Below are 72,089 nucleotides of genomic sequence, written 5' to 3' on the forward strand. Positions count from 1 at the left end.
TTTTTTAACTTCTATTTCCAGTTTTTCGTAAGGTTCAATTGCTAAATTGTGGTCAAGGCTTTTCACGTGGACAATTGTATTATCTCGAGTAGGAATAGCCTCTAAATTCTACATATAGCTTTATATACTCTACATATAGCTGTAACCTCTTGATGGGAGGGCTATTCTTTGCCCTTGACATCAAGAAAGTTTTTTGATTTGTCTGACAACTTTTTATACACATTGAATACTGCAGCCAAAATGAGCCAACCATTGGTAGGTTTCATCTGATTAATTCATTTTAGATATGGCAAGCCTTACTGATAAGGTCGCACACTTGGAAATTATGTGCAGAGATCTTCAACAAAAACTTGTTAAACAAGCAGGAGGTAAGTGACTATGTTGTTAAGTATAAGGTAAGTGACTATGTTGTTAAGCATAAGGTAAGTGACTATGTTGTTAAGTGAGAGGTAGGTGACTATGTTGCTAAGCAGGAGGGAATTGACTATGTTGCTAAGCAAGAGGGAATTGACTATGTTGCTGAGAATATTGCCTTCCCCTTTTGTGAAATGTTAGTACATGTCTATAGCTTCTAACAGAATAGCTACAACAGACTTGTTTTTGTTAAGATCAAGCTCACTGCCTCGCCTCCATAAAGGATGAAGGATGAAAGCAGTAAACCTTTAGTAAGAGCAGCTTAAGATAAGCAGTTTTGAAAAAGGTTTAACACCAGACTTGTGACCTATAATCTTGGAAGACTACTGTAACACCAGTAGTCTTCTGGTTTATATAGGGCAGAGTTCTGCCCACCCTAAAATTACCACAATGCCACATGCAGAGATTGACAAGTTGTATTTTTTTTAAAATCAACGCAAAAGATTTGGCTCCAAACAGACCTGCTGCAACCTCCTGCAAATTCACCTCAAGTATTCCTAATGACTCCATAATTAGCTTGAGACGCAATTCATGCTAAAACAGATGCTAGGAAACAGTACATCACTAATCGCTATGCTAAAGTCTAGTCAACTCACAACACTTGGTTTTCACAGACTTGAAACGCTGTAGCATGTAGATGCAGAGAGGAGGTCCGTATTAGAACTTTATCAGGCGAGAAAATTGAACGATGAGGTAGACTAAAGTTGGTCCAACCACATCAGAATGCAAAGCACCACACAATTATTAAAGACATGGCGGTAGCCTAACCACAGAGTTGTGTGCTCGAAAGTCTTCTATCTTTGTGGATTTATCATTGAAAGAAGTATTTATCAATAATTAGGAATGGCAAACTATATATAACCGAAATTGGATGGAATGGTACTGCCCCAAAATGACTAGTCAAGTCTGAGGAATTCTTTTGACATGCTTATCCTGACAACAGGCTAAAAGGACACGTCTGCCTAAAACCTGAGAAGACAACCACCTACAGCGATGGCCCTGACAAAACTTCACTGTTGATTTTTGCAGTCTGATACGTAAAAAAGCTGACTAAAACACTTAGGTGTAATTCTTATCTTTACTAGAGCAGTTCCACCCTAATTGCCGATGGTAAGGCTGCTGCAATGGCTAATCAGCAAGATGAGCATGTCTTAGAGTACTTTGGCATTCTGACCGTAATACATTCTGATCAAGGAGCTCAGTTGTAGTCAAAACTCCTGCAAGTATTTGCAACTACTTAGGGTGTCACAAAGCAAATCGGTCTTCATAGACTTCAAAAGAATTCAATAGTTGGGAGACTGAATTGAAAGCAACTTCTTGTGTATGTTACCGACTTCTAACACAAGTTGTTCAAACCAATCGTGCTACACAACACCAGACAACTACAAATTGAGCAGCTTTATGAAAATAATAAAAAAGGTACGCCGTTTTCCAGACAGACTTTTTGCAAAACTGAATACACCTACAGTTAGTTCAAAATACAAAAAGCTACAGAAATGATTCCAGGTCAAAAGTTAGCCATTATGAGACCTTCGAAATTGGAAGCTTTGTGGGGAAAAAGGAGTAGAATCACTGCAGGGTAATAAGGTATGGCTGAAGTTGTTTTACAAGAAAGTAGACAGAGTGGCTAAGCTACAATCTATATATATACATACACTATCTATCGAAAATTCCCATTGCAGGTTTCTGAAATGGAGTACAAAAATTTAAAAACAGTATTACTTGCAGGGTGTGTAACGCTAATGTAAAGGTACACTAGGTCAATGAGGGAAAGCACTGGCCATCATGACTGAAGTCACCTCAGTAAGAAGAGCTTCCACTGAGAAACAAAAATAACTGTCTTTAACATATCTGGGTCTGCCAGTTGCTAGCCAGACGCTAGAAGAGTGACAACGTAGGAGGGCTCTGCAGCTCAAGAAGAATGGTGATTGCTGTGCGAATGCTGTCAAGGTCGCGGTCAACGTAACTACTGATCAAGACTTTAGCAAGCAGGATCGAAATCTATTACGCCTGGTGGTCCAAATTTTGGAGTACTGGACTCAATAGCACTACCTTTGTGCCCCTCAGGTGTTGCCCGCAGAAACATATTGGAGCCTTCATGGCTTTCAATAGAGAGGAGAGTGTAGCGGATGTTGGGCAGCCATCTACGCTACCCGGCTTCGGTAGTCAAAAGCAGCTGAACCAACCAAAGGCCAGCTAAAAGAAGAAAGACCAGCTAGTCTTTAAACCAGATGGGTGGGTCTTTCAGTACAAAAGAGCAATCTGGAGCCTTACAATTCGTACATCGACACGAGCGCTCATACAGGATTGTGCTTTGTTGTAACAAACGTTCTGTTGTAAACTCTTTCTTCTTTTTGCTTAAATGTACTTTACTCTTAACTTGAAGTGTTTGGTTCTCTCACATGTTAAAAAGTGAGAGATCACAAGAGATTCTTTATACTTGCATGAAACTTCTCAAATAGAAAAACTTTTATCTAAGAGTAACGATGAACCTAATTTTCAAACTAACTCAAGAACCTCCTACTAAAGGCTTTTAAAAATCAAAACTATGCTTCATAATAGATTATCTTTTAACAAAAAACACCTTGCCCCAGTCGGAGGGAGAAAAATACTCAGACAAAAAGAGGCTCTTAACACCCAGTTGATGGTGTTCAGAAAAAACCTGCAATCTACCAAAATGCCGTGACAACTATTTATATCACACATGCTATGGAGACTATATCACATATATTGTTTGCCAATTACGACGAGGTAGGGACGGAAGAACACGGTTATGAAGTAACCATGAATCACGCATTTTGTTAACTAAACGCTCGATTGGCTGTATACCGAAGGTAAACCTATCAGCCGGCTGAAAAGAATAAACCAATCAGCGACAAAGATTTAAGTTACTCCCTAGGCGCCTCGGTGATATGAAAGAGCCATGAGACACAAACCTGTTTAGTTTAAATACTGGTTGGTATCACAAGTTTTATGAATCTGATAGTTCTGCCAACCCAGTTCTAAGCTGACTACCAATGGTAACTGTGAACTTTGCTTCCTTAGATGGTATTTCAATCTACTCAACAATTTCTCTCATTATCAAATAGGCTGCATCGACACTCTCTAATATAAACTTTGCTCAACTTCTCACAGAACTGTAGATAACTTGTTGCCTGAGCTTTTCCTAGACAGCCAGGTTCTATTACATTAACACAAATCAAATATAAATATAGTTTTTTATTCTATTGTAACACTTAATAATATAAACCCTTAGTTCCATTCATTCAAGTTTCTCTTTTGGTCTCATTGTCACAGAATGGTAATTGAAACACTACAAAGGAACCTATAATCTGGTCAGTCTATGACTCAGACCATTTGAAAATTCAGGCATTTTAGTTACTGCCGCCAACTATGAGCGGCTGCAATAACAAATAGTCGTAGCCTAATGTGAGATATATATTTATTTATTTATATATATTATATATTTGTATAACTAATAATAACATAATATCATGGACCAAACGTATGTGTAAAACTCCGTGGTAAAACGCGTTATTGAGATCTATATCAGATAGAGACACAAAAACCACACTAATACTCAAACTCATGAAGATCTACATAAATAATCTTTACTGTAATACGAGCAGTGTCCCTACATCTGTACGTCTGTCTGTCCATCCGCTTGTTTGTCTGAAGCTACTTTGAGAGCAATGGACAAAAGATTGCACCACATAAGAATCAAATCAAAATATTCAGATCCTCAACCAAGCCTGCTACCATCTGCACCACTGGACCACCTTTTTCACAGCTAGGAATAATTGTGCGCCTAGTTATTACACATGATGATCTCTCACTCTGGTGATCTTTGCTGCCAGCATACTAGGATGATATACATATACATAACTTCATCCGTTGAATTATATCCAGATCAGATAAAAATGAGGAAATGCAGAATATAATAGACTCAAATTAATAAAAGAAAACCTGTAATAAAACTTACAAGGTCACAATAATTGCCGTCAACATCTATTTTATACTAAACTACAGACTCATTTAGTTATAGAAACATGATGGAGTTCAAATATTGCACGATATTGACTGTCTGTGATACATATTTATCATAGAAGAGGCCTATGAGAGAGAGTTACAGCAGTCACCTTAACAAAACAGTTACAGCAGTCACCTTAAAGTACAATAAAAACTAGTCTTCCACAAGTCTACAACTTTGAGTTTGTACACAATTCTGTTTTCTTTAATTCTTTGTACTATTGAGTTATTCTTGACAGACTGGCTGACTGAAAGGCTTCATCAATTATAGAAATTTTGCTTGAGTCTCACATAAAAGGCGAATGACTAGCAGTGTGAGCTTTATTTTGCAGGGACTACTAGAGCACGAACAAGAAGTATGCAAGACATGGGGAGACAAGCACAAGGTAAGGATTTTGAATGTAATACTGACAATTTGTTAAGAGTTTTCTTCTCTTTGTCTTTGCTAAACTGCCTCAATTCAGTTTATTATGGCTTCTTTGACTTATTAGAACTCACACTTATTATAATAGTCTAGCCGCACAAATATATAACGGTTGAAGACATTCTAATTGAAATTTGAAACTTTTTTCCAATCACAAAACCAATCTGTACTGCCTGCTGCTTGCAGTTTCTAGCAGTGAATGCCTTAAACTTGGAGCATTGAGACAATTAGGAATAGGAAATGTTAGCCTCATTGTGAAGTGTTGAACTCTAGATCAGGTACAGGCAGTAACATTCACTTCAGCTTTCCAGCTTTGAGTCTGAGACAAAACAGGTCTTCCGACCATATGCGACTATAAAAAAGGGACTGACAGAAACTATGTATTATTCATTACATGTACTCAGGCTGTTCCTACAAAACCATTTCTGGAAGATTAGAGCCAACTTTAACACTATCAATTTTTTCCATTATATCATATTTTACATGATATTTTATAATAGAAATAATGATAGAAAACAATTTATATAATATTATTTTATATTAAAATAATATTTAATATAAAATAATATATAATATTAATCTATGTTGACATTAAAAATATAATATAAAATGATATAAAATATTATTTTATATTATATCTTTAGTGTTGTTTATATTATATATTTTTTCATTATATAATCAAGTTCACAATATTATTTCTGGTGTTTTGATTAATGTCGTGATAACACTGAATTAAAAAAATATTATATAATTTTAAAACACTATATAATATTCTATCCTTCGGCTTCTGTTTTCTCCTTGAAATTGCAAAAATTCAAGTACCTATCAAGGTGATTATGTTGTAGAACTGGAGACTGCCAATTTAGAGATAGCAACCCTGAGGCAAAACGTGGAGGAACAGAGAAATGACTTGGCTCTCAAAAATCAAGGTAATGAATGACATTAAAATTTAGTCTGCAATTTGATTTAACTATTTTTGGAGCAACTAAAATCTGCTATTTGCTGTCATTCCTTGCAAAATCAGAAAAAGTGTTAAGGCATTTTCTGTTTATACGGCAACTTTATTTAAAGAAAGATTTGAGTAGTCAGTGGACGTATCCACTAAGAAGAATGTAATGCTCTATGAGAAGAAAAATGCTGAAATCTAAAAATTAATTTCAACAAAATCTTTCAGTTTTCTAAAATTACTGGCATCAGTTTGAAAAAGTTACATAAAAATTTGCAGCATTTCAATCTTTTTGCATAGCAGTATTTACAAGTATTTTTGTAAAGATTACTCCTATTCCTGATATACCTGTTATTTCTCTCAATAACAAATTGAAAATCTTTTATTCATTTGAAATCTTTTAATTTTTTTGATTTTTTACCTATTTTATATCTTTTAATATTTTAAATCGCTTAATCATTAAAACTCGTTCAGTACATTTACTTGCAGCTCTGTGTGAAGTCAAAGACAGACAAGAAAGAACTGAGAAAAGGCTGACACAGCTTGAGGTCTGCATTAGGACTCCTGTTTGTACAGATGAGACGGGAGACCAGGAAGTTGAAGACACGTAGTTTACAGCCAAAGGACCAGTTGCATTATTTGTATATTGTTTTCATTAGCGTATGTTTATACCGTATTAAACCAAGTGGCCTAAAAGGCCTATCTATTGCTCAAACTGATGATTTTCTGAGCTAATGTTTTAGAGGGGTTCATTAGGAACTTGCTCTCCTTCTATCTATATGGGACATACAATAAAATTTAATTAGGGCGTGGATCACAGAGAAAATAGTTATATAGGTAAATTACAGAGAAGAGAGTTATAGGGGTGAATTACAGAGGACAGAATTATAGGGGTGAATTATAAGAGTGAATTACGAAGGAAAGAGTTATAGGGATAAATTATAGAGGTGGATTACAGAGGAAAAGGTTTTAGGGGTGAATTACAGAGGACAGAGTTATAGGGGTGAATTATAAAAGTGAATTACAGAGGAGAGAGTTATAGGGGTGAAATATAGGGGTGAATTACAGAGGAGAGAGTTATAGAGGTGAAATATAGGGGTGAATTACAGAGGACAGAGTTATAGAGGTGAAATATAGGGGTGAATTACAGAGGACAGAGTTATAGGGGTGAATTATAAAAGTGAATTACAGAGGAGAGAGTTATAGGGGTGAAATATAGGGGTGAATTACAGAGGAGAGAGTTATAGGGGTGAAATATAGGGGTGAATTACAGAGGAGAGAGTTATAGGGGTGAAATATAGGGGTGAATTACAGAGGACAGAGTTATAGAGGTGAAATATAGGGGTGGATTACAGAGGAGAGAGTTATAGAGGTGAAATATAGGGGTGAATTACAGAGGAGAGAGTTATAGGGGTGAAATATAGGGGTGAATTACAGAGGACAGAGTTATAGGGGTGAAATATAGGGGTGGATTACAGAGGAGAGAGTTATAGGGGTGAAATATAGGGGTGGATTACAGAGGAGAGAGTTATAGGGGTGAATTATGACTAACAGCAAATATTGATAATTTCTGATAAAATCTACTAAAATTTTGTATAAGGTCATTTTTAAACTCGTACCCATTTTCACCCGATTCATACCGATTTTTAGAAGGTTTAGGCATATGCAGAAAAGCAGCGGCAATAGGAGTCACCTTGATACGTAGATGCTGCGCTTAATTTCTATGCTTGTCAGCTTCTTGCCATTAGCCGCCAGTTCCACCTTTCAGTGGGTCATTTACATTTTGATAAATATCACAAGAGCATGGTGGGCATTGCACAACCTTGAACACTCAAGGATCCAATTATAGAGAATAGAGTCACACATCTTATTTTAGTCTAACCAAACCATAGCAAATTGGCATGCCTTCGCTATGGTACACGACAGACCATCCAATCTACCAGCATATTTTGTTTGACTCCTTATATTCTGCATCCTATTCCTTTCTGAGCACTGATCATTTGCTGACTCGTATGCTCCAGTTTATTTGCAACTACTTCTGAGAGCAGTTTCTAGGTCGCAAGCATATTACATGTATATATAACTTTAGTTCAATAAGAAGTAAGAGGGCATGTTAGAACTGTTTTCATGCTCCATAAAAGACACTTTGTTAGGGCTATGGTAAGGTTCACCAGCATTGCCACTACTGTTCTAACATACGTTGCCTTTTAATTAGGATAATATAGTATATATTATAAGTATATATGACTCTGTATATAGTAAGGATATATATTATCCTTCTTTACTGTTCTTACATATTATAGGGATAGTAAATAAGGATCTGATGGCAGTGGAAATGCTGATACTATTCATTCTAGTTAAGTGTCAAAGTCTTCATTACTCTAAGTAGTATTTTTACTATATTAGCAGAGGTAGGTGTGCTGCCCATTCGTCAAGCAAATGACAACTTACTTTTATGAACAAAACTAGAAAGCCAAGTCTGTTTTTAAAAAAAGCGTAGATGGATGATCTTCCTACTTATGCATCAGACCAATTAGGGATTACTCTCCCTCTCTTGCATGCACCTAAAGGAGAAGGAGGCGAGGCAGAGAAAGAGAGAGAGAAAAGTAGGGAAGGAAAAAGGGAGGAAAGAGAGAGGGAGATAAAGAAGAGAAGAGAAAGAGAACTGAGAGCTAGCTGACCTAAATCTTATAATTCATCAGCCCAGTTAGGGATTACTCACTCTCTCCCGCTCTCCCTCTCTCCCTCTCTCTCTCCCTCTCTCTCCCTCTCTCTCCCTTTCTCTCTCTTGCATGCACCCAAGGGATGATGAAGTGAGGAAGAGATAGAAGGAGAGATAGGGAGGGAAGGAGGTAGGGGAGAAAGGGAGAAAGAGAGAAAGAAGAAAAGAGAGAGAAAAGAGAAGTGAGAGCTAGCTGCCTTGAACTTGTCTCATGCTGGAAGCATTGGTGATCAATTAAAATTGATTTTAATCAGCTAATCATTAAATTTTCTAAGCAAATATTTTGGCTACTCAATAAAATGAGCACAAAACAAGGCATCGGCTACAAAACCCTATTCTTTGTTCAAGACCAACGCTAACTCTCATTATTTGGCTGCCCGTTTAGACAAGAAGGGTGCTCCGATAAGTCACAGCGTGTAGGACACAAACTAAGTATCTACTAACAATTGACCAGTGTGCGTAGCAGACTATGTCTACCGCCAAAATGCAGTCCTGGTAGTAAAATGTGGGCAGTGCTAAATATTTCTGGCAGCATGGTTACACTTTGAACTCAGCTGTGCATTCATGACATAAACAATCTGAATCTTAAAAGACTACCTCTTATGGCTTTATTTAATCATCAGTTTTATTTCTTTTGGGTTAATTAAATGAGCTGCTTGATTTCCTATTGGCTCATTGGATCACCAACTTTATTTCCTATTGGCGCATTGGATCACCAACTTTATTTCCTATTGGTGCATTGGATCACCAACTTTATTTCCTATTGGTGCATTGGATCACCAACTTTATTTCCTATTGGTGCATTGGATCACCAACTTTATTTCCTATTGGTGCATTGGATCACCAACTTTATTTCCTATTGGCGCATTGGATCACCAACTTTATTTCCTATTGGTGCATTGGATCACCAACTTTATTTCCTATTGGTGCATTGGATCACCAACTTTATTTCCTATTGGTGCATTGGATCACCAACTTTATTTCCTATTGGCACATTGGATCACCAACTTTATTTCCTCTTGGCGCATTGGATCACCAACTTTATTTCCTATTGGCTCGTTAGAACAGCAGTCACACGTAACAAAGTGGACATATTTTAGTAAAACGGACTACAAATATCAAGGATGTAGTCTCAAGTTTGTTGCAGATTTTTATCCTTGGTCATTTCTAAAGCGATGCAGGAGATGCCCGTATATTCTCATTGTGCCGAGATGCCTTTTCTGAGACACTCCATGGTGCTGATCAGTTTTTTCTACAAAATATGGCATTCTTTTAGAAGGATCACAAAAATAATATCAACTGCCACCTTATCAGGATGGAAACAACCGTGTTCTAATTGACTTATTGTTTATAATCTATTGAAATGAATAGATTTTTAGCTGAAGTCATGCCGAGCAGATGTACCCTTGTATACAGTGCTTTAAACAATAATTGTGAGAGATAGGAGAGTTAAGTAAAGTTTGAGCAGACGCCAAAACTTAGAAAATGTGCATTTCAGTATGATAAATTGACTTATTATTACCTCTACACAAACAACTTCACAGTCACTGAGCTGAATGTATTTGAGATTAATAACTTTGGATCATTTCACATCAGTGATGAGGTAAGTTGATTAATAGATGCTTGATTCCATGATTTTTGTTTTGTTTTTGATAAGCAAATTTTAAACATTTATGTACATAATATTTATGACCAGTACACTTCAAACAAGTATAACACTTTTGTGCATAATGCTCATAATGAGCACACTTCAAACAGGTATAACATATTTGTGCAAAATGTTCATGAGAGCACACATAAAACAGATGTAACATTTTTGTACACAATTTTCCTGATAAGCCCAATTCAACTAGATATAACATTTTGTGCATAATGTTTATGATGAGCACACTTCAAACATGTATAACATTTATGTACATAATGCGTACACTTTAAACAGATATAACATTTTTGTTTACATTGTTCATGATGAGCACACTTCAAACTTATATAACATTTGCGTACATATATGTATATATGTCTTTGCAAATATGTCAAACTAATCCTGCTGACACATTTTGTGTAGCCATTTTGAAGATAGAAAATTTTAGTATTAACAGACATACTTATTAAATCCTTCAACAAAGCTAAAAGTGATAACTGACTTTCACGATATGCCTTTGCGGCAGAGTTTGGCAAAGCTTGTAATGACTGCCTTTAGATGTTTAGCACAGCTCATGTCAATAAGAAACAACACATTACTAAACAGGACATAGTAATGTAGGCAAGATGTTCTATATAAATTATAATAAAATAAGATATTATATATAAATTGTTATAGCTGTAGAAAAGGGACAATCGTTAGGCGCTTCCATTAAAAACATATCACCAACAATGGCTGTAAAAAAGCCGATATACCTTTTATTACATTTACCTACCTAAATAAGCAAAATAAGAAAGCAACTTACCAACTTTAAGCTCAGAAGCAGCCTGGTCAGTAATCTTCAACATCCTGATTTCCAGTGGCATCCGTAGCTATAGGTGTTCTTATATAGACTTCCATATGATGCTGATCTTCCTCAAGTCGAGCTTGTCTTCTATCGATCTCTCTGAGTTCTACAATAGTTTTGACCAGAGCATGCACTTACATGTATCAAAACCACACTAATAGGCTTATGTATCTTTTAGGGATTATTGAACCCCAATACGAGATCAGCTGCCTTCAACATCAAAAGAAAAGCTTTTTGATCATGATTTGATAATTTTGGAGAACTCACCATCATTTTGCAATTGAATCTTCAGAAGCATTTTAGAGCACCATATAAGTTTTGAGCAGACAGGATTAGTATTAAATTGCTGGTAAGTTCGCATCACATTTTTGTGGTGGAGAAAATTTTTTGTAGGTGCTAATCTGAACACAGATTGTTTTTAACTGACATGCATCAAAATAGAAAAATGTTTTTGTGGTTGCTTTTTTATTATGAGCTCTATGACAAATTTATGAGATTACAAAAAAAGCATTACTAAGAATATGTAGCTGCGCTAATTTTACTCCCAAAGTTAAAATTATCGCAATCTCAATAAAAGCAAAATTCATAAAAATATTATTTGGCTTGTGCTGAAGGCTTTACTAAAAAACTAGCAATATATTTCTCCTAAAAATGTGGTTTGACACTACTAAAAGTGAGTTGTTAGGCTGCTCTGAACTTTATTGGAAAAAGCTGTCAACTCTAATTTTTACCTATTTAGCTTAAAATTAGAATCGACATGTAAAACCTGTTTTACTCATGGGTTGCCTTTTTCTCTGAATTCTACAAGTAAAAACAAATTATTGCGGGCATTTAGAGCCATCCCTACCCATGGCTAATTGGCAGTCATCAGTCTATACTATGTAGCAGATATATCATTAATTGGCCAATGAACGAATGACTAGAAACTCGACTGTTTACCATACAAACTCTATGTTATATTTAATAATCTAATAATATTTAAAGTTTGACTCTTTTTGTCAATACAAACACAGTAAACTAACATAGCTATAACTTAACAGTAGCCTTCTATTAAGGACTAGTACTTCCTTCCATCACAGTCATGGATAATACTGTTGTGTCCTGATTTGGTTTTTGGAGTTGATATTGGAACTCAGTTCATAGACAGGAAGCTACATAAAAAATTATTTGCTTATTTGTGTTGTTTCTGAGAGAGTTGAAAGCAAAGGATCTTATCGACAAGACATATGCATGTAGTGACAATTAATCATTTGAACAAAACTTTGTAAAAATATAAATTTACCTATATTTATCTATGCAAACAAAATCATTTTTTAACCCAAGAATTTTTGAGAAAATATATAAATCTGTTGATTGAAGTTGTCTCATTGTCGATTCATTGAATAAAGCAGACAACCCTTTTAAAAATGGTCATTTTGTAACAAAATCTTTAGTAAATACGATCTTTTAAAACAATTTTTTTTAGTCCACTCATTGTTGTAAATTTAGTTGTAGCAATGCTTGCAAATTTTTCATAGCAACCAATGTAATAAGTTTAAGAATAATACACAGTCACTTTAAAACAATGATGTTATGATGTATTTTGCCAAATATAATGAAACCAGAAAGGAAATTGTGAACGTACCGACAAATTGATTCCTTAAGTCTGCCTGCTGCCTAGCAGTGTCTGTCTTTAGAATAGAGATTGCGTGAGTAGCTTTCTTGAGATCTGACCATGGTAAAAAAAGTTAAATAAAAGGTTTTAACATATTTCTATTAGCTAAAACATTTCATCATAGTGGTCTGTGAATTATAAAACCCTAATCAGAGTATAGTAGTTTTAGAAACTACTTTGTACATACCTTGTCTTTTATCAGAAGTACTTGTGAACCAAATACTAACCTTATAACTACAACTGTGGACATATATTAAAATTAGCTGTGCCACCCGGCGTTGCCTGTGTAATAGAAAAGTCTTTGGACAGAAAATTGGTTTGTATTTAACATATAACAACATTTGCCATTATAACTTTCTAAGTACAAATCATGAGAGAAGTGTGTTGTGTAGTTGAAATAAATTAAGAGAGAAATAAAAACAATTGTAAAGGTTTTAAAACTTTGTCAAACAACTGTACCTTTCAAGCTAGTAGCCTGGCATATTGCCAATAGAAAACTCCACTAAGCTTGTTAATAAGGTTAGGCTTCCAACGACGGTAAGCCATGACTTTGAGTCTGTATTGTTGTCCAGCTCAGCTGTTCTAATAATAGCTATAGCCAGATTTCCAGCAGACGGATTTCCAACAGACCGACTTTGAGAAATATATATTAAAATGCATTATACTATTATTAATTACTAAAGACAGTTATTAAAACAAATATATGAAGAAACTAGACAACACTAATCATACTAGTGACTACCTGAAGCACTTTATGCGCCTAGTCATCCCATCTTATTCACTGATCTTTGTAGTGGGATTGTAGAGTCACATGATAGAAATCTATTAGTTGTTGTGAGAATGGTACTTGATTGTGAGAACAGATTTAACCAACCATTACTTGCTGATTATGTTACCTTATAAAAAATATTTATAGAAAATTATTAATGTTGTCGCAGTAACTCAGTTTATCTACTGGTCAGTCATCTATATACATGTATATAAAATGAATTATCTGTTTTTTTGTCTATTTTGAAAACTATTAGTTATTGTAATATTGGTTCAGCATATCCAAGTTCTGTGACAACTTTTACTTCTAGTCGCAGTTGCTGAATACAAGTTAAGTATGTATTTTTTATTATTAATTATCATTACCTTTCTGAATTTGTTTTTCTTTTTAAATTTTTTAATAGCCTTATATTCATTACCTCTTTTTATTTTGTCATTTTTAAATACGCCGTTTCAGTTTACACGCCTTCAATTTTTGGTTTAATTTTCATTTGCATTGAGTGTTCTCAAAATAAGATCAATCACTAAAAACTTTCAGCATTCACTTAAAAAATTAACTGTACACTTTCTCTCCACTCAGTCGAACAAAAAACATTGTTTACCTTTGTGTGCTTCAGTGATGTATTTAATTCCGATACCTCATTTTCACGTTTGTACCAATATTGTTGTATTCAAAGTTTTGATAAATAGCTTCTGCAGCAAAAGTAACCTTTTTATACACACACTTCTATGTACTCATTGTTATTATTGATTCAACATATTCATCCTTTTTATTTTATTTTCTCAGTTGGTATTAATTGTATCGGTATCAAATCATTTCTCATTGTGAGAATCGTAGTAGTACAGACTTTTTTTAGCCATTGCCTTGCTAATTACTTCACAATTGAACACCATTACTGTTGTTTTATTTATTTTTTCTAAATTTATTTGTGTTATTCAAAATACTTTTCTCATGATATATAGTTTTAGATTTGTACTTTTGTTTTCATATAATGAACTTTGTGTACAACAATAAAATTGTTTAAATACACATTGTATAAAAATTTGGTGGTTGATATACCTACTGGGGAACCAAACACCCTAAAATTATTATATTTAAAAATTATTATACATAGTTAGACTAGGTTAAGTTACTCAAATTCATTGGGTAAAGAACCTTAGCCAATGGCAACTACATTCCTCGCCACTGTTTATATGCTGTTTTAAATCTTGAATGAATGTGTATGCAGAAAGAAAGAAGAAATGTTTTTTCAACAATCTGTTTTAGCTCTCGAACTTTTGGATATTTCAGTTATGCATTGGCAGGACACAACCACACGACAATAAAAAAACACCTTTAATTAAAAGTTAAAATAGTAAATGTTGTATATGTTAAATAAAAATAAGTTTTTTGTGCAATACATTTTTATTACCCGAGCAACGCAGGGCATTTCGCTATTAATTTTTTAAATTTAAGTATTGTAGATCTCATATTATGCATTCTGAAAGAGTAGTTGATATACATATACTGTACACACTATCTGAGTTATTGAGGATCACACTCCAATGCAATACTACATGCAAATACGATTGTACAACCCAGAATATACTAACTAACCTACAAAATATTACTCACAATCTTCGTTGATGTTATATAATACAACACAATGCAAAGCAGAACCAGGTGAAGTCAGGTGAGGGGAGGCAATGAGAGGCAGAGTGAGGTAAAGCCAAACATGGCGTGATACTGCAACGCAATATAACTAAATGTGTTATAAATTAATGTAATGATGTACAATATAGTATTTTATAACATAGGTTGTAAACTTATTTAATATAATGTAATGTACGGCATCGTAACACATTGCTATGCAATGCAATGCCATACTATACAATATAAAATTTGATACGATAAAATACAATACAATATAGTATTATCTAAAATATGCAAAAGTATAAAAACCATGATAATGCATAATCATAATATAATCTACAGAACCAAATATCATGGAATATAGTATGACATATTATCTTGTCAAATATAAAAATATAAAATAATATAAAATATTGTATTATGTAAGATTAGATCTGACAACTTGGTAGCATTAGAGGTGTGGAGGGATGATTAGGCACAGGGGAGAGAACTACCTTTAGTCTGTTGTTCTACTGTTCTCATGAGTTGTCTATTATTTTCTTTTTCCTGTTGAAGTTCCTCTGTTATTTCATTAAGTTTTTCTTTCAATTTCTCTATTTCTGTGCAACAAAAAGGTTAAACCGTTTTGATTTTGTACAAATTTTTTATAGCCTTTCCAGAGTTCCATCTTTCATAGCCTTCCCAGAGTTCCTTCCCATAAACAATTAGAAGTAGACAATAATCTAGGATAGAAAACCAGTAACTCTACAGAATGGGTCAGATTAGGCAGAGACTAAACCATCAAAGTATGACTGCAAATATTGCACAGCTCATAATTGTAAACCAAACTTTAAGGTCCAAAGGCTATTGATATTAACATGTTACCCACAGCCGTGTCTATTGCTTAGCTAGCCCAAACCATAGCTCATATAGGGCATTAGTTTAGGATGATGGCTTCTTATCTTTTGTCCAAGGTGACAAAAATATTATTCTCGTCAAAAATGTAAAAGGTTACAAGCCTTCCTTTGATGAGAACCAAAGGCTTTTTGGAGAAATGATGAGTAAATAATTCTGCTATTTTTACATAGGTTAAAGGGATGCTATGAAGTCATGCAGTCTTGACTGTTAGCCACGGTGCTTAGAACGATTTATAACCACTTTAAATACTGCTGCATCATGGGAAATACTAAATAGATCAAGCGGCAGGATCGATCTCACAAATTCACCCACTTACAGACTTACATTTAAAGTTGCATTTAGCTGCTAAATCTCTACACCAACTCTTCTCAAAGAAAATGTCTGCTATCAGCATACCATAAGACTGACAGCTGTTGCAGGTGTATCAACATACCATAAGACTGACAGCTGTTGCAGGTGTATCAACATACCATAAGACTGATGGCTGTTGCAGGTGTATCAACATACCATAAGACTGATGGCTGTTGCAGGTGTATCAACATACCATAAGACTGATGGCTGTTGCAGGTGTATCAACATACCATAAGACTGATAGCTGTTGCAGGTGTATCAATATACCATAAGACTGATGGCTGTTGCAGGTGTATCAACATACCATAAGACTGACAGCTGTTGCAGGTGTATCAACATACCATAAGACTGATGGCTGTTGCAGGTGTATCAACATACCATAAGACTGATGGCTGTTGCAGGTGTATCAACATACCATAAGACCGATGGCTGTTACAGGTGTATCAACATACCATAAGACTAATGGCTGTTGCAGGTGTATCAACATACCATAAGACTGACGGCTGTTGCAGGTGTATCAACATACCATAAGACTGATGGTGGTTGCAGGTGTATCAACATACCATAAGACTGATGGCTGTTGCAGGTGTATCAACATACCATAAGACTGATGGCTGTTGCAGGTGTATCAACATACCATAAGACTGACAGCTGTTGCAGGTGTATCAACATACCATAAGACTGACAGCTGTTGCAGGTGTATCAACATACCATAAGACTGACAGCTGTTGCAGGTGTCATGTTGGTCTGTCTGCTTTTTCAGCATTAATAATTCCTCTTTATAGCTGACTTGCTCAGTTTTTATATCAGAAAGTTTCTCTTTCACATCAGTCAGTTCTAAAACACAAAATCAGTATGCAAAAGTCAAAAAAGAGGCAAACGGATTCTGTGCAGTAACACCATTGAGCAAGTTTCTTTTTATGGTTTACACCTCCTCTCTAGCGCTTGCGGTTGAAGGTGGTTTTTGGCCTAACCGCATTTGGTGTTTTCACCAGGTGGCTCTAACTACTTTTTTGTAAATTATCATGTTATGATGCATGATAGTGCGTCTCAGTTAAGAGCTTTGCAGAAACATACCACTTTTTTTTACTGTATTAAGCCAAGTTGAAAAAAAGTTTGAGAATATTTGATTTGAAGCGTCATATATACGCTACTGGTGCATTAAATGCCAAGACAATAATACAATAGTACATTACCCACAATGCATTGCAATTAAAAACTGCCAGTAATAAAAAACTTCAGACTGGTCCACTCGCTAAAGTCTTATGTACTGACAAAAGATTCTGAAGAATTTTATCAAGAAAAAATTAAGATCACTTAAAATATTGTTTGACTGTTTGCAAACTGAACTTGCAAAGTCACAGCTAAGAAAAACAGTTGTGCTAGCTACGGAAATATTTTTCATACACACTTATTTATAACGAGTAATAAAAGTTGTGCAAGTGTTACATGATTGTTCTACTGAACATAAGATTGAAAACCAACACTAACTTAGTTATTCAACTTCTTCACATAACTCTTTGAAATAGATTAACTAGAACTTTGAAGTAACTTATCTAAATAAATAAATAAATTATCTAGATAAATGAGTAGCTTATCTAGATAAATGAGTAACTTATTTAGATAAATGAGTAGCCTATCTAGATAAATGAGTAGCTTATTTAAATAAATGAGTAGCTTATCTAGATAAATGAGTAGCTTATCTAAATAAATGAGTAGCTTGTCTGGATAAATGAGTAGCTTATCTAGATAAATGAGAAGCTTATCTAAATAAATGAGTAGCTTATTTAGATAAATGAGTAGCTTATTTAGATAAATGAGTAGCTTATCTAGATAAATGAGTAGCTTGGCTGGATAAATGAGTAGCTTGTCTAGATAAATGAGTAGCTTGTCTACATAAATGAGTAGCTTATCTAGATAAATGAGTAGCTTATCTAGATAAATGAGTAGCTTATCTAGATAAATGAGTAGCTTATCTAGATAAATGAGTAGCTTATCTAGATAAATGAGTAGCTTATCTAGATAAATGAGTAGCTTATCTAGATAAATGAGTAGCTTATCTAGATGAATGAGTAGCTTATCTAGATAAATGAGTAGCTTGGCTGGATAAATGAGTAGTTTGTCTAGATAAATGAGTAGCTTATCTAGATAAATGAGTAGCTTATCTAGATAAATGAGTAGCTTATCTAGATAAATGAGTAGCTTATTTAGATAAATGAATAGCTTATCTAGATAAACTATCAACTCTAGCAAAGCTACCAAATGAACATAGGAGGCTCTTTAAAGTTTTGTTCATATGAACAAGTTTGTTATCTTAATAACTGTAGCACATAAAAACAAAATAAATTTCATTAATTGAGTTTTTGTTAGCCAATATTGAAAATAAAATGTTCAACTAGTATCCACTTCCAAAATTAAAATTGCGTTCAAGTGCACTGTCTTTAAATTGAACACTACATCTACACTACATATATATATATATATATATATATATATATATATATATATATATATATGTCAGGCCTATACATATATATATGTATAGTCTGTGAGGCAACTTAGTTGTTTCGTGGCAGGAAGTCAACTCTCATTGGTAATGGGATTTGTGTCCCTTGCCAAAGCTCTGAGCTGCACTGATGAGGCTTCAATAGCCGAAACAGTACTGTCTGTAGCATGAGTATATATATATATGAGTAGCTTGTCTACATAAATCTGAAGAGTGTGATACTGAGTGTACCACATGAAACTATTAGTAATAAAATGTTTAACTTATAGAGTGAAGTTCCACTTATAAATATTTTATAATTTAGCTCTGATTTATCATTGAGCACTCTGTAACGAACTGTGCAGCGTCCACTTTGTCTATATATATATATATATATATATATATATATATATATATATATATCCAGAACTGGAGGCTAATGGCAAAAAGCTGGCGAGTGTACAAATTAAGCGAGGCATCTATCAAGGTGACTCCTTATCATCGTTGCTCTTCTGCATATGCCTAAACCCTCTAAGCAATATGCTGGAGGAGACTCAATATGGGTACCAGTTTAAGAGTGGCACCAAGATAAACCACCTCTTCTACATGGATGACATCAAGCTGTACGCTAACAAAGAAAGGGACATTGATCCGCTAATACACCTCACTCAGGTATACAGCAAGGACATCGGAATGACATTCGGTATTGAGAAATGTGGAAGGCTAATTCTTAAGAAAGGCCATTCTATGCTCACAGATGGCCTAAGAATGCCAAATGGTACCATCAAAGATATAGAAGAAGGGTACAAGTACTTGGGGATTATGCAAAGCAACATCAACCAGGAAGCCGAGGTACGTCACAAAGCCATTACCGAATACAAGAAACGCCTTCGGCAGGTCTTACGGAGCCAGCTCAATGCCAAGAACCAAGTCATGGCAATAAATACCTACGCACTGCCAGTAATAAGATATCCAGCAGGCATAATAAAGTGGACTGAGGAAGCCATCAAAGAAACAGATATAGCAACTCGTAAACTGCTGACCATGCATGGAGCACTCCACCTAAAATCTGATACTACTAGATTGTATCTTGATAGGAAAGATGGCGGTAGGGGACTCAAACGTGTACAGCAGACAGTGAAAGAGAAGGAGCAAAGCATCAAAGCATATGCCGCCTCCATGGCCATCTCAGATAAGTTGCTAGCTGAATTTCAATTGGCTGCTCTGACAACGAACCTACGCCCTGATGATGAGGAAATTGACTGGCACACGAAACCTCTTCATGGTGCTTACCACGAACAAATATCTAAGGTTGGCGATCTTCACCAGACATATATGTGGCTGAACAAAGGAAACCTAACGGCCAATACAGAGTCGCTAATCATGGCAGCCCAAAAATCTATCACACTAGAGACAATCCTAGATGCAGACTGTGCAAAGATGCACCTGAGACCATCCAACACATCATCAGTGGATGCAAGCAGCTAGCAGGGAACGCATACACTGAGCGGCATAACCATGTCGCAGGTGTTGTGTATAAAAGTCTATGTGATGAGTATGGCCTTAATAAACCACAACACTGGTGGGAAGCTCCTGGTAAGGTCAATGAAAATGGCCGTCCTAAGATCCTCTGGGACTTCTACATCCAGACTGACATCCTAGCAAACCAATCAGATATAGTGGTGGTAGACAAGGCAGAAAAGTGCGCTATTGGGAACAGCTAAGATCTTAAGGCAAGTGCTCAAACTCCCAGGTCTCTGGTAGGAGACCCGAGTTAGAGCAGAATTTACCACCCATACGGGGTATCCGGGATGAGGAAACAATTTTATATATATATATATATATACATATATATATGTATTCTGTCATACTACCATATTCTGTTCAAGTTTTTTATTAATCTGTTAAATGCATGTATTCTCAGAAGTTACACATTGTCTAATGCTTCCAAAAAGAAGCTTGTTCTGCACAAAAACATTTGTCATTCTAACTTTCAAACTACATATCATGAGAGAAGTGTTTTGTGTAGTTGAAATAAATTGAGAGAAAATAAAAACAACTGTAAAGGTTTTCAAACTTCGTCAAACAACTGTAACTTTCAAACTTTATATCATGAGGAAATATTGTTATATATGTTAAACACAAATCATTTTTCTGTTCAAAGACTTTTTTATTACCCGGGTAACGCCAGGTAGCGTAGATAGTTGGTATATAAATAGTAGACCTTGTTGTGTGAGGGCAGCTGATGCATGATACAGCTCTGGCAGCTCTGATAGGCTTGCTACTGTCTCCTGAGTTTTAGTTTCCATTCTTAACAAACGCGTCCTTTGGGTTGGGCTTACAGAGCTCATCATTACCTGGAGAGCCTCTAAATGACGTGCTTGAGCGGCGAAATGCAGTGGTGTATTTTTATAATCCGTCTGAAGTCTTAGAGAAGCATAGTGATCTTTTTCATGAAGCTGCGATAAGATGTAAGTAATGACTTCCGTATGACCTCCCCAACCAGCTTCATGAAGAGCCGTGTATCGGTTATTGTTGTGAGTTTTTACGACCTCAAATACCTGATCATGGGAGAGGTCACTCAACATGTGCTTTACTGTAGACAGGTCATTGTCACGGACAGCTTTTGTCAATGCAGTTTGATCAGGGTTTATTTCTCCTCTGGCTGACATTAAACAGGCGCATTTGGTTGCTGGTGGTGTGTTCTTTAGCAGCTCTATTAATATCTCTTTTACAAGAGCTTTGTCAATATACTCGACTAGCGCAACTTGGAGCTCAGCTTCAGTTGTTGCCATAGTTGGCAGGCTCAGTATATTGACTCACTACCTAAAATTATATATACACGATATGAATAGTAGCATCTCACCAATAACAAGGTATCCTAGTTCAAGAGTGTCACTAGTACAAGGGACACTCACTTCTTACTAGCGCAAAGGTGTCACTAGCGCTAGGGTGTCACTAGTACTACGATGTCACTAGTACTAGGGTGTCACTAGTACTAGGGTGTCACCAGACTAGGATGTCACTAGTACTAGGGTGTCACTACTACTAAGGTGTCACTAATACTAGGGTGTCACCAGACTAGAATGTCACTAGTACTAGGGTGTCACTAGTACTAAGGTGTCACTAATACTAGGGTGTTACCAGACTAGGATGTCACTAGTTTTAGGGTGTCTCCAGTATTAGGATGTCACTAGTGGTACGATGCTGCCACACTTGCTGCTGTTCATTTGTACAAATCACAAGGCTAGTCTGTAGCTTTTAGAATACAAGTAGCCTAGTACAACAGTAAGAAATGCCAGTTCACGATATTTTGTATCAAACAACTACAAGTTGGAATGTTAAAAAGTAGGTAAGTCATTTGCTATGAGACAATCCCAAAAGTTTCAATACTTATTACCGTATTATTTTTACTAGTATACTCAGCCGTTTCGTGTACCGTGAGTGATCGCCAATAATAAGTGCATCGAGAACTATCCGACTAATTGTTGGGTTTCCTTGAGTGGTGTAATGGTAATGCATCAGGCATCCTGGGTTTTGTTCTGTGCGAAGCAATTTTTTATTGTTCCTAGCATGACTTCGGATAGGCAGGCTTACTGCTCGTACCATAGTATCATATTACCTAAATTATATTTTTATGCTTTAGTTATTCTGTTAGTCTGACTTCACTAAAAAATTACTTACATTTTATTTAATATCATCATCTTGTTTACTCATATATTGTTCACTGTTATTATTATTAATGTTGTTACTGTTCCCAAATGCTAGATATATATAACTAGTTGTATAAAACAGTTTATTTGTGGAACATTAAAAATTTGTAGCCAACTTTGGCAATTGCTTGCCTGCCAAATCAATATACCTAACTTTTAGACTTCTGCTCTGCTCATAGATATATGAGCCTTGACACTATCTGGTCCATAGATACATATATGAGCCTTGACACTACATTATCCATAGACATATGAACTTTGACGCCGTGTTATCCATAGATATATGAACCTTGAAACCACGTTATCTTTGGTCACAACAGAATGTCAACAATTATTATACAGTCACACTTTTGCAATTCTAGCTGAAAGAATATTCATGGCTAAGTCAGTCAGACATAAAAAATGGTTTAAAATACATGTATGTGGAACAGTTCCTAATTTCTAAGCATAAGTTCTAGAAAGTTCTAGAAGCTAGCTTTAGCGAGATGCACAATTTCAGCTTATTCTTAAATGAAATGAGACCTGAAAAAATGCAAAGTTATTACTAGCATTAATAGCAATAACTTACTTTACTAGGTTAGTAATAACATTAATAATGATGACTTACCTTATCAAGTTAGGAATAACACCCGTACTGCATTCTACCCAGCAGCTGACTAGAATCACTGCCCTGGTATAACTGAACGTACTGCTATTTCCGTGTTGAGGACATGGCAATGTCATGTCATACTGATTATCGATGAATCAATCTAGACCCTGAACTAGCAGATGCGGATGATTAGACTAGGAAAGTTCATTTCCTTAAGTTTATTTGAGATAAGAAAAACAAAAGTTTGATAATGAGCCCATGTCTAATCCGTAGTGTAGGAAAACACAAGCCTGATATATAGTACATGAATATTGTATATACATGTGACACAACTGTGTGATATATAGCGCAATGATGAAATACCGCTGGAGAAATGGATGCAACTTTATACTACCTGGCCAACTAGCCAATCAACTGCAACCATTAGTTACATTTATATCCACCTGCATAGCTAGTCGTAATTATATCCACCTGCACTGCTAGTCACAGCTATTTACTATGACAACAGCTTTTTCGGGTCGCAATGCAACGAAAGGTGAGATCGACAGCTGAAATTGCTCTTTCACTGGTGGTTGCTTGGGTTTGAATCGTTGGTTTCCTCATGAAAGCTATAGGCCTACTTATAATTAATAGTAGCTGCTGGCTCACAGTTGACCAGCAATGGTTCATACCAGGAGTCATTCACCAATGGCCATCTTAGCCAGCAGTTTTAACCTACACGTATCTTTTCTGTTGAGTGTCAAAGCTGAGAAGTTGTTAGAAGAGGATCAGACAGACTAGGAAACCAACTACATCATGTGCATAATGAAGGCTCCCAAGCATTTCCTGACACAAGCAGCAAACTATATGACAGGGTTCTAAGGCACGGAGTTCCATGTTCAACTGCACTAGAAGCTGTAAACTTGTTTAAAAGTCTGTCCGTAGCGGGAGTTATCTTAACGAGGAAGTAAATGTGGTTAAGGAAGAGGACCAGTCTTAATATCTCATATGATTGATGATGTGATTAAGTTGCACACGTCTAACAAAACAAATACGACTACACTTTCAATATTTTTTCACTAAGTTGCTTTGTAAATGATGCCATGCCACACACCAGTTTTTCTTGAATTAATTAGGTGTAGTCTATATCCGGGTAGTTATCCTTCATAATTACCTATATCCCTTTGTTTTGGCTGACAACTAGTGAACACTGGTGCCTAGTCTCATGGACACATGCAAGCCCCTTGATCTTAGACCATGTTAGCAACTTTACATCAACTGTGAAAGCACTTAAAGATAGCATAATTTCTTTTCAAATGAATATCACTTTAAAGCTTCAAGCTTGTAGAACTCAATGAAGCATACAGAAATAAAATATTGTAAATATTTTTTTTTTCACACAAGATTTTAAAGATGTGATGTTGTAAAGTTAACTGAAGAACATAATGATCGAGTAAATCGAGTCGGATAGTGTGTATATTTGTTAAGAATAGAAATAGTTTTAGTACAAACCCTCTTGTTGCTGAGAAGCTTTCTAGTTTTGTCTATTTTTGGTCTTCATACTCATATTTTCAATCGGTATATCATTAGACATTAAGGTCCTGTCAGCGGCTATTTTTCATTCGGTCAGTAAAAAGTTCCCTCGGTATTTTGTTGATATATCAAGAAATATTGGTTCAAATGACTTGAAATTTGATAACCGTACTGAAAATATTGTACTGGACATACTGTAGCGACCAAAATTTTGTCATCTCATGTAAACTGGAAGGGCAGGAAAACAAAACAACATTTCGAAGCCTAATTTACCGGGGAATAGGAACAGGTTTTAAGCAAGGCGCTTTCTATAGGGACTGCGGCTTATAGCTATACACTGTATAATTGTCAGGTGGAGAGCACATTCCTGGGAAAAATACATGAAAAGAAATATTTGTCAACTTTGAAAAATTTGCAGTATAAAATATGTTAATGCGGAAAACATGGCAGTGCTACTGTCCAGTCTTATGTACATATGTATCAGTCACATGCATAAAACATGGCAGTGCTACTGTCCAGTCTTATGTACATATGTATCAGTCACATGCATAAAACATGGCAGTGCTACTGTCCAGTCTTATGTACATATGTATCAGTCACATGCATACTCTGAGTTTTGGCCAGAAATACTCCATTGTTGAACTTACCGATCTTTTTTATAAAGAGTTATTTTCTCCTAGTCCTACTTATTTGCAGCACTACATACTGTAACTAGGTATTTCGAACAGACGGCTCGATCTGATCATCGAAATGACTCTGATGCTGGATAACAATGCAAACCATAAACAACATGTATGTCTATGCCTATGTCTGGCTCTTTCTCCAGTTTAAAGTTTGTTAAACATCGAAGTGGACAAAGCATTATGGGTAACATTTACTATTTCCAATGTGCGGATGATGCGAATTTGGAGTTGTGTGCACATCGAGCACTGCGCAGTGTTTCAAGGGACATATGGATGTTGTGGATTAATGCAGGTGCTTTGTTAAGAAATGGTAAAGAGCTACAGCAGAGGTCATAGCCGCACATTCGGAACTGCTCAAATCAACATAATAGTGAGTGTGGAAAATGTTTAAAATGGAATAGACTGTGCAACATTTTTTGACGCATCAGCCGCAAGTCCTGTTTTCATCTTTCACAAAAGCATGAAACATTCGGTAAAAATTTGGGTGTAACAAAACTCGTCCGACTTGCGGATTAACCAAGTGTATCTGCCCTTGCGGGTGTTTATATTTTAGGCAATGTTGTGAGAGATGGGTGCAGACAAATCCAATTTTACTAATCAACCATCAGGAAGAATGTTTCTTTAACCCAGCGAACCAGACAAAGCCGGTCGCCTATCAAAAATGAACTTACACAAAATGCTAGTAAATTTTATCAGAAAGTATCAGTAGTTCTCTATCATTTGTGATTGTTTTTGATGCCTGAGGTGATCTGACTGCCAGGATATTTCAAGATTAAAATCAACAAAACCCGATCACGATTAAATCGCTCAGATGAAAAGTCTGTGCCGACATGATGTCACTAGTTGCACAACTGACTGTCTCTCTCATTATTGATATCAGCTATTGATTGTTGCGTTCAAATTGCAGCTTGACAAGTCTCTATTCTGTCCGCCTCTTCGCCAAAGTGCAACTATAGACATCATAATCCTACTTATAGGTTTTCATTTTGAAACACTCTGGCAGTCAGATCACCTCAAACATCAAAAACAATTGCAAATGATGGAAAAAGACCGATACTTTCTGATAAAATCTACTAAAAATTTGTACAAGTTCCTATTTAATGATATCCTACTGATAAGCTCCTTGTCATCAGACACAGACACACAGACACCTGACCAAGTTCATAAGATTCTGCAGTGACAGCCATTATCATGGATAAGGTAGTTACTGCCTGCAGCATCTTTGTAGCCAACATGTGTCTACTAGTTGGGCTTACAGATTGACAAACATGAGCAGGCAAACTTTTAAACCAAATCTGTGATGCCAAGGATTGCGCCATAAAATTCTTACCTGGGCAGCAAGACTTGAGTAAAAATGTAATATTCATGACATACCAAACTTAATTTAATAATGTAAATACTGTAAATATAGCAATATTTAATATATCTAATATTGTAAATAATGAAATATTTGAATAATTTGTAGTCATAAATTCAGCAGATGAATTTTGACACGTTGAACATATATCTTAGAATGTACAACTTTCTTCAAATGCTCCTATAGCATACAATAATGGTGTAAGCATATCATCTTGTAGTGAGTGACTTCACTTGACAAGATACCATGGCAGCCTTGTAGTGACTTCACTTGAGTTGACAAGATACCATGTCAGCACTTTTGTTAATTGAAAAGTTTTAATGTCTATAAAATTTATTTACGTTTCACTAATTAGTTATAAAATATAAATTGAAATAAATACTGGGTGCACAATTAGATGAATAGGCAAGGCAAATGTGTGAAAAGTGGAATAATTGAGAGAGTATATGCATAGATACATAGAGCTGAGTTAAGGATGATGTACACGACCCTGCGAAGAATCCATCGTTTCACACCAGCTCGTATTCCTCATCTGTGTCGTACTTGGGAGAGGGAACTACTGTGAAAACTACAACCAACAAGAGATAAGCGATTAGTGCAAAACTACAATATTAGACTTAGAACTATGTTAGACCAAAGAGAATTATAGCGCATGTAGTGTAAGCCTCCTAAAGAGACTAGATAACTCTGTCAGTAGCAAGGCAAACAAATTCTGGCTCGGGGAGATAATATAGCCCCATTATTTGGTAATGGCCAAGTACCAAAGAATATGGGGTTGATAACAAGTCGGCCCAGTGCCAAAATGGCTCAAACCACGTGTGATCAATACCCTAGTACAGTATTTAGTTTTTAATATAATAATTACAATAAACTTTAATTTATTATACGTATATAACTATATAACTACGTATATAACTATATAACTATGTATATAACTATATAGCTATGTATATAACTATATAACTACGTATATAACTATATAACTACAGTCAAACATGGATAACTCGGCCACGGATAGCTCGAAAACATGGTTAATTCGAACGGTTTCTTTGGTCCGTTCCCACGTAATGATAAATTGCTATAGATAACTCGAACTCAACACTGTTAATTCGAACTGTTTTTTTGCCCAACGGCTACCGAAACGGTTGTTATCGCTTTAGAAAATCACTTTATTCAAAGCCATAGAGGTAAACCTCATCTTTTCGTAATTCATAAGCGTTGTTATTACCACCATCGGCAAAATAATTTTGTCAACGACTTTTCTAAAGGTTTGGTCAAATTTGATTTATACTGCTATACGATTAATAGCATGGGCTTGCCGGGTCACGCGCGCAAGGATTTTCGCCACGCACATACAAAACAAAAACAGCATGTTGTTTTGTATGTGCGTGGCGAAAATCCTTGAGTGCGTGACCCGGCTAGCCCGTGACGAATAGTTTTCCGACGTTGATTCCGCGTTGAATCAACGTCGGAGTGTTGAATGTTTAAAACGTCTTAAAATTGTTTTTATTAAACGTATACGTTGTCATAGCTAAAAAACTATTCATCGTTTGACCTAAACACAGAATACGTGTGTACATTCAATAACTATCCATTCAAAAAGCGTGAGTGATATACAATGTACCGTTAAACCTCGTAAAACTTTTAATTGAACTGCCTCGGAGTGTTGCTCTTAACGAATCCCAGGTAAAGTAAGGGATTTTTCTTTGGTAACTTTTTCTTGAAGTTGCATAAACTTCAAGAAAACTCGGCAAAATTGATCGTGGGTAAAACGCTCAAAAGAAAAAGATGTCTTTTCTTTTGAGCATTTCAACAACGATCAAGTTTTGCCAATGTCAATCTAAAAAAACGTCCTGGCAATAACATCACCTCAAACAACAAACCAATCTCAAGTGATAGAAAAATCTCTATACTTTTTGATAAAAACGTTTTAAACTTTACATTAGAAGCATTTAATTCGAAACAAGCCATTTGTGCTTTTGATTTATATTATAGTTTGCATATGTACATGTATCTACTAATAAATAAGTAAATACATGGACTTGTGACAGTGCTCTGATAACTTGAATGCTCTGATAATTCGAACACTTTTGCTCGGTCCCTTGAAGTTCGAGTTATCCATGTTTGACTGTACGTATATAACTATATAACTACGTATATAACTATATAACTATATAACTACGTATATAACTATATAACTACGTATATAACTATATAACTATGTTTATAACTATATAACTACATATATAACTTCAATTCGTATAGGTCATATGGATGTTAAAGGAAGAAGTAAGAATCATAATCAGATCATAACTACTAAATATGCTAAAGTCACTGCAGGTAACCATAGTTACTATGGTTAACATATTATTTGTTACTAATTTTTAATCTGTACAGTACTTATATAAATATTTCAAAATTTTTACCAGGGGTTGTTTGCTTAGATAATTACTATGGGTTTCTATACGACATTTTCGCCTTATGATGCGAACACCGGAACGAATTAATGTCGTATCGTAGAGGTCCACTGTAGTTATTCTGTCAACTTTCGACTAAAGCCTGGTTCCCATATCGATTGCTAGACTCCGGCGGTAACATACGCAGTAAAACACTTGCGACTTGCACAGTAAAACACTTGCGCTATGCTCTGCGGAATATGTTCACATAAAGCCACATCGTTAATAATATCGTAAACATAATTGCGTAATCAAATAAAATGTTCGCTCGCCATGCCGTTCCTATAATGGTGACCTTTACCCGTGCAGTGCATTTCAGGAATGTTTCGCCTGCGGCCGTATGCGAAATTTGAACATGCGCAAACTCTTGCGTTGACCGCCGGCATCCACCGGCGGTGCACTGCGATCCGCTGTGTGTAGGTTCCCATTTTACCGCAATAGCCTGCGGTGCTGTCGCCAATGCTTTGCGGCGTATATGGGAACCGGGCTTAAGGGTTGGTTAAAAAATATCGCAGTATATCAGCATACATCCCATACAATCCCACCATACATCCTTAATTGTCTATGATAACAATGTTCAAAAACTCATACGCGTTTACATCTGATGTACCCTAGGACACTTATGTATTCGTGTCATCTAACTTTCGCATTTTCGCGAAGTCATCCTCTCACGAAAATTTCATGAGCGAAACTAAACTATCATAACGAACGAGCGAAAGCGCGAAATTAAATAGCTTTGTTCATTGATATCCCCAATAAAATCATCATATTAGAAATGCAGACAATTTTCGTGTGTGGTTGGGCGCATTGGGCAATTTCTGCTAAACTCATTACAGCTAATATACCGACTGAGCAGCAGGGCCGAAGCAAATTAAGATAACAAGTTTTTTTTTTGAAAAGCCAAGACAAAAGACAAATGAGGAAGATGATGATATTAGTTTAGTCACTGAATTCGTAACTGATGAGGATGAAAGTCTGGTAGGGAAAGTCATAAAATAGAATAACAAATATTGTACTGATGAATTTTATTACCAACCAAAAACAATAACAACCCGGAGCCATGGCCACCGCGCGCTATAAATACTTGAGATCTGATATTGGTACCACATCAGTCACGGCAGCAGGGACCTTGACGTCATTGATAGTCCAAGAAACAAATAGCAGCAAGCGATCAAATTGCATTATCGATCTCGCCTACACACTTCTACCTGCAGTTCACAAATACAAACTAGTCCCAAATTGAATTTTTTTTTCTTATGAATGAACTGGACCTGAGAAATCTAATCTGTTTGTTCCACTGCATTTATTTTCACATCACTATATTTTCGCACTCATCAGAGCTGCGAAATTAAGTTGCAGTGAAATTTTACCCTGTATGCTACTCACGAAACTATATACTAGCGAAATATAAGTGTCCTAGGATAGGTTGGCAACATAGAATTGTCATAACACAATGCGGGCGCTAAAGCAATGAATGCCTTGCAGCAACTAACCTAAAAGTAAATACATATTGAGAAATCCGTGACAGCCAATCACTATTGCTGAAGCGGTGCACATTGCAGACTGCCGTGGATGCTCAGTAAAATATCGGAAAATTTTGACAGCTGCAATGTTTCCGCGTTGCCATGGCAATGTCATTAATTCACAGCTGCACATAGTCAACGAATAATCATCGAGATGACAACCCCGACATATGGTGGTATGGTGTGAACAGCTTTTAAACATGGCTGATTTATCGGTCGTGAGATCCTGGCTAAGATTTTCTGCAGTAAACCTGACTGTGTGAGGCTCAGTAGCCTAATGTTCACAGGAACCGTGTAGCCGGTGATCTCATGGACAAGCTGCTAAAGAAAGTCATTACTATTTAGAAAATTACTAGCGGAATGCGCGGCGTTGCACAGGTATTAAAAATCAGCTTATAAACAGTGACAGGTAGTGTAGTTGCCATCCACTTGCCATTAGCCTGGCACAATGCCAATGAATAATTTGAGTAAGGTAGTTAGCAAACTTACTAATAAAAGCTGTGAGAGCAAGCTCTAATGACTTGTGTAACACAGCGTGGTATGCGTGTTTTCAACCACATAGTGACATATAACGCCCAACGAAATCTATCAATCTCACGTAGCTTAATCGGTAAGATATTTGCCTGGAGAATGGGAAGTTCTGAGATCAAATCCAGTATGAACCGGATAGATTATTCCTAAATTTTAATAGCAATAGCTGGATACAAAGAATCACACAGAAACTTTGAAATTTACATATATAGATTATGACAGAGGTTGATAAGCAATAATTCACACTGAGAAAGGGATACTCTGGTGGCTTTTGTATACTACTTGCTGATGAAAAGTTGAACAGTGTTCAACTCTTGCAATCGATGCTGGCAGCAAATGGTGGTACTCAGATCAGAGATTCGCATTTCATTGCGATAGTCCAGCAAGCCTGTCTGTGGCAAGTGCTTGCGGCCTAAATGGGAACCATTTTGAGGCTTAAATATTGCGTGCTAGATTTAAATATTTTCAAGAGACAAATAGTACTCTGTATCGATTCGCTGATGTTTACGAAATGATGTCCATAAAATTATATCTATGGAATTATATATTATTTTTTATGAATGCCTATGGAATGGTGTCTATGGAATAATGTCTTTGGCATTATGTCAATAGAATGATGGCTATGACAAGATTTCTGTGAAATGATGTTAATATATTTAACATGTCAATTCAGTTAAGATAGATAATATATTCCCATAATATATTTATGGTAAGATGTCTGTAAGGATTTATATAGAACGATGTCTATGGAATGAGGTGTATAGAATGATCTTTATGGCATGATGTCTATGAAATGTTTATGGTGTTTGTTCAATGCCCTCTTGAAGAAGCTGAGAAAGTGTGAAAATAGAAGCACAGTCTACTGCTTCTACTGAAATAATTGGTGACACGCTGCACCCAAAATGATTGCAAAGGATAAAAACTGTTTGCCCATTGATTTAGTATACAGTATGTCCGAATGAACAGTCATTGACACGATACAACAGCAAAGCAACCCTAGTGCATTGTTGTGGGCTTAACAATCGTAATGATGAACAATAGATAGGACAAACTCTATTGTACAAAGTACTTCAGCCCTTGTGACTTCATGACTCGTGCGTAAGGCTTGAGGAATCTGCTAGTGGAGTGAAACGATTGCTGTCATGATATTTTCCTTTTCAAAAGCCACAACTATAAGTCACCTGCCAGGTTAGTCACACGTGCACACCATGTACCTAAATAGTCATAATTATATACCACCCACCCAACTAATCACAGCTATATACCACCTGCCCAAATAGTCACAATTATATAACACCTGCCCAACTAGTCACAATCATATACAACCTGCCCAACTAGTCACAACTATATACCACCTGCCCAACTAGTCACAATTATATACCGACTGCCCATCTAGTCACAATCAGATACAACCTGCCCAACTAGTCACAACTACATGTATATACCACCTACCCAACTAGTCACAACTACATATCACCTGCCCAACTCGTCACAACTATATACCACCTGCCCAACTAGTCACTACTATTAACCAACTACTTGTTTGTGTGTCATATGTCCAGTTTATTTCGATTGGCTAAAAGTGCTTCAAAAGCTTCTAAAAGTTCAAACACGTATGCAGAGATTGAACTTCTAGAAGCTTTGTTTATATTGCTGTTTTAACTCTTGAACAAATGTGTAGCATAAGTAAGAAATATTTTTCAACAATATTTTCGAGCTTTTAAATATTTCAACTATGCATTGGCCGGACACACATAGATATAAAAAAGCACCTTCATTGTTGTTGTATGTTCCGATTAAAAATAAATTTGCTTGGCAAAAACTTTTCTATTACCCGGGCAACTCCGGGTAGCACAGCTAATGTATATATATATAAACCTGTTCTTTCTATTAGTGTTACTAGTACCCTGGTAGTCTAGTGTGCTGTGAGAGATCATCAGGTGCACTGATAAAATGCAGATAATAGGTATGTGCACAAATAATCTGAAATGCTGGAAGGGTGATGATTAGCGCAGGTGTCAGAGTGTGGCTAGACTAAGCTGAAGGTCATGAGTTAGTTAGTCTCCGCAAAGGTGTTTCTTATTCTAACCTTTAACCCTTGATTTGGACAAACAGACAGACACCGTTCCCACTATAGTAAACATTACCATTTGATTAATTTATCTCTTGACATATATTTTAGTGTCTTACATAGTTTTATGTAATGCATGTTTCAATATGTGCAGCTGCATGGAATACATATCATTTGGGGTTCAAACTATAAAACCAGTTATATAAAATGCATATGGGAACATTCACTCAAACATATGGCAGTTTTGGTATTCAACGTAAATCTTGAGTTCAAAGTAAAAATGAGCTCAAAAAAGAGCGATAACAACGCTTGTGATAAAATTGCGCTCTTTTTTCGTTCATTTTTCTCGGTGTTCAGCCTATTAAACATCCTGTAACAAGCTACAAGCTATGTTAAATAGCTTATCTACCTTTCATTAAATGCTGAGATTATTTTGAAGGCTGAATTTAGAGAATAGTGGGTTTTAAGACACCCATCTCTATAATTCTAGATTGGACTAAACATCCCTAACTTCCGTACCTAAAAAGCTAGGATACGTCACATATTTATGGATGGAGCTTATTGTCTCGATTGTGTCATTTGCGAGACCGATATTGAAACGCTGTAAAAAAGCCTTCATGACTTTGAAAGTTAGTGAACCAATCTTTATTTTGAGTACAGAATTGGAATAAGCGCGTCTGATTTACCTAAAAAAACGATGAACGCTGTACGTAACAATTTTTGGTTTAAGTTTGGATCGAATAAATTGACTTTTCCATGCAGGAATTTTGGGAATTACTTTTTTTATGCAGTGGTTATGGATTCATATACAACTTTTCACAAACTGAGTGCAGTTCAGCAGCTCGCTGGATTTACACAAAGATAATAAAACGTAACAAAACAGCTAGTTTTGTAATGAGGTTATACTCCATGAGCCTCTCATGCAAATGAAGGCCTGAAAGTACACCTATGAGAAATTAGGCTAGGACGATTATTGCGGGGTGGTATAGTTGACCCAACCACGTTAGCCACATGACCAGTGGTACGGGGGAAATAAAAGAACGCATGCCTTTTCAAAGCTCACATAACATAGCTATGACCTTTGACCTTCTGTTTGACAGCCAAGAATACTTACCACTGCTCTACAGGTAAGGCCACACGAGACAAAATTCTCACGAAATCGGCGAAATTTGGACGAAACGATTCGTACGAATTGACATTTGGACGAATTTGTCCATCGTTGGTTGCGCACGATGAACGAATCCTGAATTGGACGAAACGTCAGAAATTCCTACGAATCGTTGTTTGATTGGTCGGTTGAAAAGGTTAGTTGAATGTTGAAGGTTGTTTTCTTTGGTGCATGTTTGTACTGAAGCAAATGATTGAAACGGAATCGGCCTTAATTTATCACCGCGTTCTGATTGGCTAGTTGAAAGTTAGTTTCGTGCGAATCCGTGGTGGGGAAACTCTGTGTGGCAGGTCAGAAATTTCGTACGAATGGAATTTCCCAGATTAGTTGAAATTACACGATACGTGTGGCCTTACCTTAAGGCTGCTCTCTCACCTAACGGCTTATTATAGATGATTAGACTAGGAAAGACGATTCCAAAAGATTTCAACAAACAATATGGCGCTGCAAACAGGCTTGTTTTAAGAATTTAAAAATTGGTATTATACTGTAGGTCCAATAAAATGACTTTTTGATACAAGCTGAAAAAGACAAATCAAATGTGTTCTAAGTTTATCAGAAAGCCCACTCACCTGCGTCTGTACCATGTGGGTTTCCTGTGTGAGGGGGCGGTAAGTGGCTGGGACGTCGTAAACAAACCTCAAACATCGGAGTGGACGATCTTCTCTCGTTATTCAACATTTTTGCCAAGTCGTCAAGTTCTGCCTCAGTTTTACAGAAAAATCCCTGACAAAGAGATGCCCAGGTGTGAAATTAACGATGCAGCTAAAATGGCTGGATTGTCTCAGCGGATTACCAGCCAAAATAGGTGGTTGTACAGAAACTTCTCATTATGTGTTAAATCAGCATCAATAACTTTGAAGACACTATAAGACAACGACCAACAACTCCAAACTATGCTTCAACCAAATCCTGTCGAATGTGTCACAGATGAACAAAAGAAGCATCTAAAAAGGTGTATGCAGTAAATATCCAGACAACAGTTACAAATGCATCAGTACCATAGCTAAAGAAGGGTCAAGGTTGCTTATCTTCATTCTGCCAGCAATTGAGCAGTGGTAGCTAGAGTCGTCCCACAATCCATCAGGCTTGAGGTCAACAACTGGCTGTGTTGTGTGAGGGTCCAGAAAGACCAGTTCATTGCCTACAGGAATAACAAGCTACTAATAGCCTGAAGAGTCGAGCAGAGACATGGTGCAAGAATAATCAGACATAATGGCTCAGTGATTAGTAGTGACACCTACAGAATTGTGGTTTCACGCATCGTATCGGCGGCATTAAAGATGATTTTAATATAAAGGGAGTTTTCGTCATACCGACACAAGCAGATGACAACAACATTTATGCATGAATTGAAAGTTACACGACACTTAAGCACTAAACATATAAATTATAACATGATACTCTACCTACGATTACTGATATATATATATGATATAGTATATATGATATAATATATATGATATAAAATATATATATGATATAATATATATAGGAGAATAAATATAATATACATGTATATACGACATATAATGTACACATAATATATGTTTATAAAATATATATTATATATAATAATATATATTATAATATATATTAAATAATATATATTATAATAGGTGCTATATATTATAACATAATATACATATAAATAATAGTGAGGCAAAGTTGTTGTTAAATAATAAGTATTTTTTTGGTGAAGCGGTTGCCTATGTTTTCGTATATATGTATATATTTATATGTATACATGTACATGTATATATATGTATATACTTTGTATATATGTATGTATATATATACATATATATATATATATATAGTCAAACATGGATAACTCGAACTTCAAGGGACCGAGCAAAAGTGTTCGAATTATCAGAGCATTCAAGTTATCAGAGCACTGTCACAAGTCCATATATTTACTTATTTATTAGTAGATACATGTACATATACAAACTATAATATAAATCAAAAGCATAAATGGCTTGTTTCAAATTAAATGCTTCTAATGTAAAGTTTAAAACGTTTTCATGAAAAAGTATAGAGATTTTTCTATCACTTGAGATTGGTTTGTTGTTTGAGGTGATGTTATTGCCAGGACGTTTTTCAGATTGACATTGGCAAAACTTGATCGTTGTTGAAATGCTCAAAAGAAAAGACCATTTTTTCTTTTGCCAATTTTCAAAGAAAAGACCAATTTTTCTTTTGGGGTTTTACCCACGATCAATTTTGCCGTTTTTTCTTGAAGTTTATGCAGATTACCTTACTTTACCTGGAATTCGTTAAGAGCAACACTCCGAGGCAGTTCAATTAGAAGTTTTACGAGGTTTTACGGTACATTCTATATCACTCACGCTTTTTTAATAGATACTTATTGAATGTACACACGTATTCTGTGTTTAGGTCAAACGATGAATAGTTTTTTGTAGCTCAGACAACGTATACGTTTAATTACAACATTTTTTAAGACGTTTTAAACATTCAACATTCCGACGTTGATTCAACACGGAATCAACGTCGGAAAACTATTCATCACGGGCTAGCCGAGTCACGCACTCAAGGATTTTCGCCACGCACATACAAAACAACATGCAATTTTTGTTTTGTATGTGCGTGGCGAAAATTCTTGCGCGCGTGACCCGGCTAGCCCATGCTATTCATCGTATCGCAGTATAAATCAAATTTCACCAAACTTTTAGAAAAGTCGTTGACAAAAATATTTTGCCGATGGTGGTAATAACGACGCTTATGAATTACGAAAAGATGAAGTTTACCTCTATGGCTTTGAATAAAGTGATTTTCTAAAGCGAAAACAACCGTTTCGGTAGCTGTTGGGCAAAAAAACAGTTCGAATTAACAGTGTTGAGTTCGAGTTATCTATAGCAATTTATCATTACGTGGGAACGGACCAAAGGAAATGTTCGAATTAACCATGTGTTCGAGCTATCCGTGGACGAGTTATCCATGTTTGACTGTATATCCCGTAAAACCTCTATTTGAACGCCAGCCATGGCGCTCTATTTTTCAACTTTTCTTCTATAGTGATGGTCAATTAGAGGTGGCATTCAAATAAAGGCTGGCGGTCTATTTTTCAAATGACTCGTCAAAATTTTTGAAAGATAAATTTAGCCTTATTACGGTCGAAGTGCACATCGCCTATGTTTCGCTTTCGTTGTTCAGTGGAGCGATATCAAATCTTTTGGATGCAATAAATCTGCTAAATTGCCTCTAACTTGTCAAAGATCTCTTAATAAATATGCATCAAGAAACTGAGAAATATCTCTTCCAGTTGACATCTATAATTGCTTGCAATTGACTTGATGATATTACAGCCTGTGTCCTTCTTTGTAATTTGTTGGCATTTTCAATTTTTATTTCATTCTAAATTTGAAGACATTTTTATTTTATATATTTGACAATGTTGCATAAAAACTCATTGCAATCTTTGATAAGTTTGCTACGGTTTGCAGCCAAAACTAGCTTATTCATTATTAATACGATTTTGTGGAAATTTTTCTACTGATCAGTTGACATTATGGGTTCATAACAATAAAATAATGTCAAAGTGGCTGTCAAATGGAAATGGCGTCAATTGGAGAGTGGCGGTCTATTTTTCAACCTTTCTCTCAGGGTGGCGGTCAATTGGAGGTGCTGTTCAAATGGAGGTGGCATTCAATTAGAGGTTTTATGGTATATGAAATATAAAAATGTATAAAATATTTATATGCATATACCGAATATATATATATATTTCAAAAATTCACACAACATGATAATTATATATCATGTTGTGCAACCTTTTAAATTCTTTGAATGCCAAAATATATTTTCAACCAACATACTATAATTGCTGCCTGAACCAGAGTTCTCTGCAAGAAATGCGACATAGGGTAGGAAAGTTCTAGGCCAGGGCAGAAAATTGAGGTTCTCAAAACGAATCCTAACACGTTCCAGACTATATCAACCTGATTAAAATTCTTAAAATAGTTTACAAATTCTCATTATAGCAAACAATTTTCAGGTCGGATAAACACATAGTCCGTACTACTACTATAAAGCTATTGTTAGTACTTAGCACATGTATGCGATTTGTAACAGTTTGTCTTCATTGCCATGAAACTACTCCAAGTGGCGAAAATAAATACTAGTTTGGCTAAAAATTTAATTTCGATGACATGAACTGGTTCAGCAGTGAAGGTACTTTAGGTACGATGAAAGAGAATATGAACTAAGAAACCCAAAAGAAGGTGAAGTGAGTGAAAGTGACAGTGAGACAAACACTTGTGGCAGCGCGGAAACTAATGATGCTAATAAATTAATATTCAAAAAATTATTTAATAATTATTAAATTAAATTATTAATAAATTTATTCAAAAAGTTTTAGTTTAAATCCTAAAATTAATATAAACATTGATTTCATATGTCAATTGCTTTCGTATGTTTCTTTTTAACATATTTTGATAAATTATCATTGATTTCATAAATTTTCAGATTTGTAACATGTTGTTTGATAAACCCCACACCATTGTCTATTGGGCTTGCAATGGATAGATAATCATAACTCAATTTCTATTAGGTAAAAAAGTCAATTTTGGCTGTAAACTGTAGCGAACATGAATAAGTGCAAAAAGCTTTTATACAACATTATTAAATATAATGATAAAACCCAAAATGCATTCAAATTTAGCAAATTGAAAAGAAATTCTCATAGCTCCAACTAATTAGAACACAGATTATAGCAATTATGGTTAACTGGTAGCAGAATATATTAGCTTAGAGCGAGATTTCTTGACCTTTCAATGAGTTGTTACTAAATACGTTTGAGGTATTCAATGCACAGGTATATACTGTGCTACTGAATAGCGCCATTTCTTCGTGACATCATTTTATTGTTGTCGGCCATCTTTATAGACAATTTTATCATTAAAATCACCAAGCTTTTGCAATGATAATTTGAAAACGATGTTTTTGTTTGCAATTTTTTATTATAATATCAAAATAACACCTAAAAGTACTAGTAAATAAAAGAAAAACGATCGTTTTCTACAAATATGGCGGCTTTTTCGTGAACGAGCGCATGTGCAAACGACTTGATGATGTCAAAAAAAACGATGGATAGCGCCATTTTTACAACAAATTCATTGTCATTTGAGCTCAGTTGTGGGAGAGTTAGCTAGAGGAGGGAAGCAAAAAATGATGGAGTGGGAAGGTCTGCACCTCAGCCCAAACTCTGGAAAACCCTGTTCTCTACTTCCTAAGGGAGTTTGTCCTATGAAACTTCCTAGTTTATCAGCCACTAAGAACAGAGATATATCTGTTAATTTATCAAAATGCTGCTTCATTTAGACATATTTGTTATCAAATTTTCCATCGCAGCTGAGCAAAGGTCCAGAACAAACAAACAAACGAGATAAAATAATTTATCGACCTAAACTAAAACTGTAAGACGACTCCGTCTTGTACTAACCAACATATCCTATGAACCAGTGGGCATGGTTAGGCTTTCCTCCCAGCATGCCAACTGAGTATGGCATCTGAAAACATCTCTGCAACAATAAGAAACCATAGAGTTATTGATATGGTTATTGATCTTGTGGTTATTGATTTTGTTATTGATCTAGTTAAGTTCAGTTTAACAAAAGAGGATAGATCCAAATTAATCTCACCAAGATAAAAGAGTCTACGACACCATCATATCTATATCGCTCCACGAGGGTTTAACATGGTGATAACAATGAAAAGATGATGAAATGTGCTATATATTATATATTTATTATAATATATATATGTATATATATACATATATCTAATATAAATATATAATAATTATATTAGATTAATATTATATTCTATATTTATATTATATATTTATAATATATATATGTATATACATATGTCTACTATAAATATATAATATTATAATATATATAATATAAATATATGTTGACATTATATATATGTATATATACACATATTTCATATAAACAACGATTTTTCAAATAACTAAAACAAGAACTACGGTGTACATAGACTTGCACAACATCGTACAAAGTTAAACTTTGACAAAGGCAATAGATGTGGCCTTATATAGCAAGAAGAACCATAGATTTACTGATCAAACCCAGCAGCCTGCAGTCTGGCATTGTATTTACTGTCTTACCTTTAGACTAGGTAAATAAACATCGTTAAAACTGGCTATGCCAAGCCTGAGGGGAACCATAAGTAGAAGGGGACGCCAGGTTGAGCTCTCGCCTATGAAGCTAGTATTTGGAGAGGATAAAGGAGGAAGATTATCTCCAGCTTTTGAAGAACTACAAGGGTCTGCTTCAAACTGGAGATTCACTCCACTGGATGTGTGAGGAGTTCTGCAGAGTGTCTCTGTAGAAGAACAAGCCTTTCTAAGTCCATTACCCAACATGTGAACAGGAAATATCCATTACACAGAGTGACCAATGGGGATGTGAAATGGTTTTTGCTGTTACGCACACATGAGACTATATATTACATTAAATATGGATTATACAGAAAAAACATGGTCTATCCATTAACAAAACCCGGAGAATCTATTACACAAAACAAGGACCTGTTGTGTTGTAGGTGCCAAATATGTGCAAATGTGATTACAAGCTCTTAAAAGCTAAAAAACGAACAGTTAATCACAGCCACACGAGACCACCGTAGTTTGGATTCTCTTTCCAAAACGCCTCAAATGCGATGTAGCTGTGGTAGATGGTTTTTGTTTACACTTTCATGCAACCTTATTTAACAAAATATTTTCACAAATATACTTCACGAATTCAATAAAACCCTGTCTATTGTTCTTACGCGTCTGTTTTATCATCATTGTAGTGCTGTCACTTTTAGCAGTGATATCTTATAAGTTACCACAAAAATTCGTTTAATTTTTTAGCCTTAGTTTGAAAGAGTACATACTATTGTCTGATAACTATGACAAGCCTGTTGGTCACCTGTGATAATCGAAAAGTGCTGCAAAAATTATTTGCGAAGTATTGGGTCACATGATCAGATTACGACTTGCCAATTAGACCAGGCTGAAACAAAACTGTAAAGTAGCAAGCATTTATATTTGATACGGGGTCTTCGGTAAAACCAGAAGTGTTTGTCATAAACTAGTGTTACGATAAGTTTTATATTGAGCTTTTTATTGGCCTTTCAATTCACGTGAGAACATCACGTGACAAGACAATAACCAAATTTCATGACTACGTCAGAGAAATAAAGAGATTCCAATCTACGGCGGCTTTTCGTTATTGAGCTTTTAAGAGCTTGTAATCACATTTCCACATATTTGGCACCTACAACACAACAGAGTAAGACATGGTGAATCTTTTGATACCCAATAACTGTAATGTGAATTTTGTTGTAGGTCAACCTTTAAACAAAGCACGAACTATCCATTACACAGAACACGAACTATCCATTACACAGAACATGGACTATCCATTGCAGAAAATATGGACTATCCATCCCACAAAACACAGACTATCCGTTATGCAAAACACGGGCTAGTTCATTATAAAATACACCTAAAATGGACCATAAACCACAAAGATGTGGCTACAGTGATTATAAACCATAGACATCTTGGTTTAACTGAACAAACTAGAACATGCTTTTATATATGTGGTTACTATAATTAATAGCATATACAATTCATTCATGTAGATTGAAATGTTACAAGCAAAAAACCAGCATCTAAATTACCAACGGGTGCATCAAAGATACGCATACTGATAATTGCTTATCATATACAACTCTCGGCATCGATAAATTTAATCACAGCATATCCTGAGTTGTAGCTAGGTGGACCAGAGGCTTTGGCTCAGAGACCAGTACTTCACGTACCAAAGCACCACTAAACGCTTGGAAGAGCTCTCTCAAACACATGAGCGCTGCCTATTTCCGGTGGTAACTTTATAAGCTTACCAGAAGAGATGGCGGCAGCGGAAGAGAATACTTACTGATATCATCAATAACTACGGTGTTGTCCATGGCAACATGAATTACTAATCTGTTCCAGTCATCATACGACGTTAGCTTTCTGCAAATACAAGCAAAAGAGATTTTTTCCTAGTGAGGGTGTAACAAGGTCTATGCTTGCTTCAATGAATCGCTGCATGACTGAAGACTTCACAGTGATCAGAAGGAACTTCCTCGTAATACAATTTATAATTGCTCAGAATGCTTGAAAATGTGATGAACGCCAACGAACAGCATCTCGGCTAAACACTCGACATCCTGGCCAGTCACAGCTCTACCAGCTGACAAGAAGACGCTTTGGCCCCACCGGGCGGAGTGGAAAGATGACCGGCTGGCCGCAATAGAGACCGTCCAGGCGTCGACAGCCACCAGAGAGACCGGCCGGCTTCTAGGAAAAAGAGGGCAGAGCTACCGCTATGAAAGAAAGCTGTGCGAAGACAGAAAAAGACGGGTAAGTCTCAATGCAGACGGTTATGTGTACGCGTTGTGTGTTATATATTGTAATCATATATTGCTCATAAATATTTATTTCATTTCTCGAACAAGCAGCTGGTTTCAAGTGCAGATGTAAAGGGTTTCTGGGAATCCTTTACACAGGTACAGTTACTATAGTCGTGACATGCTGTCACGTCGTGATAGTCATGTAGTTGGCAATCCAGACTTTCCACTGAAAAAATATGATGCCAACAATGGCGCATCATGACCGTCTCACATTCGTCTGTCAGAGGATTTTGGAGAATTTTGTTTAAAGGGTGACTTGCAACAAAATGCACGCTACAGGTATTTGGTATCAAAAGGTTTACCTTGTCTTAGTCTGCTGTGTTGTAGGTGCAAAATATGTAGAAATGTGATTACAAGCTCTTAAAAGCTAAAAAGCGAACAGTTAAGCGCAGCCATCCCAAAAACGCCGTAGTTTGGAATAAAACTACATTACGTTTTATAATGAGCCTTTTACTGGCCTTTCAATTCACGTGATAACATCACGTGTCGAAACAATAACCAAATGGATTGACAACATCAGACAAATAAATTGATTCCAATCTACGGCATTTTCGGGATGGCTGCGATTAACTGTTCTTTTTTGAGCTTTTAAGAGCTTGTAATCACATTTCCACATATTTGGCACCTACAACACAGTAGAATAAGACATAGTGAATCTGTTGATACCAAATAACTGTAATGTGAATTTTGTTGCAAGTCAACCTTCAAAATAGCCAAATTTGGTCAACAAAATGAGTCTTACAAAAAGAATGAAAGCATCGGTACCAGAGAGTTATCTCCCCCTGGGTACCAGAGATTATTCTTTAGAAACATTGAATAGGAAGTTGAGCATATATCGTGTCGCTGCCTACGAGTTTAAAAGTCAGCAACAGGTAATAGTAGTTGGATTTTTCAGCTTTCATCCTACTTCCTTAAATATTACCAAAACAGTTCAAGAGAGCACAACTCTCCCATTTCCAGCTTTACTAAAATATGAAATATACCCTCACATGGAAAATATAGCCTCACATGGAGAATATAGCCTCACATGGAGAATATACCCTCACATAGAGAATATACCCTCCCATGGAGAATATAGCCTCACGTAGAGAATATACCCTCACATGGAGAATATACCCTCACATGGAGAATATACCATCACATGGAGAATATACCCTCACATGGAGAATATACCCTCACATGGAGAATATAGCCTCACATAGAGAATATACCCTCCCATGGAGAATATAGCCTCACGTAGAGAATATACCCTCACATGGAGAATATACCCTCACATGGAGAATATACCCTCACGTGGAGATTATACCCTCACATGGAGAATATACCATCACATGGAGAATATACCCTCACATAGAGAATATACCCTCACATGGAGAATATACCCTCACATGGAGAATATACCCTCACATGGAGAATATACCCTCACATGGAGAATATACCCTCACATGGAGAATATACCCTCACATGGAGAATATACCCTCACATGGAGAATATACCCTCACATGGAGAATTGCGTTGTCAGCAATTAAAATACCTAGTAGTCAGCATTTCGACAGTCCATTGCATGAAGATAATCGAGGGAGACGAACCTGTCACTGGTTTTAAGATGAACTTACACAAAGTTGTTGTAGATTTTATCAGAAAGTATCCGTATTTCTCTATCAATCGTGAGTATTTTGATGTTAAAGGTGATATGATCGTCAGGATGTTTCAAGGTTACAATCAACCAAACTTTATCATGGTTAAAACGCTCAGTACCAAACGACAGTGCGATTATGATGTCTATAGTTGCACTTCAGCAAAGAGATCGACAGAATAGAGACACGTAACCCTGCAACTTGAATGCAATAGCCTATATCCGTAATGAAAGAAACGGAGAGCCAAAAAAAGGAGTGACATCATTTCGGCAAAGATTTTTATTATGAATATTTTAACCGCTCGGGTTTCAACCGATCAAGTTTGGTAACTTTTAATCTGGAAACATCCTGGCAGTCAGACCACCTCAAATAAACAAAAATAAATGCGAATGAGAGAAAAACATCCATACTTTCTGATAAAACCTATTAAAACTTAGTGGAAGTACCTTTAACTAGAACTCTATACATAAAGATGTTATAACTACATAGCGATACTTGAGGGAACTCCTATGATTGGCTCACGTGTTTCTGTCCCATCAGACTATTTCATGTCACAAAAGCTTAAGGTTAAAACACCACTTGATAAGACCTTCTATCATGGAAGGAGCTGAATAATAAAAATGACATAATAGTGACAGATGTAGCAGGTGTTACTTTAAGTGAAACAAGCGTCTGCAGCTATTTGACAGTTTGGCAAGAGTAAGTAACTCCCCAATGACTAGTCAAATGCTCTGGTATTTGCTAGCTTACCAGTTGTACAGCATTACAGGCAGCATTACATGCAGAAGAGACAACTCCTTTTGAAGCTAAAACTAATGTTGCATAACTGTACCAAATAAACTAAATACCTACTATGAGATGTAGGAATATACGTGAAGGTACTCACTTGAGAACGTGGGCTATAGTGTTAGGACCAAACCATTGGCCGACATCTTTGCCCTCAGCAACTCCCATGGACGCTGTCAAAGTCAGAGTGTTATGAGACAAAACAAAGTTCAAAATGCACCATTTCTGGCAGGGCTGGTGGCTTTTCTATAGAGCCAAGAAGTAGTGGTGAGGGTCAAGAATGGTGTGTACATGTTTCTATGGAAGGAGAGAGCAGGTGATATTTGAGGGAACTCCTATAAGTAGCTCAAGTGTTCCTCTCTAAACAAACTATTTTATATCACAAAAACCATGAGATTAAAATACCACTTGATAAGATTTACTATCATAACAGGGACTGAATAGTGAAGCTGCCAAAATGTGCAGCAAGTGTCGTAAGGTGCAGCAACTGTCGTAAGGTGCAGCAAGTGTCATAAGGTGCAGCAAGTGTCGTAAGGTGCAGCGGGTGTCGTAAGGTGCAGCGGGTGTCGTAAGCTAAGCCTTGTCCTTATAGCAGTCTAACGTTTTTAATTTGGGGTTCATACAATCGCAGCTGAATAATGATCCAAGCACATCTATATAAATATATCTCAGTCTGTTGTCTGTTTTCTGTTTTCGGTATGTCCAGCTATAGCTATTGACATCTTGGAATAATGATTCCGTATCGTAGATTTAAATTCGGACCCTCCAGTACACCAGTCAGACGCCGTACCAACTCAGCCACACAAACTTGCTCACTTCACTATGCGATATATGTCACTATATGGGAGCATATATGCGACGGCTTTGCGTACTACGCAGGGTGATTGCCTAACGTCACGGAGAGGGTAGCTCTTATTAGTACGCCTACTCCAATTATGCATTGGTAATGTGCCAAGCTTATAGCAAGTGGTAGGCAACTCTCATTACCTCTCATTGTTTTTATAATGATTTGTAATACTCAGGCAACACAGCTAGTCTATATATAAACTTCAAAGTTTGTGTGTGTGATTCAGTTTGTCCAGCAATAAGTATTAAAATATTGTAATGAAGAATCAGTATCGCAAAAGATTTGATCTCGAAACCTACCATTCCCCAGACAATACGCTAAACCATTGAGCTACGCAGGATTGATGGGTTCATTGGGCGATATATGTCGCTATGTGGGTGAAAATACGCATACTGCTCTGCGTGTCGCTACATGATTTTATGCTTGCTCTCACAGCACTTATTGGTAAGTTCAAATCACTAGCTTGCTCAAATTTGCCATTGGCAATGTGCCAGGCCAATGGCAAGTGGCAGGCAACTACATTACCTTTCACTGTTTATAAGCTGTTTTTAATACCCGGGAAACACCGGGCATTACGCTAGTTATCGACAATTGCATAAAACTTTGTTAAAATACAGATTGTACAACCAGATTGTCAGCAACTAGTTTTTCGACAGACTACTAACATGGCTAGGACAACTGCTGGCAATGCGCATGTTTTTCACTGAAAAGCAGAATAATAAACTTTACTATAAAGTAAAATAATTGAAAGCAAATCCAAATGGAAAAGTTTTTGTAAAGAGCTGTTACTCGATTGCTGAAACGATCGAAGCAGGTTTAAAGTGTAGAATCCCAGATTTTCAAAGCTAACTAACGAACAGCAATTTACATTTTTAACTCTTTCACCGCCGTATGCGCATTTATGCGAATTTCCCAGCAATTGCGTAGTAGCTTGATTTTATTATTTGTTGACAACATAACCAACGATCTCTAAGACTTTTATGGTATTGACGATGATGTCTGAAGAATTCTTTATAAAATTAGCCTAAAGTAATGAAACGATTTCAAACTTTATTTGGGAATTCCCAACTTAAAAACGAACATTCCCTGTGTAAGTTTTATAAGTGCCTCCCGAGGAAACAGATAATTACTCATGTTGATGACATTATAGCCAATTCCGATTCAGATTTTTGTGATAACACAGATAATTAAAGTAGCAGCACTGACTCTGATAGTGGTGAGAGTAATAGTTTTGTAAGAGTAAGGAACACTGTAGAGGATCGTTCTAGCTTCGTAGCAATCGTAGCTTCACATAGCTTTAGCAATGCACAAAGTATGGATACATCGATTTTTGCATAGCAATGTTTTTTAACATGTTGGAAAAATAAAATCTATAACAAAAATGTTCTAGATAGAGTTTTAAATTGAAAAAATAGTGTTTATATATATCATTAAGCAATATCGGCAATTTTCTGTAAAATGGCTGGCAGTAGGCCGATAGCTAAATTTTGTACATGGATGGCAGTAAAAGGGTTAAATAACTCAAAGTATAACACTGATGCAAGTGAGGGCAACTCCAAAATTCCTACACTGAGTACCTATTTGATGGATGGAGTAGCAGGCTCGTTTCGTGTCTACAAACATCTCCAGTATGCGTCTGTATTTGATGTTCCCTCCGAGACTGTCTCTGCTCCACCTCCACTCTGCAATACAATCACAACAGCATGACATACCCCACTCACAGATAAATATACAAGACTAATCAAACAAACCCTTCGGTGTGTCCGACATACAGATAGATGAATTGGAAGAAATAAAGTTGATTGAAGTTATGACAGTAGGAGGACCTGAGCATTTGTGAAGTATTTGAATTAAAGAACATGGGCTAATTTAGAGTACCTGACTGGTGAGGCAGCTTTATAAAGGTCAGCAAATGCACAATCATCCTTATTGGATGTCTCTGTAGAATATAGCCCAAGTGTCATAATATTAGTGGAATAATGGCTCGATTGGTGAGTGATCAGACATTACATTGCATGTTGTTAATGATTGACTTGCAACAAAATTCACATTACAGTTATTTGGTATCAAAAGATTCACCATGTCTTACTGTGTTGTGTTGTAGGTACAAAATATATGGAAATGTGATTACAAGCTTTTAAAAGCTAAAAAACGAAAAGCCGCCGTAGATTGGAATCAGTTTATTTCTCTGACGTAGTCATTACAGTTGGTTATTGTCTTGTCATGTGATGTTCTCACGTGAATTGAGAGGTCAACAGAAGGCTCAATATAAAACTTCTCGTAGCACTAGTTCATGACAAACACTTTGAGTTTCACCGAAGACCCCGTATCAAATATAGATGCTCGCTACTTCACAGTTTTGTTACGGCTTGGTCTAATCGTCTAGTCGTAATCTGATCATGTTACCCATACTTCGTGATTAATTTCTGCAGCATTTTTCGATTATTACGGGTGACCAACAGGCTCATCATGTTTATCAGACAATATGTACTCCTACGACCTAAGTTTAAAAATTAAACAAATTTTTATGGTAGGTTATAGGATATCAGTGCTGAAAGTGACAGCATTACAATGACGATAAATTTGACGCAAACAAAACAATAGACGTGGTTTTATTGAATGCGTGAAGTATATTCATGAAAACATTTCGACAAATGAGGTTGCTTGAAAGTGTAAAGAGAAGCCATCTCCTACAACTACGTCACATTTGAGCCATTTTGGAAAGAGAATCCAAACTAAGGCGGTATCATGTGGCTGCGATTAACTGTTTGTTTTTAGCTTTGAAGAGCTTGTAACCACATTTCCACATATTTTGCACCTACAACACAACAGAGTAAGATATGGTGAATCTTTTAATACCAAATAACTGTAATGTAAACTTTGTTGCAAGTCAACCTTTAAAGAATTTCAGGCTATTTTATTTAGAGTAATCGCTGCCATTGCAGTTTTACAAGACAGCAAGGCTAGTAAATAGTCAGTTATTAATAGCAAGAGAGCACAATTACTAGTATGTATATCATCTAATCTACACTATAACATGATACTTTACCTATGATTACTGGTAGAGTACCTATGATTACTGGTAGAGTACCTATATGATTACTAGTACAGTACTTATGATTACTAGTAGAGAACCCATGATCAATTATAGAGTACCTATGATCAATTATAGAGTACCTATGATTACTGGTAGAGTACCTATGATTACTGGTAGAGTACCTATGATTACTGGTACAGTACCTATGATCACTGGTAGAGTACCTATGATTACTGGTAGAATACCTATGATTACTGGTAGAATACCTATGATTCCTGGTAGAGTACCTATTATTACTGGTAGAGTATTTATGATTACTGGTAGAGTACCTATGATTACTAGTAGAGTACCTATGATTACTGGTAGAGTACCTATGATAACTGGTAGAGTACCTATGATTACTGGTAGAATACCTATGATGACTGGTAGAATACCTATGATACATGGTAGAGTACCTATTATTACTGGTAGAGTATTTATGATTACTGGTAGAGTATCTATGATAACTGGTAGAGTACCTATGATTACTGGTAGAGTACTTATGATTACTAGTAGAGAACCCATGATCAATTATAGAGTACCTATGATCAATTATAGAGTACCTATGATTACTGGTAGAGTACCTATGATTACTAGTAGAGTACCTATGATTACTAGTAGAGTACCTATGATTACTAGTAGAGTACCTATGATTACTAGTAGAGTACCTATGATTACTAGTAGAGTACCTATGATTACTAGTAGAGTGAGTACATATGATTACTAGTAGAGTACCTATGATTACTAGTAGAGTACCTATGATTACTGGTAGAGTACCTATGATAACTGGTAGAGTACCTATGATTACTGGTAGAATACCTATGATGACTGGTAGAATACCTATGATACATGGTAGAGTACCTATTATTACTGGTAGAGTATTTATGATTACTGGTAGAGTATCTATGATAACTGGTAGAGTACCTATGATTACTGGTAGAGTACTTATGATTACTAGTAGAGAACCCATGATCAATTATAGAGTACCTATGATCAATTATAGAGTACCTATGATTACTGGTAGAGTACCTATGATTACTAGTAGAGTACCTATGATTACTAGTAGAGTACCTATGATTACTAGTAGAGTACCTATGATTACTAGTAGAGTACCTATGATTACTAGTAGAGTACCTATGATTACTAGTAGAGTGAGTACATATGATTACTAGTAGAGTACCTATGATTACTAGTAGAGTGAGTACATATGATTACTAGTAGAGTACCTATAAATAGACTTTTATAAATACAGATGAAGAGTTTTAAACAGACTATGAAAATACTGCTATGTGGGAATCATTTATGTTGAGCTTACTGCTTGGTAGTTTCTTCAAATTAATCCTGTATAAGTTGAAGTTTATAAATTTTACAAGTAAAATTATGATTTTAATTTGTTCCAGTGTTTGCATCACATAACAATCATATCACAGGGACATCATAATATGCGGGTGCACTGTACATATAATATGACATCAAAATTTCACAACTATTTTTTGATAGTCTAGAGAAGAATCATCCTGACCCAAAAAGCCTCAAACGTTGCACAGCGATGACAGTCAGCAGTAAACATCGAGACTGGTAGTACCAGCAGATGCTCTGAGCCTTACATGATTGACTAGTGACTGACAGTTGCTATAAGCCCTACACGATTGGCTAACCTTGTGGTAGGTGAAGGTTCAAAAGTGACTGGCAAAGCATCATCTGTCCACAACGTAACATACAGCCCCATCCCTGGTCTGTCGTCGGACCTTGATAAAAATATAAGTACGAATGCTCATCTTCCTGAGGCTGTTGTATAACAATAACATAACTGAGCAAACACTTTCAATTAAACCAATTGTCCAGTTGAGAGACAAGTTATTAGTCATTTTTATAACTTTCAATGTTCTGTTATGTTTAGCAAGAAATAGCTATTTAGCTTTCTAGTGTATTTATTGCAACAGAAAAATAAATAAGCAAAGATAGAAGCGACATAAAAATCCTAAATGATAATAAAAAATGGAAACAACAAAAATTTAAACAAATAGGATCTTTATTTTAATTATATATATAACATATATATAACATATATATATAACATATACATATAACATATATATAAAATATATATATAACATATATATATTATATATGATATATATATATTATATATATTATATATATTATATATATTATATATAACACATTATATATACATGTATATATAACATACAAAAAGACCTAATTTTTAACACAAAATACAACTGCATACATTTAGCGGCCAGCTTTTTTGTAATTTATACAGGCTAACGACTTCTCCAGACTTCAACACCAACATATTAGAGTAATAAAAACATCTAGGAACAGGAGAGAACAAGTAAGAACAGGAGGGAACACAGTCAGTATGTACAGTCACGTAGTGCTTTTGAAATGCACGAAAAAGCAATGAGTAAACACATAAAAGTTGGGTTCAAAAATTACTAAGCATGACCTACCAGTTCCTCCAATATTGCTGTAGCCCTTTCGGTAAGTGATCCATGGTCGTGTAAGTATGTCCTTTTTTAGGTCAGCATAATCTAAATATTATGACATAAGTCCGAATGGCAAGATTTTACAATGCTGTCTTCACACTGAACAGTTGAGAGGGTTAACAAGCTAGACAAGTGCTTGCTAGTAAGTCAATAGACAAACAAGCCTAGGTGATCAATTCCGCTTCGATAAACTAGAAAGCAGTTGATTAGAAGATGACTTGCTGCCAATAAAGCATTATGGGAGACTCTTCGTACAAAACCATTACATGAAACACTATGGTGACCAGCTATTTAAGGAAAGCATTAAATACACCAAACAGCTCTGATATCACAAGAACCTCTTCACCAATATGAAGGGCTGGAAATAAAAGATTCAAAAGAAAAACTGTTTGATGATTTTTTTAATAAATTTGATTTTTTCACTAGTTTTTGCTCAGGCAAGTTGTTTGTGTATTGCGTTGCACATCAAAATGCTGGTGAACCTACTTGTCAGCACTGCTTTAATTTGAAACATTTTTATATTTTTGTATTCTACAGTCAAATCCAATTATAATGTGCAAACCACATGTAAGTTAGTGGAGTAGAGCTACTAGCAGTTTCACATAAATGAGAGCCAAAGACATGAGAAGGCACTATGAAATATTAAAGCACATTCTTCCTCAGTGTTATCGATGCTATCGATCATGTAAAATACAACTACCAGCTTTTTCAGTACTTAAGCGCTCTCTTAATTTTGAATGAACGTAACTAAACGTGGAAAACGATGCTTGCACGTGAGTTGTAGAGTTTTTGTGTGTAATGTAAAAAACCATGGTCAATACCAGTAAGATTGTTTCACCGTGTGAGGAGTTGTCCCCATTGACAACTTCATCGGTAAAGTGATTTGGTATAAAAGAAGCCTCTTTCGCAGCGGCGCTTCGCGTGATATTTCATCAGGAGCGGTAAAATTTTGGATTTACTGAGTGCACACGGGTGTAAAGGTTATTAAGTTGTTCCTCAGTCAGAAGATCCTTTCCATGATATTTTGGTGTGAGCAGATAATCCTAAAAATGATCTGGTGTTAGATTGGCATCTGCCTGCTTGTCTAACTTTTCACATTCGGCAGTATTAAGTACATGTTGTTACTTTGCTTTAGGCTGCTTCCACATCACAACTTTATCTGCTGTATCTTCACTAAATAAACCCGTGGGTACCAATTTCAAAGGTCCTCCTGTAGCCTTGTACTACACATGCAGTCAATTATCTCCATCACACTTAGTAATTCATGACATATGGGTGTTTACAGATTTATTACACACATCAAAACCAGATTGTTTGTCAATAAACCTTGACTTTTGGAAATTGATGACAAAAAGATGCTGATTATTTCCACAAAATGTTATTTGAATCATGATTTGAATAATTTGATGTTCTTTTCATGTCAACCTGACAAAATGGTTAAGTTTACTAGCTATATCTCAAGGCCGTCTACATATCTAAAGAATTTATCTTCATGCCCTCGTTTGATTTATTATACGATCTAAATATCAGCTTCAGATTTAACTACATAGACTTATAGACTACATAGACTTATGTATCTAATATCTCAAAACAATAAAACCAACTGTAATGATATTGAAGTGTGTTCTATGATCTTCAACTGTATTCAGCTCACCATAGATAGTACTGTACTGCCTCCCCAATATGGTAACGGGCTCGTCTGACTTTGGAAAGTCTTCCTGGCCAACAGCACTCTCATAGGTGTTGTAAGGAAGACCGACTGCTACAATATTCATGCCTGTAACTTTTGAGTCAATACTGGTCATAATCTGCCAAAATTTATAAATTTTACTCGTGTTGTGTAAATTCGCTCATGCTCATGTGAATAATGGAAACAGAACTCATAAACATTGACAATTTTGTTGGGCAGACAACTCTTAATTCATTTAACAAGAAGTTTTTTGTGGATGCAGCCAGAGTTTAGGGTGGCAGTAAAGGTATCTGACCTTGAATTACTCTCTCACCAACTTAACAATGAGGACCCATTAGCAGTATGACAGTTTGGTGAGAGCTAGCTTATAAACCTTGAGTATTTTTAATAACATTGTCATCATTCCTAATGGTATATCAGTATGCTTTACAGCACATTTGTGTTGAAGTAGGCCATACATGATTCGTTGTGTTAAGGTATGATTAGATTTTTATTTCACAATTTCAAAAATTCACCAGAATGTTTAATATGGCAAATAGACAATTCACGATATTATTATGTAAAAAATCTTGTAAGTTTTTATTAATATGTTTTGTATTTTCAACTTGAAAAGAAACTGTTTTGTGTTCATAATAAGAAAAAGTACATGTACCATTTATTTCATGAACGCCCATGTGTGTGAAAAGCCATGAAATGAGCTTATTGTAAGACTAGAAGACCAGTTTATTTTAGTTTCAGTATCGCTCACTCTGAAAATCGTCAGATGTGAGATAGATCGCTGTTAAATGACTACACCGTTTATCTGAGTGGTGATATTTCTTAAAATGCTGGCAATTTTCAAATAGTCTACTTTAATCCTTCGTTTTTTCGTGACGTCATTCTATCGTTGTTTGCCATCTTTATGGACAACTTTTATCATTAAAAACACGAAGCTTCTGCAATTAATTATCACAAACAATTCTTTTGCTTGAAAATTTTTTATTTTAGTATCAAAACAACACCGAAAATACCATTATTCAGGAGAATGAAGATTGTTTTCTACAAAAATGGTGGCTTTTTCCTGGACGAGCGCATGTGCAAACAGGGTGATGACGTAAAAAAACGATGGATTATTTCAAACAATTTAACCGTGAAGTTCTAGGTGAGATAGTTACTTTCAACCGTTTGCATAAACATTTCATCGCTCAAAACTGTTCTTTATTATAACTAAAAAGGATTGTGAGCTCTGAAGGATTCTCTTTTGTTGCTCCCAACTTGTGTGTCTATGGAGGGTAACTTGGCTAAGAACTATCCAGCTAATATTATGACTTGATTCTGAGCTAAGGTTCCAAGACAATCACACTTGTAGATAACCAGTTATACCTGCACTCTTTCATTTAAACCATAACTATCATGTACAACTTTTATCGTATTTTTGGGAAAATCAGACATGCTGATTCCGAATTTGTACTCAAAGTAAAGATTGGTCCACTAACTTTCAGAGTAATAAAGGCTTTTTCACAGTATTTTAATATTGGTCTCAAAAACTACACAATCAGCACAACAAGCTCCGCCCATAAATACGTGACGTAACCTAGCTTTTTAGGAACGTAATTTAGGAATGTTTAAACCGATCTAGAATGATAGAGATGGGTGTCTTAAAAACCATTATTATCTAAATTCAGCCTTCAAAATAATCTCAGTCTTTTCTGAAAGGTAGATAGCGGTCAGCCTATTAAACATCCTGTAACAAGCTACGAGCAATTTTAAATTGTTTAGCTACCTTTCAAAAAAACAGATTATTTTGAAGGCTGAATTTAGATTATAGTGGGTTTTAATACACCCATCTCCAATGTTCTAAATCAGACTAAACATCCCTAACTTTCGTTCTTAAAAAGCTAGCGTATGTCACATATTTATGGCCGAAGCTGGTTGTGCCGATTGTGTTGTTTTCGAGACGGATATTGAAACGCTTTAAAAAAGCCTTCATGACTTTGAAAGTTAGTGGAGCAATCTCTATTATGAGTACAAAACCGTAATCAGCGTGTCTGGTTTACCTAGAGAAAAAAGGTAAAAGTTGTACGTGGCAGTTATTGTTTAATGTTCATTTGTTTCCAACTACTGAGGAATAAAGATTTCACATCCTGTTAAGCTATCTTTTAAAACCTACATTTTCATCATCAGAGGAAGGGAGATGTTATAGTCTTCTTACACACCTACATTACAATTACTGAAGTTGGCCCAGATTTGGCCAGGACTCTCACTTTGAGAAGTCATTCAAGTACAAAATGTTTTTTAACACTCAATCGTGAAATAATGACATTTTACACCAAAAACAAACTACTTAAACCCTGAGCTATATCCTGTTCAATGCAATGAACAAACGGTAACAACTTCAGGTACACATGAGCACCTGCAAACATCTCCATTGGGTTAAACTAAACAGGTTAATCAGGCATAGCTTAACCTAAACTAAATGGACTAAAGAGATAATTAGTTAATTACTCGTTCTAACCAAACGTAATAGGGGAGAATTGAATTCTACGGACAAATTAATAACGAACAATATAATATACAGCATATTATAAAGCAATATACTTGTAAAAGCATAATAAATATAAACACGCAGCAATATTCAAAGTTGGCTGTCATTTATGCTACAAATATTTCTGCAAAGCAAACCTTACCTGCAAAAGCAAACTCGTCCATGTTATACAACTGACCAAAAATGTAAACTGATTAATCGTGCCACAAAACTGGCAAACTTTCAAGCAATTACAAACATCTTCTTCTTTGATCCTTATTTCCCTGTGTTTACAAAAAATATCGCATTAAGGTGTTGGCATTCTGGTACAAAAAGTTCAGTTCCCTGGAAAAGCTTTGTCGATTTTATGGCCTTCACTTAGCGCATGAGAAGAGTTATTTGAGCAAATAATTTGAGCGAGTCTCGCATGTACCTAGTTTATGAGCTAAGGTTAGTGTTCGTGAAAAAACTGCGATCAGGGAGTTATCCTATACTTTATATGAGCAGATAAATCCTTTAACCGACAAAAACCCGACACTCAGACATCGACATCCATTCAATGTTTTGATTTTTCCAGATGCAGAGACAGTGAGTGATCGATTTATCACAATGATAACAGTGGCCAACAGTGAAGAAGTTAGTGTGATACATTTGCAAAGCTGCTCTTTTCTATAACTAGCTAGTTAATACAGATAAACCACCACACAAGCCAGGTTGATTGCTTGATTGCATTGGACCTGCTTTTGGCTAACTGTTAACCAGCCTTATTAAGCAACTAGTCACATTGTTTGCAACAATTACAGCTGCGTAGAAGATTATTTCTAATTAAGTATTGAGGCAATATGTATGCGAACCTGTTGCACTTGCAGATGGCTAGTCAAAGCTAACTTCTACTTGAAGGTGTAGCAAAACATATAATTTGGTCTATTGGTTAGCTAATAGGACAATTGACAAGCCATAATCAATATCTTCTAGTTTTTTATGAATTGGCACTATTTCATGTTTGCAATATCTTATTCTATGTTAGACCCAGGCTTCTTTTGTAATAGATTAAATACTCCCCATCAATGCTTACGTAGTGCTTTGTTTGTTTGTTTGTTTTTTTGTTTGTTTGTTTGTTTGTTGTGCCTAACAAAATGTAAAAAACACTTTGGTAAAAACCACCTGTTTGTTAGTGCTAAACTTTGTTTGTATTATCTGTGCATGACTAGCTTGCTTATCATAAAGTGCTTATTCAAGGGTAATATTTCCTTTTCAACTTTTAAATGAAACGCTCTCTTTTTACACCTCTATGTATATTGCTCGTTTGTTTTATGATTTTATGTGGTGCACTGTGTGATTTAGACCACTATCTGACAATGAATTGTAGATGCTTGGGCTAAGATATCCTCAGTCTCTAGTTCTATTCGAGCTTCTGAACAGATCGGTGACAACAGTGAGACTGATTCCAATAATGATGAGACAAATCCGAGCCTATTTGATGTTGAAATCAAACATTCGAAGTGAAGTGTTAAGGATATGTAGATGAGGAATGAGCTATTAAAGAAAGCGACCTCCATTTTATTGTGCGCATGTTACAACTGCGCAACAGTTTTGTAGTTTTGTGTTAAAAGAAAGATTCAGGCTGAAAAAGTGAATGCGACCTAAGTGGTATTTTTGTGTTTCAACAAAACAAAAGTTTTGTACTTGTTTTAGCTGAAGATTATTGAGAGTTATTGTCAATCAGTCAAAAAACTTTGATGACTTATCTAACATCTTTTTTTACTGATTATGCCTCGTAATCAGAACCCTCTTATATTTGAGCAAATATAAAAATTGTCATATAATGGATGCCTCGCTTTGTAACCCAGTTAGTCTAATAGTTTGGAAAATATGGTGTGTATGTCAATTTGTCGGCTCTTGCAATTTGATTGATAAATATCACAAATGTACCAACAAAATTTTTTACTTAATTTCATTTCCCCTTACACAGAAGTTGTTTCTCCTTACACAGAAGTTGGTTTTGCAAATTGGGGAGTTTTCAATTATTTAAGTAAAATGCTTTCCAATTTTTACTCTTTAATTTTGGAACAAAAACCAGTGTTGTATAGAAGTATTAACAAAAGCAGATAGCATAATAGAGAAACGACTAAACACCGAAGATATACTCAGTATTACAATGAATATGACACCTAATACATTAGAGGACCAGAAATAAAGACAGTTATCATATACCCATCTACAAGTAGATTAGAAATCTTTTTGTGGAAGTAATCCATAAAAAAGACATCAATTGGCTGGCCAGAAAACCATTAGAAGAAGTTAAATTTCTACCAGACACGACCAAAATAATTGGGAGTTGGTCATCATTTTCAATCATTACAATCTCATGATGTAGTTAAGACAAGTCCACTCAATTGCTAACCCTCTGCTTCATAAAGAACAGAACCTGAGAGCCTAAACACCTTCTCACAGGCTAACAGAGACAACAATAGAAGAGAACAGCTCCAATGACTCAGCGTCTATCTATCTTTCTTTCTCAAGGACCTGCTGAGGCTCCCTTTGCCTGTTGAAACAGTTCCTCTGCCTCTGGAGCCTCCCTCTCTCTTCCCTCTGCCTCTGGAGCCTCCCTCTTTCTTCCCTCTGCCTCTGGAGCCTCCCTTTCTTTTCCCTCTGCCTCTGGAGCCTCCCTCTCTCTTCCCTCTGTCTCCGGAGCCTCCCTCTCTCTTCCCTCTGCCTCCGGAGCCTCCCTCTCTCTTCCTTCTGCCTCTGGAGCCTCCCTCTCTCTTCCCTCAGCTTCTACCATTTCCCTCCCTATAAAGCCTCCTTCTCCATGAGCAGCTGTGTCTCTTCAACAGTTGGTATCTCAACTACCAAGCCTCTATATCTATGGACTGCCATGACTATTGTCTGACTGTCGAAACTCGCAGCCGTACGAAACCCAGCAAGCAAACATGGGCAGTTGTTCGAGTAAGAGTGCAACTTTAATTGGCCATTTTAACCTTTTGTCATTACTATTATTGTGTAGAATTCTGTTAGTTGTGTTTTAATTGTTTGACTTATAGAATAAAGAAGTAACTTTTATTAGTAAATATCATTATTACTTACAACAGCTTAACACCTTCACTTGTACCTGAACCAGTAATAATCAAATTAGTTCCCACAAGCTAAACAAAAGTGCACAAACTGAACATAGTCAAAATAGAATAAAATGACAAAGCAAATTCAACAGTGATGTTGTGTGTCGATTCGGATTAGTTATACATGACATAGTTTCTCCACCCATGACAACAAAACATTATGCTTACAGTATTACAGTAAGTAGTTGTTTGACCTTTAAGTAACCCATTTTACAGTTTTGCTTATAACGTGTTAGCTCACAACTGAAACAAAGAAAATCCATAAACAATAATTGATAATAACGATCCTTCCCTTTTTACAAATAATATATTCGACTGTCTTCCTATTTGCATCAAATACTGATGCATACTCTGCTAGCGCTAATATACGTACTGTCATGACTAGGAATGCCATGTTATCATCACGACATGCTTTGCAGGTGCTAATATATGTATGGTCATAGCTAGGACATACACTTCCATTACTATGACATGCTGTGCAGGTATTCGAGACATATACTACTTTTACTAGTTTTTTATTTTATTTTAGCACTTTCTGCCACAGCATACATCACAAAAATGTTATCAGTTGACCTTTGACTTTTAACTTTTGCCTGCATCATCACTTTTTGCTCAACAAGGTCTTTCAATGACACATTTAGATCGAAACATCATACATAGTTGGTAAGAGATAACAGTTACACTGAAACACACCAAACTGGATAATTTTTTTAGTATATATATACATGTATTTGCTACAGAAAGTTACAAAGCGGGGGAGGAAGAAGAGGGGGTAGGGAGGGTAGGAGGTGGAGCTACACCCATAAACTGTGGACTCGACAAAGGAATATAGCCAGCAATCACAGCGGGGGAGGAAGAAGAGGGGGTAGGGAGGGTAGGAGGTGGAGCTACACCCATAAACTGTGGACTCGACAAAGGAATATAGCCAGCAATCGAGTTGTCTTGAATTTCTTCACTAAAATTCTGTATTTGTTTTTGGCCTTCCTCAAGTAGCTTAGATGTTGTCGGCAGCGTTACTATTTTATTCTGCTCATCTCTCTCTACAGCCATGTTGTTCTGAAAGATAAGATGGAATGTAGCTGTTGTTTACTATTCAGCCACAGTTGGTTCAGTAGGAGACTAGATGGTTATAATGATAGCAAAACAACTGAAGAACAACTGACATAATTATTACTAGCCTGGGGACTTAGAAAATGATTTGAAAATAATAAAGTTTAGAGTTTATTTGATGTGTTTGTACTTTTTTTTAATTTAAAAGAAAGTTTAAACACATCAGATAATATCAATTGATAATAAAAAGTGCATCCCATTTAGCTTATAGCCTTTAATTGCAATAAAGATACTGTTACAGTAGATAAAGTTACAGTAGATAGAATAGGTAAGACTGGTAAGAACAGCATAGCCTTGCGGTTAGATGCGTGTTTGCAAACTTGTGAATGCAATTATCATGAGTTCAAATCCAGTGCAATACGCATTTCATGTCGCTAGAATTTAATCACTTTTACTGGACACTTGGATGAAAACAAAAAGACAATAAAAGACCAATAGAAGACAAACAAGCACTTCAGTTTATGTAGTTAGGTAGATAAGTACATATATTAATCTCTCTAAATACATTAATATACATTTATGTACATGTGTATATACATATACATTTGTGTATGTGTATATAAATATGTTCCCTACACATGTTTTGACTTATCACTTGAACTTAGGCAAATATGTTTGTTTCGGCATCCAAAATTTCTCAAGGCAACTCAATATTTTAGCAAAAATATAATAACACAGAATTAAACAAAATTCAGAGTAAAATTTGTATGATAACTTCAAGCTACAAAACATGAAGAGATAACTCCTAGCTAAACAGCGTTAAAATTTTATCAGTAATTGTCTTACCCAAACTTGAGGATTGCTGATAGTTAGTGCCTGTTCTTCATAAAAGAGACTGACAAGGGAATAGCAGATTTCCTTGATGATTTTTCCGCATTCTGCAGTTCGCCCTTGAACCCGAACACATTCACACGCTAGGTGTGCGCCGACCATCAAACACTGTCAATTCATAAAGCGGCCAGAGTTTAGTCTACCTGTGTAATTCTAAGATGAATATGGCCAAAAGTTTTTAGCTAATTTTTTTCCATTTTTAGTGTGATCAAATCAAACTTCAATTAAGTTATCCAGATTAAAAATTTAAAAATTTAATATGTAGTAGTATTGACTAATTGACACATTGTGGTCTGAACTTTTAAAAACAGAAAAAATTCCCGTGCAAAAAATAGAAGCGTCTGGTAAAAAGCTTTAATACAATGAAAAGGTGTGATTTAGAATATTTGTGCAACCGACAAACTCAAGCTCTTAATTTATAAGTTTTAAACCACTTTAATTCTATTTTATAAGCTTTTCGTCAATTGAGACAAACACATGATTACTTTAATAACTCTATAGTCAGCTCACCAGAATCTTTAGACCACATTTTACTCTTTCAAGCTTCTCTAAAGCTTACGCAGAAAAATTATTCAAATATTGAGAATTTTCAACCAAATTTTTGCTAACCATTGAAATCAGTAAACAGAAACTGAATTGGTAAAATCTTCCAACAAAACCTTACATAGTTTTACATTCGGTATTATGTTTGCACTTTAAAGTTTTTTAATTCAAAATCAAAATTCAATACAAATTTTTTTTTCTAAGTTTTCATCACTATAATAGCACAGTAGCACAATAGTCACACAGTTAATAGCCAAACATTTCAAAACATCGCAAATGTTTTGAAACACTTTGTTTGAAGCACTTCAATATATTTGTTAGAAGTTAAACACTTCTAACGATTTTGTTGCAAGGGAATAAAACATTTTGCAAATAAATGTTTAACAAATAAACAAATGATTGAAGAGAATTTTTGTGACAATGAAACCAAACTCTGCATATAAAAGTGAACAAATTAAATTCAGATATTCAACTCAATGAAAATCTTTTCCGATGCTTTCAAGTCTTTGCAGCCTCGGAATCTTAAATATAAAATAAATTTATATCAATTTAAATATGTAATATTTAAATCCTTTTTCAAACACAAAACTGAAAATTAAGCAGACAAAACTATTAAAAACATTTTTTTAAATTTGTGACGAGGACATTTTGAATGCGTAATGGTTCCTTATCAGACAAGGCAAACAAGAAATAATCAGTATAAAATTAATCTATGAAGGGCAGACCACTGCTGTTTAAACTGGTGCCCTATTAATAAAGACAGCAATACCATGACAAATGACCAGCACACCAAATTTATAAATCATTAGTGTATTATTATTGATAAATTGACTTTCTTTTACAACGATACTCGTGGTAAATAATACAGCTTAATCAAACTATTGCGTCTTTCTTCTATCCACCAAAAATATTTGGTATTCATTAAATTTTTTCAATGGCTACTTCATCAGTATTATTATTTTCATTATATTTTATATCTAAAAATGATATGTTATTATTATTATTATTATATCTGAAAATTGATTGTTTAAATTAAGATGCACACTAATTTTGAAAACCTTAAAAGCAGATCTGTTTAAGCAATTGTCTTCTCCTTCTTACCGACACAATGGCATTCCAAGAATGACCAGTGATCGTAGCAATCCAGAATCCCAGTATTCGCCGGAGATTAGTTGGTAAACCACCAGGGTTATTCATTAGCTGGGTATAAAAGTTGGTTTTCATTTCTGACCAGAAAGTTTCAAAGCTCAATGGACAATCTTGCTTTATTACATTTCCTGTAGACAAAAAGAAACCAATTAGGGAAACATTTTAAAAATTCACTAGTTATTTTATTTTGATTTCATCTCAAAGGCTCATTTTCAAACTGCCAACTTGCTGACAGCTAGACTGACTAGGCAGTCCTGACTAGACTGAGGACCTACAGCTTGTTAGTATAGCTCCTCAGTCTAGATTGTTCAATCATAGAAATGATAATGTATGAAGAAATGCTACATATCAGTTTAATTATTATAATCAACATCAAGAAAAAACCTAACATCTATTGCTAATAGCATATCGCTAATGGACCATTGCCAGTTGCTTACTAGAAATTCCACTATTATGTTATCGTCATAAACAGGCGTTATAATGTTATCGTCATAAACGGGCGTTGTAGTTCGGCCCTAGCTGGTACGTAAGTTGTAAAGAATTTCGGCTAACGTTTTAAATAATGAAACCTTCGGTGATTGGACAAAAAACATAGGCTGATAAACGGTGTACCACAATTTCGTACCTGTAAATTGGTCTACGCCTCAAACGGTCTACGTTTATTGCAAAAACCTTCGAATAAATTCGATTACAAGTAAACAACACCATAGACTGGTGAAATGAGCACGGTTTTCTCGTGAAATACGCACTACTAAATAGTTCTACAATCGGTCGCACGGCTTTATTGGCGTTTCAATTTTCGGTCTTAACTTTTATTAAACCGAGCTTTTCAAGCTTTTTGTGGCAATTTTCGTTCAAATTAATCTGTCTATTTGTGTATAATCCGATCAGATGGGTAAGTTTTAAGATATTATCGAAGGTTTACAAAGACTTGGTAACATATTTAAATAGGTTTAAATGTGTTTTGTATCGTTATTATACTTTAACGACTTTACATTCCGATGCTTAAATTTGTTGATGAAATTTCTTGACGAGGGTTCGTCTCATTGTTGTTGAATAATTTTCGTAAGTTGTGTGCACATGCATTTATCATAAAAACTCCCACTCTTCCGCTCCGCTCGTGTGGTCGTGGGATAATCAACATCAAGAAAAAACCTAACATCTATTGCTAATAGCATATCGCTAATGGACCATTGCCAGTTGCTTATCTACTGGCAACAGATTATCAATCAGTAATAAGCAACTGGCAACAGCAGATTATCAGCAATAAGCAACTGGCAACAGATTATTAGTAGTAAGCAACTGGCAACAGTTTATCAGTAGTAAGCAACTGGCAACAGTTTATCAATAGTAAGCAACTAGCAACAGCTTATCAGTAATAAGCAACTGGCAACAGTTTATCAGTAGTAAGCAACTAGCAACAGCTTATCAGTAATAAGCAACTGGCAACAGTTTATCAGTAGTAAGCAACTGGCAACAGTTTATCAGTAGTAAGCAACTATCAACAGCTTATCAGTAATAAGCAACTGGCAACAGTTTATCAGTAATAAGCAACTGGCAACAGATTATCAGTAATAAGCAACTGGCAACAGTTTATCAGTAATGAGCAACTGGCAACAGATTATCAGTAATAAGCAACTGGCAACAGATTATCAGTAATAAGCAACTGGCAACAGATTATCAGTAATAAGCAACTGGCAACAGATTATCAGCAATAAGCAACTGGCAACAGATTATCAGCAATACGCAACTGGCAACAGATTATTAGTAGTAAGCAACTGGCAACAGTTTATCAGTAATAAGCAACTGGCAACAGATTATCAGCAATACGCAACTGGCAACAGATTATTAGTAATAAGCAACTGGCAACAGTTTGTTAGAGATAAGTAATTAGCTACAGATTGTTGGCAATTATCAATTGACAATTGTTGTTTATAGGTAATAAGCATTATGAAAGCTTACTGGCTCCCAACTCAGGCCAGACACGGTTACAAAAGAGCCCAGCCGGATAAAGATCAGTCATATAAGGGAAGACCAGTTGGCCTCGCCTGAGACGGAGTCGGTGCTAAGCTATATAAAGACCGACGATGCTTCCCCAAGACTACGCCGAAAGAAGCTCTTAAGAAAGATATTCATATGCTCTACATTGTATCATGATATTTATTATAATGTCCTAGATCTATCTGATTACAGATAGATAATAGATAGATAGATATAGATAGATATATAGATGTAGATATATAATATCAGAACAATTCAAAGTGACTGGTTTCTGAAGAATTAAAAGGTTTGTATGAAATATCTCACACTTGGCAATAGTTTATCATTAACAGAGAATTGGTGAAAGACACTGATTCGATGATTGAATAAGCACTGGGTTTATAAAGCCAAAATTTTTTATAAGTTTTTCGGAAAAAGGATTATTGTGGAATTTTTGAAAAACTCAATGTTCTGTAAGCAATAGAATTCAAGCAGTTTACTGGCATTAGCAAGTCTCTAAAAGTCTCATGATAGTAGAAGGCGTGGCACTCAAAACAGCCAATCAGTAGCTAGAGTAAACATTACAGCATGTTTTTTCTTTTTGATTGTGGATTTTATTTGCACCGGTTAGCCTGATATTTGGACCTTTAACTATTGTAGGAATTGTTGCTAGCGCTTGTTGAGCAGGTATGTCTTCCATTGCTAGGACTCATATGCCAAGATCGCATCTCTGATCTGCCTGATCATCCATTACATTCCTACTTTTTCAGCAAAACCACTATGACTTACACCAGATTCCAGCACTTTGCCAATACACATTACGCGTTACGCAAAACAAACTTATCTTCCAAAAATCATAATTTTATTTTACTGTTTTGTATTTGTTGTCTCATGGTCTAATTTGTTTTGAACAGCGCTGACTGATAATAAATGTTGCTTCTATCTAAAACTGTTAAATTTCAGAAATGCATTTAATTTGAGGAAAGTAAAGTTTGTTATCATGTTTAGAATTTCCTTATAAACAGAAAATAAACATTTTCAGTTTTAAAAGTTTAAAACACATTTTCAATGTTTAGGTCTCAAATCTGGTGGTTTGAAAATATTTTATACATATAATATAAAGTGTTTACTGGTGTATGCTGCACCCACTCGGCACACAATCTTATCATCTACATGTTAAAAAGGTTAGATCAGATTCAGTGTATTTCATCAAGAATCATTCACCCTAACATATGCCATGGCAGTATATCTTTTCACAAACTGTCGGATCTACTCATAATAGAATCTTTGTCACGATTTGAAGTATTTTGTTACTCTAATGTTGTTAGTTTTTTTTGTTTTGTTATAAGTGAGAAAATTTTGATGGTGACTAAAAATCTCGTAGCCATTTGAATGTGACTTTTAAAAAAATTGCGGAAACAGCTCAAGGATTTCGAATTGCTTAGCAATTGCCTCAAATCTGAGCGCATTACATTACGCCTAGATTTGAGGTCTTCCTGTGCATCATGCACTGGCTATGGAGGTAGACTAGCTTTGCTCTTACTACCACTGTTCAACGATTCTATTTTTGGTGTTTGTACAAACATTTTAAACATATTAATAGCAGTGTTGACCATCCACTAAATCAGATAACCGTTTCAACAATCTCAAGAGGCTTTCCCGAGTAACAGGAAAACCAGCTCTGTTCACCGCCCTGGGATAACACACAGTCAGAAGAGATCAAAGAGCTTTTTATGAAACCTTTAAACAATCTATACATAATTAAGTGAGCACAATCATTTCAATACTGTCAACCATACAAAAGTTTTATTAAATGTGTGCATATAGAAATTTAATAAATTCTACCTTTTTTAGGTATAGTTAACTTTGAAAACATGCACTTGGCACAAATGCCAAGTGTAAAAATATATGCCAAATATGTAGAAAAACCTTTTTGCTGCTGTTGATAGACTCTGATGGAACACAAAAAAAGTAAATAGTTGATTTGGTAGAAATTGGCATGACTCACCAATATCCATGACTCACCAATATCCATGACTCACCAATATCCATGACTCACCAATATCCATGACTCACCAATATCCATGACTCACCAATATCCATGACTCACCAATATCCATGACTCACCAATATTCATGACTCACCAATATCCATGAGGATGTTGATGTTAAACCGATAATCTTCCTTGATTGGTGGAATATATGTGTGAGAGAAGTTTTTAGCCCCTTCACTCCCGTCTGACCAATAGTCAAGGCTAAAACAATACAGCATGCTAGTGGAGCTCAGGCAATCTAAGCTATTAGACAGAAAAGCCCAGGTTTAAAGTACCTTAACATACATGATACGTTACACACATTTATACAACTCTTATACTGAATACTGTATTAAATAGAATTAAAAAAGCTAAATTAAAAAAATAGTTTTAATTATTTACTTAATGTAAGTAATTATCAATAAATAGGTAAAATAGACAGATTTAAATAATATTGAATGCAATTTGGGAAAATAAAATTTAGTTAAATAAAGTTTAATAAAATTTAAATTAAAGAAAAAAGTATTGTTTGAAAAAAATTAAATAATTACAATGCAGTCAGGACTGGAAACAAGTTTTTAAGAACTAAATGAAATAAAAGAATAAATGAAATGCAACAAAAATGTCACTATTTTTAATGAAATTAAATTAAGCATGTAAATAAAAAAAAGTATTACATGAATGGGAAAAAGTCAAACATTTCCATTTCTAACTGATATGAAACCTTCATCAAGGAATAAAACATAAAAACTTTTTTGTTTCAAGGCAAGACAACTCATAAAATAATGCTCTACAGCACAAAGATTGCAGTTTTATCTAGCCAACTATATGCTTCTTCATTTACTGCTATTTGGCTGTGCAAGAAGTGTACTGGCAGATTTAACATCTGAGCTGCATTTACTTGTATATACGCTGTTGTAAACTTACCAGTTGTGTATGTACGCTCGTACGATGTCTTCATAGAGGTTCAAGGACTCCTTTTGCCATTTATTGTTAAACTCCACAGCTTCCTTTACCAAATCAAAATATATGATATTATGGTCTTGAACACCAATGCTAAAATCTCGCATTATCTCCTTTTCTATGTCAGTCAATGATTGTGGGCCTCGGCTGGGCCGCCCATCTAGTGTCTCAAAAACTTGGTTAAGCTGTGATAGCTTATTGTTGACCTCATTAAACTCAGTATGAAAGTTCTCCATCACATAAGGTATGTCAGCAGCAAGTTGATGTCTAAGGAGGGTTTAAAATCATTGCAAATTCCCATGACATCATTCTAAATGGCTTCCTGTGTTTGTGATTATTCTGATGGCTCAAAGGAATAACAACTTCTGTCAAGTTTCAAGGATTGACATCCTAAGCTTCACCATTATATCTTGGTTTAGTGAATTTTTAGTCGCAATTTTTAGCAAATGAATCTGCAGTTAAAGTATTTTGTTGGCTTTACTTTGACCTCTCCAGTGTGATACACATTGAGACATAAACTGGAGTTTTCAACGGCAAAAGTGCAGTTCCTTTTAATCTTGCTTGTCTAATATTCTGAAATTTGTGTTATGTGTGCTTTCACTCTATGCAAAATTATAATTCTAAGGTGAGTACATGGTGAGCCTTGCAAATTTGACATATATATTTTTTTGGCGAGTTCATGGCGAGTTGCTGCTTAAAATGAAAAATTCTCTGAGCTACACCAACCAATTGCTGCTGCTGTAGCTACTGGCAGCTCAGTTTCACTCAGAGCTACGAAAAGAAATGACAAAAAATCTTCAATAGATTTCTGCAATCTAGAGCACTTGGCTGTGATATTCACTAATCCACTAGACTAATACAACTAGTAGAGGTATCCAATATTTGTATAATTAGTAAATGATTAGGGAGACTCTAGTCAATATGCTGTCAATATTTCAGTCTTACTAATTTAATTAATCACAAATACAATCAGTTAAACTCCTTCAACCTAAAGTCAAGTCAACGGCTAGATGTAATTACCTGAATTATTATATGTTTGTCTTAAAGTTTTGGAACAAATCAGATAAAATACAATGTATTCCTATAGAAATATTTTCTCTAACATATGACAATCCAGTCATACAAAAAAGTGATCAACTCTGCGATATGACTGTAAATTTTTGACTGTAAGTCAAAGTTTGACTGTACTGAAGCCTGTTAAGTGACAAGCTGTGAGAATATAGGCTATTTGGTTGAGCAGAGTGAGAGTGTGTACCTTAGTATATTTGAAGATGTGTGCTTGCATGAGTTGGCATTGTCTGCCTCTATAAATGGGTACAAACGTTTCTATCATGCGGAATATATCCTATAATAACTAAAGCTTCAGTGGCATTATTGACCAGCATCAGATACAGAAGCGGTGCAATCGAACCTCGCTTGGAGAAACTTCTTTTGCAGTATTGCAAATAGTTGTTTTGAATTGTGTAAAATTTACAATGATGTCGAAAGTACGAATAGTCATATGGTGTGTTGTAATGTATTTTTAGTTGCAGTTGTTTGCAAATATCTGTTGAAAGATATTCTCAAAGTTTACCAACAGGAGCTCCAGTGGTGCAATCGGTTAGTGCGCTGTACATATAAACAGTATGAGATGCAGAGGCTGTGAGTTCAAGCCTCACCTGGAGCAATATATTTTCTTTGTATTGGAAAGATTGTTAATGTAGGTTTAGTACTTAGCACATCAATGTTCTTGAAATAGAAAACAAAGTAGCGGCACACAATATATAAGCTCAGACTTTTTCAAAAGGATGATGGAGATATTAAATATAATTCCATTTTTAACAGTTGTGACATGAGCCAAAAAATTGGTCAAATAAAATCATAGCTCTAAGCTTACGTTTACAAAGATATCTATTTTAATATAAGACATTTACTTCTACTCTCTACACACTAGGACAACTCTATGAATTGCACTGCAACCACATATGCTACCACAACCACGTGTGCTTATAAATTTGTTTATACAGCTCAAGTTAAAAACAATGTTGTACGACAGTTCGTAGAGTTTTCCAAATATCTCCAATCACCAGGAGTTCCTCCTTACCAACTGGCATGAAAAGTGTTTGTTTTAGCAATGTTCTTCTTATTGTATGTCTTGTATTTCTAGTGTGCCAAAAACAAACAACAAAAGTAGAAAAGTTTTACTTTGAAGAACCTTGTTTTTCCATAAGCAACTTCAGATTGGTTCTTCCATAGACAATTTCATGTTGATTTTCCCATAGACAACTTTGTTGGTTTTTCTATAAACAACTTCAGATTGGTTCTTCCATAGACAACTTTATGTTGGTTTTTCCATAAACAACTTCAGATTGGTTCTTCCATAGACAACTTTATGTTGGTTTTTCAATAAACAACTTCAAATTGGTTCTTCCGTAGACAACTTTATGTTGGTTTTGTCAATAAACACTTTTATGTTGTTTTTCCATAAACAACTTTATATTGTTTGTCCATAAACAAATTTATGTTGGTTTTTTCATAAACAACTCTATGATGGTTTTTGAAAGTTTACAGTATCAACAACCTGTTTATTTAATTTAAACACAAAAAAGAATAACAATAAATATGATCTACAGAAAAGCTTTGTCTCAAACGGCAAAAATATTTTCATCTTTATAATACTTTGCTAAGTTACCATTGAAACATTTACTTTTATCCATAATCTGAATTATCGGAACCACATTTAAAAGCCAACATCTTTGTTACTATAAATATTTTATGATTCTCGCATAGCTCCAGATATTTCTACTAGTTTTACAATACTTACATGCACTTACATGCACTTACATGCATTTACATGTACTCACAGTACTCACAGTACTTACAGTAATCACAGTACTTACAATACTTACAGTACTCACAGTACTCACAGTACTTACAGTACTTACAGTACTCACAGTACTCACAGTACTCACAGTACTCACAGTACTTACAGTTCTTACAGTAATCACAGCACTTACAGTACTCACAGTACTTACAGTACTCACAGTACTAGCAGTACTTACAGTACTCACAGTACTCACAGTACTTACAGCACTCACAGTACTCACAGTGCTTATAGTACTCACAGTACTCACAGTACTTACAATACTTACAGTACTCACAGTACTTACAGTACTCACAGTACTTACAGTACTTACAGTACTCACAGTACTCACAGTACTTACAGTACTCACAGTACTCACAGTATTTACAGTACTTACAGCACTCACAGTACTTACAGTACTCATAGTACTCATAGTATTCACAGTACTCACAGTACTTACAGTACTTGCAGAGGAACTAAGAGTTTTCTCAGCAGAAGCAGAAACCTCTTAACAAAATGCTGCTTGTGGGCTTCATGAAATCTCAAATTCCTGTTCCACCCACAAAATGACAGAGTAGCAGATTTGTTGCTGAACTATATATTTTTATGAGCAGAACTACTCTGACAAGCTAAAAACAACAACTTGAAAGCTTTAATCCTTTATACATAGACAGTGAGTTTCAAAGTCAACAAAGTATTTGAAAGAAAGCCAATAGCAGAGTGAGAAGTGTCTATAACAAGCAGAACTGTATGCTCTAGTCATGGTGTTTAAACATTATACAATCTAAGCAAGGCTTTATATAAGTATAAATTATGTATTAGCATTACATCAGCCTGAACATACAATATTTTTTTACAGTGTAAAAATTCACTCGGGATTTACCAAGATAGGTATCGAGAATTTCCCTCTGTGTGCAAAAAGACAGCAAGTGGTAAATATTTGTTAGTAAGGTATTCACAGTACTAAAAAGTTTGTTTCACCAACTGATCTTTAATGGATTAGGTCACAACTTCTAAAATACACACAACTGCCAATACTGTATTATGGTGTTTGTTAGACAGCATTAGCCTGTGAACCAACCAGTCACTTTTTTGACTAATTGTTATTCCAGTCTTCAATCTCCTGATCTCCCGTCTCATCAGTGCAAACTGATCTTCTCAAACAAATTTTAAGCTCATTCACCTCTGCATGTTTTTTTTCTTGCAAATCCCTGATTTCTTGGAGAGCTAGAAAGATTGAGGTCAAATTAGTTAGCAGCTAAATACTGTAGTCCGTGTTTTACTAAGGAAAGTTGATGTCTCACAGAATGCTTTTTGTTCTGTTAAAGGGTGTTTTATATTAAGTGATTCGTAGCCAAAAACTATTAGTTCTGTGGAAAGCTTGCTGTAGTAAATGGTTCTTTGTCATACACTACCCAGGCAGGAGAATTTGAAGACCATATTGCTTCTGAGAAGCCATTACGATTTTATTGATTGAAAAGATGACCTCATGGTACATGTAAAATGACAGGGTTCACCTTACAAACATGATCGCTTATAGACTGATGAGATGGAGTT

At 35.5% G+C, this 72,089-nt stretch overlaps 2 protein-coding genes across 4 annotated transcripts; both read right to left on the reverse strand.

Annotated features, from left to right (window-relative positions):
* Positions 1-10,982: 10,982 nt before the first annotated feature.
* LOC137402248 (uncharacterized) lies at positions 10,983-21,607 on the reverse strand. Its single transcript, XM_068088745.1, has 5 exons — positions 21,037-21,607; positions 17,039-17,164; positions 15,574-15,678; positions 12,649-12,732; positions 10,983-11,130 (listed from the first exon to the last, which is right to left on the reverse strand). The coding sequence occupies exons 1-5, from the start codon at positions 21,605-21,607 to the stop codon at positions 11,009-11,011; spliced, it is 1,008 nt and encodes a 335-aa protein (XP_067944846.1). The 3' UTR covers positions 10,983-11,008.
* Positions 21,608-26,981: 5,374 nt separating this feature from the next.
* On the reverse strand, positions 26,982-56,313 carry LOC137401536 (cysteine protease ATG4A-like). 3 transcript variants are annotated; one of them, XM_068087939.1, is made up of 12 exons: positions 56,127-56,313; positions 53,425-53,529; positions 51,735-51,815; positions 50,919-51,008; positions 47,762-47,866; positions 45,438-45,510; positions 42,395-42,474; positions 40,573-40,790; positions 39,880-39,958; positions 35,417-35,559; positions 34,988-35,141; positions 26,982-27,234 (listed from the first exon to the last, which is right to left on the reverse strand). In XM_068087939.1, exons 1-12 carry the CDS (start codon positions 56,146-56,148, stop codon positions 27,176-27,178), a joined length of 1,209 nt encoding a protein of 402 aa, XP_067944040.1. In that variant the 5' UTR covers positions 56,149-56,313; the 3' UTR covers positions 26,982-27,175. The 3 variants fall into 3 exon arrangements, with proteins under 3 accessions (XP_067944040.1, XP_067944039.1, XP_067944038.1); XM_068087938.1 differs by having other exon boundaries at positions 53,425-53,532; XM_068087937.1 differs by having other exon boundaries at positions 53,425-53,547.
* Positions 56,314-72,089: the final 15,776 nt, after the last annotated feature.

Source organism: Watersipora subatra, chromosome 8 (genome assembly GCF_963576615.1).
Source record: "Watersipora subatra chromosome 8, tzWatSuba1.1, whole genome shotgun sequence".
In the NCBI taxonomy this organism is placed as follows: domain Eukaryota; kingdom Metazoa; phylum Bryozoa; class Gymnolaemata; order Cheilostomatida; family Watersiporidae; genus Watersipora; species Watersipora subatra.

Excerpts from the sequence above, each read along its gene's own strand:
- LOC137402248 (XM_068088745.1), bottom strand. The coding sequence starts at position 21,607 with ATGGCAACAACTGAAGCTGAGCTCCAAGTTGCGCTAGTCGAGTATATT. Across the intron at positions 17,165-21,036 it reads AGCTGCCCTCACACAACAAG|AACTGACTGATGTGAAAGAG; the intron begins GTCTACTATTTA and ends TTTGTGTTTTAG. Across the intron at positions 11,131-12,648 it reads CTTAAGGAATCAATTTGTCG|AACTCAGAGAGATCGATAGA; the intron begins GTACGTTCACAA and ends AAACTATTGTAG.
- LOC137401536 (XM_068087937.1), bottom strand. The coding sequence starts at position 56,148 with ATGGACGAGTTTGCTTTTGCAG. Across the intron at positions 51,816-53,424 it reads GCAGTACAGTACTATCTATG|ATTATGCTGACCTAAAAAAG; the intron begins GTGAGCTGAATA and ends CATAATATTTAG. Across the intron at positions 51,009-51,734 it reads CAGCAATATTGGAGGAACTG|GTCCGACGACAGACCAGGGA; the intron begins GTAGGTCATGCT and ends ATTTTTATCAAG.